This window comes from Chiroxiphia lanceolata, chromosome 8 (genome assembly GCF_009829145.1).
Source record: "Chiroxiphia lanceolata isolate bChiLan1 chromosome 8, bChiLan1.pri, whole genome shotgun sequence".
In the NCBI taxonomy this organism is placed as follows: Eukaryota; Metazoa; Chordata; class Aves; order Passeriformes; family Pipridae; genus Chiroxiphia; species Chiroxiphia lanceolata.
This window is the reverse complement of record NC_045644.1, coordinates 750,709-822,797: the sequence shown is the minus strand read 5'-3', so window position 1 is coordinate 822,797 and position 72,089 is coordinate 750,709. Positions and strand designations below refer to the sequence as shown.

Genomic DNA, 72,089 nt, shown 5'->3' with positions numbered 1-72,089 from the left:
GGTTCAGTTTGCCACACAGAACGACTTTCACTGTAAAACAGTAGCCATGAAACTGCCCTTGTTTTTGACAAGCTAAAAACCCTGTGTGGTTACAGTTATTAAATGACCTCCTTATCCTTTTAGCACTGAACAGCACCTAAGCCACAACTCCACATCAGTAATGACATATGATCTATTTTATGTAATTCTAGTTATAGAGTCTAACTATATTTACTCTATAACTCTAGTAAATGTATTATTGGTGATTAATGAAAGGTTGCACTGGAGTGTTGTGTCTCCTGAAGGGCACAGGGCACCTCCCCTGTGCTTTGCTTTGCTCCTGAGGGATGCAAACCTTGGGGAGAAAAGGGAGAGCAGAGATCACCTGTGGGGCACTCTGGCTTTATTCCTGGAAGGGTCAGTGGTCTCATAGTGCTGCTCCTAACAAGACAGATTTCAATAATGTGCTAGTTCAAGCTGCATATGCCATTGGACTGTGGCAGGGAGGGACTGTGGAAGAGTTGCTCTCTGAAATACAGATTTTGATTAGAAGTGAATCCTGTGGAACTGCACTCCTAGTTGTGTTTCTGAAGGGCTGCTTTAGCTGCCTTGGCTGCTCTGAATGCTCTCCTTAGGATGCTACTTCTCCACAAGTACCAGGAGTAGCACAGGGCACAGAACCCACCAGTCAGCACAAATATTCTGTTTCCATAACGTTTGACAATGGGCTTTTGGATTTAGCACTGATGAGAGACCAGCAGTGACCTGTCACCTCACAGACATCAGCCTGCTCCTGCAGCAAGGGGCTCTGGGACAAACACTCTCTAAAACTCAGGGTAGACAAGTCAAAAAGATGAGAAAAGCATCCCACAGAAGCCCCTGAATTGAGGGAAAGGTAACAACTGGATTAATGTTCAACTGCTTCATTTTGGGGTTTGCCATGAATAATTAAGTGTAATTAATAAATAGTGCCCTGAAGACAGGATCAAACAGACCTTGGGTGTGGTGTTTAATCCTTCCTGAGTTGGAGAGTAAGGCCAGCAGCCTATAATGGATTTAACTAATTCTCTTAATTGCAGCTTCATTTGCCTGATCTTTCTAAATGGTATTAATCTAGTGATTTGCAGAATAAGCACTTGGAAAAGACTTACCAAAATCACGGTAGGATCTCAAAGATACATTTCTCCTCTTAGATTTTTTTCAGTGGGAGAAGAGATTTCATTGTCAATGCAAATTCTATTAATTTGGCCAAGTGTTCACAGTCAGTGTTGGTATAAAATAAGAATTTAAAATGTCATTAACAAATTCAACCCTTAGAATCAACATTGGTAATGACAAATTCTGCAAGACTCCTAATTAGTCATTTACAGATTAAATATTTTTCAAAGACAAAACTGCAGCACTTCATTCTTGTTTCCATGCTGGGTCCTGAAGCACTGCACACATTTCTGTGTCTCACAAGAGCATTCAGCAGAAACACGTCCCACGTGCTGACAACCGCACTGGGAGACAAGCAGATAATCACATTTCTTTATCACCCTTTGCCTGGACAACAACAAATCTGCACAAGAAGCCTTTAGCTCTGAGCAAATTCCAGCTAAAAGAAGTTATAGATCATACCCTCAGGTTTTCCAGATCTGATCTGCCCTCTGCTCCCAGCACACACCACCACTCAGGTGTTCAGTTCCCTTCTCCACCGAGCTTGCTGAGCCCAGCAGAGCTAAAGCAATTAAGAAAACCTTGAGATGCAGAGGTTAAACCTACTGCCAACAGTTCCCCTCCTTGGGCACAACGGAAAATTTCACCTCTGACAGCAGTTTGTTGGAGACAAAGGTACTGAAGTGCAGCTTGGGTGGAAAGAAGTGAAGCTGAGTGAGTGCCTTTGACTCGCCACAGGTGACTGGCTGTGCCAGCTCTGACTCCTGAGCCATTCTGAGCACACCAGGAGCACAGAGGGAGCTGCTCACCTGCTTGCCTGAAGCTCAGCAGCATCCTTGTGCTGTCACCCCTGCAAAGAACTGGCAGAATTCCCTCTGGCTCAGTGGGGCTGCACCCACCAGCCAAGTCCAGCTCTGCCATGCCTTCAGCTCATGGGAAGGAGTCTTCTATCTTTTAATTACAAGCTATGAATAAGATAGATAAAAACCTTAATCAAACACCAGGAACATGGGCTGTCCAGCCATGCACATGGCCGTGCTGGCTTCAGGCAGGTTCACACCACCCAGTTTTTTCCTTCCTATCCTTTGCTGCCTCCATTGCTGGGTTTTGCCTTCAGTTGGGCTGTAAGTTATCAGGAAAAATGTGGGGGTGTTTTTTTCTGTGTTTGTACAGCATTGAACATTGAGAATCCAAGGGCCTGTCACCCTCCTCTACTATTAAAAATTAACAACAGTAATTATTGTATCCTCATTATCAAATCAAAGCAATAAGGCTGCTTCCAAGCTGCACATGCTGTTGCAAGCAGCAAAGTGCACATGATATCCACGGTCCTTTTGCTGCTCTTAGCTAGCCACTAACTCACTTAATTTTGTGTAGTTTAGCACATTACAAGATTGTTCAGGAGTGCCATAAATGATGTCAGGCACCATCAGAAACCACTTCAGAAAATCATTGCCTGTAGCCAGATCAAAAGGTGAACACCTGGAAACTTGCAGTTCTGGGAAAGCAGAATAAATCTTTTTTTTTCCCTCCCTTTCCCTCCCCCCCCCCCTTCTCTTCCTCTTGGAGATTTGTTTCTTTTTGCCTTAAAGAATTTGAAAGGTTTATTTACAGCTTTTCAAATGACCCCTAATCTATTTAGAAAAACATAGCATGGCAAATTCATCTCGGGTGTAACTCCATTTGTTGATTTAAGCAGACTTGTGCCAGAAGGGAGCCTGGCCCAGGAGTTTCTCTGCAGAGAAAAACAGCATTTGAATACAACACTTAATTGCCTTGTTGAGTCCCATCACAGACTGTCCTGGAATATATTTATTAAAGGCAATTCTTTTATTTTGGTAAGATTGTATCAGCAACTGAAACTCCTGGTATTAGCTTTAAACCTTGTCTTGTTCCCCAGGCTTTGCTGCTTGAGGCTGATAATTTTCACAGCACCTGACAACGTTTAAAGAGACATTGTATTATGCAGTTGAGTGAAATCTAAGACCATAAATAACTGGGAAAGTTGCTTATTTTGTCAGTTATCAGCAATATAATTAATTACAATCCATCAGGGTCAACTTTCAGGAAGTAATATAAAAAGCTGTTTACCGTGGAACTGCAGAATTTAAAGATGTGCTGGGAGCCTGCTGCAAAGACACACAGACTCCCTAAATAATATTAAAATTTTTTCTGCTATAGATAATTTAATCAAAAGATAATTGGTTTGTTTAAGCTTGCAAATTGCTGGCATTCTTCTCTTGACCAGGTTTATGTATTGATTCACTATTTTTATAGGGATTCATTATTTTTCTCAGCAAGTACCAGAAAAATTAATATTTTTAGGAACATACAAACCCCAGAAAAAGAGTGAGGCACAAACAGCCCTACCAAAAACAGTAGCTGCCTTTTTTCATGTGCCACTGCTCCAAGTATAGAGCATGAATTTGGCTGCAAGAGCTCTCCCCATATGTTGTACATGGAGCAGGGGCACTGGGGTGAGTGGAAGGACACTGGGGGAAAGGACTGGCAAAAAAGGACAAGGAAAAGAGACAAAGCAGAGAGCAGGGGGGAAATGAGGGAGGGGGAAATCCAGAGGTGTTCTGAGAGCAGAACACAGCAAGTGCAGCTGGGAGGTCGAGACAGGGCCAGACCATCAGCAGAAAACTGCCCCTGTTCCCCACAGGCTGGAGGATGGATACAATGGTTTGGGATGAATCCTCCCCTCCTGTCCCAGGAAACAAGCCTTGGTAAAAAAAAACCAGTGATGAAGTCAGCACAAAATTGGTGAATAACTCCTGCATAGTCTGGAAGAAGCAGTTGCTTTGCCTTTGTTTGGATGTTAATGATGTGATTGTGTCGAGTTTTTGGTTTTCTTACCTACAAAAAAAATCTGTCAGTTTTAATTATTTTACCGTAAATGGGCTCACTTTACAGGGTGGCATTTTGTGTAGGTTGTAGAAGACTCCCATCCCTTTTTTCTGACTTTAACACACAAATGTGAGAGTTGTGCTCACTGTGCTGTCCTGGCCTCACACTGTGACTTTGGTCATCACAGTTTAACAATTTATAAGAAAATCCCGAGGCCAGAGAGCACAAGCAAACACACCTCAAGCTGCACTGATGGGGACAGCACCACGAGGGAAATTTGTTTCAAGAATGAAAAATGATCTTCCATGTGAGAGAAAACTGGTTTTCAGAAAAAGAATTTATAAAACAGAACCTTTAATGAGGCATCCAAACAATATTTTTACAAACCAACTTGTTGCTAAAGAAGCTGGCTGGGTGTATGCACATGCACTGCTGCTAAAACTAATTAGTTTACTACATATGCAAATAAATATGTATTATTAGCAACTAGATGTGCTAATAATTAAGCAAGGACAAAAATACTAAATTAAAAAAAAAAAAGCAGTATTCTGTAGAATGCTGGTTTCAATTATCCCAGCAATTTGAGTTTATACACCATGAGGGAGAAAAAAATTTTATTTTCCTCATACAAAACAACAGCAGGTAATTTAAAAGCAACAAATATAAACAGTGTCAAACCCCAAGCAATTATTTGAGATCAAGTAAATGAAACTCCCAGCTTATTTCTCTATCTGATCCAGTGTCACTGGGATTTTAAAACTGACTTCATGAGAGCATTGTCTGTAGTAACAGTGATATTACAGACACTATTTTGAGCTGAAATTACCAAGTCTGATAACTTTTGGTTTCGCTCTGGTGAGCTCCCCTGTATGAATCACACTTACAGTCCTTCCTCTGGTTCCAGGTTACAAATGAGGAACTTAAGCTGAAGAGAAACATTTATATGTTTGATGTTAACTGTAATAACAACTCTATTCAGTCAGAGCTCTTAAGCCTTTTAACAAAGCAGACACCTGACACAAAGTTTTTATTTTATCTTCATAATATTTGTATCTCCCAAAAGTTTGAAGTGATAAATCTGAATACAGAGTAATACTTCTCAGGATTTGCCATACAGTTTGTACTTGTTAATGTTGCATAATAAATAGATGTTTTAAATATTTGTTCGTAGAGGTCTTTCCTTGAACTTAAGCGCAAGTTATCTAAACAGTTGAAAAAAGATTTATAGTTATGAAGAGGCCTATATGTCAAGCAAAGTTTTATGATATGTTCCATAATAAATTAGCAATAAATGGATACAGGTGACTGTGGAATTTATGGCCTTTAATGTTTTAATGCTTCACTAAAGAAAAACCTATTATTAAGGTCCTAAAGGGTAATACAGGAATACCATCTACAAATTGTCAAATTAAATAGTTGTTGCCAGGTATTTGAACGGTGGAATGTTTTGGCTTGACCAGCAACGGGGGTAAGACAGCAAAGAAAGCAAGACTAGATCATTTCAGAAGTACAGCTGAAGATTTCATCCTGCAAACCTCACACTCTGGAAACCATGGCCCTTCTCTCATTTGGAACCCCTGTAATTAGCAGGGAATCTGAGTCTCCTCGAGGTTCCAAATTACCCAGACAGGTAAAGGCTGGAGGATCCATCCTGGTTTAATGGGTGGCCAGAAGCCAGTGAGTGGAGCCTTGCCTGGTAGAGACCTTTTCAAATGTTTCTGTCCACATGCAAACTGTTGTTTGAATCCAAGAAATAAGACACTGGGCAAAAGAAATGGATTTCACTGTCCTAACACTGTGACCTCAGGTAGAACTGCAAAGTGCCCTACAGCACGTTGGGCCAAATGCCAATCTGTTCACAGATCCCTGTGAACCCCTTCTACTGACATCTCTGGAGTGGTTAAACCCCCATCAAATGACAAAAAATGTGGGTAAAGCGGATGAGAATCCAACCAGAAATAAACCAAACCTCTGTGGCAGAACGGGGATGGTATTTGGTGAGGCAAAGGGAGAGAGATTTGTCTTTGAAGGGAAAGCAGACCTGGCAGTAAGGAGTTAAGATCCCAAAGCCATTTGGCAGTGCTGCCCGAGAAACAGGCCCCCCAGGGATGCAGCAGAGACCCAAACCCCCTGAAAATAACTTTTTAAGATGAAGCATATCCAAGCCATTAGCAGGATGTCTGCACGTTAACACATCAGCACAGAGATAGGGCCAGGGGGAGGGGGAAGAGTTATGCAAAAGTGCTCTGTGACTGCCACTGGGGCAGTTCATCTCTAAAAGGAAACACATGTTATACAATCCTCTGCCTAATAGGGTTGGACAGTAATTAAAAAATATCTTTTATTTGGAGAGCTGGGTCTTGAAACTACCAACTTGCATCATTAATCTTTTTGATCTACTGCAAAGTTCTGCAGCAAAGGTCAGCGAGCAGGAGCTCTGCCACTTGTGCAGGGACAAGCACACGGATGGGACAGGGAACTGCAAAGCAGAGAAAACACACAGTCATCGATGAACTGGGGGTTGGAAATGGACTGTAGGGTAACCATCACCTGATCACTTCTAAATCACCTCCAAACCACCAGCAGCTCCTCAGCAACAAAAGTCAGGTGAGGCAATTGCTCAGTGAAACTGTTTGAATGGAATGGGAAGCAGGAAGAGGGCTGAGGGAAAGGTATCATTGTCCTCAGGCTGCCTTGTTCTGCTCCTCAGAGATGGCAGAGCAAAACCTACTGTGAAAGGAGGTCTAAGCTTCAAGTTATCCATGTTGACAGTGCCATAACAGTTAAAGCAGCAAACCCAACGCTCCACACTGTCCCCTCAGCACTAACACTGCTCTGCCCCACCAGTGCTTTCATCAGTCCCCACCAGCAGGGGAATCATCTGGTCTAAAGCACTTTGATATCCTCTCCCAGCAAAATGGAATCCACAGAGTGGTACTACCAGGATAAGCAGGCAGAGTTCGTGGGCAGGGGAAAATCCATCCATTCCCAGAACAGCCACCAAATAACTGTTCCATGGCAGAGCCCGGAACGCAGCAGTGACTTTGCCAGCCTCTAACACTGTCCTGGAAGATGTGTCAGATTGAGCCCTGCTGCCATTCCATTGATCTCCAGCATGGCTTCAGTAAAGAGGAGCTCTGCACTGCAGATAGCTGGGATAATCATTAATTAACCCATTAGTCTTGGTCACTCCACAGTGCCCTCCTGCCATGCTTCACTGTCATCACATCACTAGATGTTTTTCCTTATTTTGAATAAGGGCTAAGAATCTCTCTTTAGGACTTTTTTTAGATTTTGGGGTGTTTTTAGAAAGAGTTTGATGAACACCTGTGATTTCATCTGGAAATTGTTTTTTATCCTCATGCTGTGAGGAACTAACTCCAGCTCACGCCCTATCCACGTGTCCCTCAGATGTGTTCTTGTGCTGGGTTGGGCAAGGGGGGTGGGTTTTCTTATCTGACCTGAGCAAGGACTGCTGCAGGTGAGTTGCAAAGTTATCTGCTACTCAGATCAAGCTCAGATACCATCTGCAGGTCTGACCTCTGCTTCCCAGAGCCTCCTGCAGTGCTCTGTCCAGAGGGACAGCAGCCTGTGCTTCCCAGGGAAGGTTCCTCTGTCCCCAGGGAGCATTAATGGCTACAGCAGAGTCTAATAGTATGGAAACTCTAAGCTTTTATTTGCTATTCAACACTTGCCCTACAAATTCTGTATCACTGTAAAAGATAGATTATTGAGTAAAGATCCCATGATTACTTCTTTGAATTCTTTCTCCCTCAGGACAGAACAAACTGAGATGATTGTGTGAGCTAAGGATTAATTTAGCTTGACATGTGTCCCCAGATCTGGCTCTAGGGTGTAATATCACCTTTCTGTTGTCTCTGAAGTACTTCCACTCAGGAAATACAGAGGAAAGACACCCTCAGATATTTTTTTTTATACTTGGATGGCACAAGTTAGCAGACTTAGATCTCTGTATCCCTCTTAGGTAATAATAATTGTTAAGCCTGACTTCAGTAGCTGTGATGAAGAGTCTACACACAGAAATACTCGGGAAAGGTCAGTTCCCAAGAACACCCAGCTTCTGGTGACAGCACAAATAAAACCATCCTTGTGCAAAGACAGTTGATATCTTCTAAATAAAAAGATAATAAAAATAGGACAGATGTGCTGGTTCAAACCAACTTTGATTTAATTTACATAGTTAGCTAAAATATTTGTGCAAATGAGAAAAAAACTGCACAACTACTTCATCACAGGTAAAGTTCTTCATTACGACCACAGACTTCTAAATAATGATTTGCAGGCTTTTCTGCCTCTATCTACTATTCCAATATGATAAATCTTTAAACATATTATACAGCTATGTTTCTCGAGGTTTCAAATGTACGGATATTTTAATGGTATCTACAGTAGTGTTTAAATTAGTATAAAGAAATAAAATTTATGGATTTCAGATGCTTCTTCACTTAAAAGCAGACTGAAAAAAAAAGTGAAGAAGTGATAGGTATAATGCACCACAGTTGCTTTGCATTTGGGATTTTCAAACATGTTTAAACCATTGGAATCTATTTATGCAGTCAGATGTATTTCAAAGACCTTTAAAGAGTCTTTCTTCATACAGATGCTGTGCACTGGGAATGGGTGTGAACCAACATCCTACTTTGGATGTGCCTCTTCCAGTTTGTGGCTCTGCATCACAACCTGAATTTTGCAGCTGAGGTCCCTCCCTGTTATGTCCAGGACTGAATATTCCTGTAACACATGTAAGGCATCATTTAAAGTATTAAAATTATGTGAAAGTAAAGAAACTAAGATGGGGATTTTTCACTTAGGGACAAGACAGGACTACACAAAATCAGAAATATATTGTGAGAAGAGGTTAAGCCTACTAGAGGGACAGGGTTGCTGTTAGCAAGATGAGGAGGAAGATGCTGAGATCAGTGTCAGAAAGAGTTGCTGCAAAAGATGGTCCACATATCAGACTGATGAAGAAGAAACAAAAGAAAAAAGGGGTGTGTCAGTTGGTATGAGTTTAGACATTTCAGGAGTTTCTGGAGAGTCTGCATGGCAAAAAAAGGGTCAACACTGTTGGAAAAAAAAAAAAATAAACCAAGGCAGAAAAGTGAATAAATCAGCTTCAAGATCTGTGAAGTTAGTGATCCTTTCCACATGCTCAGAAGGGCTTCCTAAGAAGTAGAGTGTCTTCTGATGTTGAAAGAGAAACACAAATAAAAGCACCAATAGCTGTGACTGAATCTCCACAAAATGTACAGGTACATTTGCACACACAGTTTCAATACAAAGCAATAGTCTAAGATGCCTGGGCTACTGTCTGACTTCCTGGGTTAATATATTTAAAGTCTATTGTTTCATGTTAAGTATTTCCATAATAATAATGGAGTGTTATGTTTGGGGTTTTTTTCTTCTTGTGTCCTAAAGGTATGCAGCAAGCTGAGCTTTGTATCCAAATATATGTGTCTCATTTGATATTGGCTTAGTGGCTACTTTCCCAAATACAACAAGGCCCAGCTCAACAGCATTTCTACTGTGATTTATCTAACAGCCAAGTTCAGGGTCATTTCTTCTTCTTTTTTCTTTCTCTGACAATACTTTCTTGTCCTTTTTTTTTTCTTTATTTCAACTAAAGAGGCTCTCAGGGAAAAAGGAAAAAAAAGGAAAGGAAGTTATGCTAACGAAATTCTCTGATTCCCTTTTAAAGATACAGGCATAATCTTTTGCTAACATGCCTGTTGCAAATTCAGGCATGCAGGATCAAAATTCAAAATCATTATCACTTTCAAAATTAAAACAAATATGTAAAAATCTCTAGAACACAGATTTCTGTCACAGCAGAGAACACTACCCCTTGAAATCAATAGCTGAGTTCATATAGAGCTGAAATTCCACCTCTAAAGACTGTGTGGTCAAACTAGCCCAGGCTTTTGTCTGTAAATTCACTTTATCAAACATCCCCACCTGGGGACTGGAAGAATGAAGCGACAGCAGAAAGTCACCTCTCCAGGAACCAAACTGGCTGCAACTCGTCTGGGGGCTGGTTCTGGTTTTACTTCTCTGAGACTGAAGTCAGACTATATATTCTTGCCCTCTGTCATTTGACAGAGGAATGTGCTGAGCCCCCTAACATTTGCACTGCCTGTCTTGCTGACATCGTTAAGAGAACCTACTGCCTTGTAAAAATGGAACTACACGTGTTTCATAAAAATCGATATAAAAATAACAACACCGGGGTACTTCCATCTTTCTGGAACAATTGAATTCTGAAACAAGCATCTCTGGTTCTTCCTCCTGCAAATGGATCAAATTACATTTCACTAGGTAATAAAGTGTGGTACAATAGCCTGCCCAATCTGTTTTCATCTTGTCTTGTACAGAGTTTCAGATCTACTCCCTCATTATTCACCCTAATGGGGCTGGTTTGGCATATATTGAATGTTAGCGCTCTCCGTGGAAGCTGCAGAGGTTAACTGCTCCTAACAGGCCCTTTCCTTCCTTTCTGGCCATGTTTTCCCCATGAATAATAGAAAAACCAGAACTGAAAGTCACGATACCCCAGAATGAAGGTGCTGGTACAGACCACAGCAGTGAAATAATGGTAGCAATTTTTTTGTCCTAGTCCTTGATCACCCCAATGGAACTCAGTCCATACCTGGAAGTATTTTGAAATGTATCAGGGAAGGAACCTGCTTTTGCCAAAATGCTTGCAGAATTGGAGGTCCACATTATTAAGCACTATTATCATTCCTTATTCACTTTATTGACAGTGTTTGCATGATTGTGGCTCTCCATAAAAAAAAAAAAATGCTGTCAGAGTCTGAACTGGAGATGTTACACCCTTCACTCCATTACCATTTCAGAGGAGGAAAAAAAAAATCTTTCTAAATACAGATGAACTAATTTAATGTTAACTGTGAGCTAAATAATGGTCGCTGTAGTCCTGTAGGTTGTTCTGCTGCAGGAAGTTAAAAGCAAACTTACTTTTAAAAACAGAAGCCTGAAAAACATATGTATATAATTTCTAGGCTCTACAGCAAGGAATTACACCAATTGCTAATCAGGCACCAAAATGAATACACTGTTGATACAGTTGAAATGTTTTCTTTGCTCTCGTTTTGTGCCATAATATTTTTCTAGTCCCTGCACTCAAAGTAGATACATCACATTTTGATGTAGTCAGGCTCTTTTCAAGGTGTGAAATTGGTAAGTACCAACACCAAAGGAAAAAAATTCTTTTAATACTGTGCTGTGCCACTTGAAGGAGTATTACCCTCTGGCTTTGAGCCAGCAAACTCCAGTGAGAACTATTTTATAGCACATGACTATAATAAAAGATATTTAAACATGGCCTAACAATGGATTAAACTAGTAAGACATAGTTTGTGTTAGATCCCAAGGATGAATATCAAAAATAGAGGCAATAGTTTTGAAACAACAGCCAGCAGTGAAAAGTTTACTTCTAATACAAACCAGACAGTCCCCAAAATAATTTGTGGTTTATTTAATTCTTACCGTTCATCTTGTGTTCTTTTGAGTAAGCTAAAGTAAGACACCCGCATAAAAACACCAGCTGGTTTAGATTTGGATTCTGGCTCTCTAGTGAGCTGAAAAACTGTAATCTGCATCTGCAAGGCTGGGGAGGGGCTTTTGTAAACAGGGAAAATAAGGATTTGCTGCAGAGGGGAGGGACAGCTTATGAGAAGGTGCGTTTTGGGAGAAGAGAGAAAAACCAACCTCGTTAATATATTATAATAAATTACTGTTTTGTCATTATCTGGTTCTATTTGCACAAACATCAATTGCATGTGAGCCCTGAAAAAGGACGTTTCATTGCCTTTAATACGCACTGCAGTGTGCACCCATACAAAATCATTACTGTAACAAAACCAGCTGCGGGTAATAGAAAGCAAATGATTTACAATGTTACTATAAGAAACTACTTTATTTCATATTATCATAAAAAGAACAGCACTGAAAATTTGCATGACAAACACAAGAATCCAGGAAATTCCAAATCTAATTCATTTTTAGGTTTTAATAGGTATTAACTTACGGAGGTGAATTGTTAAGCACATTTCTTGAACAATATTTCCAGAGAGTTTAGCTGTAATATTGGAACTCATATTTAGTGAAATGTGAACCAGCCCTATAGATGAAGAAAATGCATAAGCCTTGAATTTACTGCTGGAGTTAAAAAAAGCATATTTATTTTTATCACCACGCTCTGGCTGAAGGTTTGGGTCTGTCAAGGATCTCTCAAGTCCTTAGGTCTTCAGTCCTCTGAACAAAGACTGCTGGATTAGATGTTCTTTTAAAATTTCAGTTCTGTTACCAACCTGCACAGTCACTGTTTTCAACTGTTGTGAAATTTTAACAAATAAACGTGAGCAGTTTCAACCCCAAATTCTGCCTGGTCGTTGGAGCAGTTGGGATCCTCTACTGATTCAGCAGATTAGGAAGGATCAGATCCCAGCTCTGTCTCACACAAGTCATGAACCAAGGTCCTGTTGTGTCCTGGAAGGTGAGCCTATTGTATTCAACTATCCAAGGAGATAACAGCTGTTACCAAAAAGGTGGCAGGCATGTAAAACAAAAACTGGAGTCTTGAACAAATGGAGCTTTATAAGACCCAGGCAGAACTCAAACAAATGTTCAATGAAAGTCACTTTTATGGCTTTACTTTGGTTTATCGCAAGGCAGTAATAAATGTGTCTCATTAAAAGCCAGTAAAAGAACACCACCTATTGCTGTAACTGCAGATATAGCAGATCTGGAATAGTTACCTAAAGACCCTCATTTCCTAGCATTTAATGCTTCCCTGTCCATATAAACTAGCCTTCTATGGATTTAAAGACTGTTGGATGCTAAAAGCAGCAGCTGTTCCTGGGAAAACGACACTTTCAAAGCCCTGTTTCTTTCTCAAGGTGAAGTTAGAGGAAGGTTGAATGAACATGGAACTCTCCCTGGTGAAAAAAAAATTGCCAGAGGAGAACATGCCAACAGCAAAACAAGCAATCCCCCCAGCTTGGCTGCAGTGTTAGTGTTTCTCCTCAGCTTTATTGCTCAGCGGGTCAAATTCATCCCTGGTGGAATGGCAGTTCCCATGGGGAAACTGCAAGAACACTCTGAAACCTCTTGGCACCTGTCAAGAAATGGGGATGTGAAAGTGGGGGGAGGAACTGGCATGTAGAAGCTGGGATTAAGGGTGGGAGCCACCACATAAAAGGTTATTCTTGTTCTCGTTGTTAGAACTTTTTTTATTGCGCAGAATTTACATACATGCTTATTAAGTGGTTTAAAAAAGAAGCCTGACAGATATTAAACAGCATGCCACACTCTTTATGCTGCTGCCATACAGATGTGTCCAAAGCATAAACAGACTTACAGTCAGCACTTGATTGCTCTATGGGAGAGTATCTCTGCAGTAAATTTCTCCAAACTTTTCAGGACAATTAACTTGAGAATTGGAAACTTTTTTTTCCCCCTCCCAGATTTGATCCTTTGCTTGATCTCTCGCTGCTTTCCAATTACGCAGGAAAAATATATAGTAAGGTTTTAATACCCTAGATTGAATTTCCTAAACCTAAGCTAGCAGCAGAATTACTGGGCCAGGGATTCTGGCACAAGAAGTACAGCTGTGTGTGAGCTGGTGGGAAAACTACTGGAATATCATGACTAGTCTTGGTGTTCACACTTCAAAGAAGCCATGGAAAATTGAAAATAGATCAGAAAAGAATGATTTCAAGATCTGGAGTATCTGCCTTTTAGGGATAGATGTTTGCAACCTAATCTGTTTACTTTATCAAAAGAAAGCTTAAGAGACTTGATCGATATATTAATATCTACATGTGGAGAAGATTTGTAATGGCTCTGTATTTAGCATATAAAAATTAATCAAGACAGAGAAGCTGGAAATGGTCAAGTTCTGATTATAGATAAAGTAGATAGAATTATTAACAGTGTGGTTGACTAGTCATGAGGAAAACTTCTACAAAAGGATTGTGGGCTCCTCACCCCAGAAGCTTTTCAGTCCAGACTGGATGGCTCTTGGACACAAGGAGAGCTGAGAACTGGGCTGGGTGCAGGTTTCCCAGGCAAGGCATCCCAGCCAGGGCAAATCTGTTATTCATGGTGATCCCTATGGCCATGGATGTGCTGGGGCAGGTCTTACTCAGCTGAGCTAACCGGCAAAATCCACATGGGTACATGAACCACAGTCAGACCTACCTGAGGAGTCCTGCCTGCACAGCCACACTGACATCTGGGAAGCCCTGCCACCTGCACTTGGCTTGGTGAACAGCTCCCTCTTTCCTGATACCCTCCACGTCCATGCTTTCCTGTAGGAAATATAAAAATGGAGCAAGGTAATCTGCTTTGTCCAATTCCACTAGTGCCATGCACAAACCAACTGCTCTAATCTTTCTTCTACCTCTTTATCTCTTTTTTTTTCTCACGGGCACTTAAAATTTCAGACTTGCTACTGGATAGAAAAGTCTGAACTAATGTCTTCTTTGGGAACATATACTGGATACTTTAATGTCGAAGTGAATCTCTGTTTCTGTAATTTCAGTAATTCCAGTGATGACCCCAAGAAGTCATGTCTTGGCTGGGGTGATATTTAAGTCAATACCTACAACTGCCTGCGAGTTTTGCTGAGTAAAGGTTATTTGCACAGTAATGTTACTCTTGGGCCTGTTCAGTCAGCACTCTCCAGGCATTACCATGCTGCTCAAACTCAGCAATGGTGCAATTATTAGTTTCTGTGATATCCTGATATTGTCACTAGCAATGGAAGAACTCAGGTAGTGGCAGGACACAGCACAAAAGACCTTTAGATAAATAAATAGCAAGAATATCTGATTGCCAAATTCAATCCCACAGCCTTTTCTATCACTGGAAATGAAGGTGGACATGCTGTTACAGTAATAGGGGGAGAGAAAAAATGAGACTGAGCAGCAGCAAAGAAACAAAGGAGAAGCTGAAGGAAAACAAAATATGGAGATGATTTAAAATCACTTGTGAGACCTGTGCCTGCTAATGCATTTTTTCAAATGATTATGACTTACAGAAAATACATTCAGACATCTTCTTCTCATTAGAAATACTGAGTTGAAAAAGATATAACCAGTATCCCAGTGTGTTCCTCTAACATGAGCTTTTGAACCACAGCTACGAATCTGCATCCAACACTGATATGCCTCAATATCACATGTTGCTGGATGATGAGACATCTGTGTTCTGACATGGACAATCCCATTCACCCCAACATCAGCGAGAGTGTTCCTAGAGAACAATTGCTGATGTGTTAGCATGGTTTCTATCTTTCTATTGAGGTTAGTATGCTCCATCTTTGAGTTCTTAATTTCCTAGCAGATGGGAGTTTCAAAAGAGCTGCTGTAGAGCAGAGAGCTTTTACTGTTATTTACTGCTTTTTCACAGTTAGATAGACAGTGCTGTCAAACACCGATGGAAAGAGTGGGAGGGACATTGGTTTAAGCCATGAAGACACAGTGAAGACCTTAAGGTAAGGACAAATTACTTTTTTTAAAACCAGGTCCATTTAAAGTGGTGGGTGAAGAAGCTCAGAGGGTGATGTCTGTACTACAACATTGTCAGCGCTGACTTTTTCAGTAAGGTTTAACCAGAAAGAGCTCCAGCTGCAAACTTTTGGAAGCAAAGACAAAGGAGCATGAAAAACAAAGCCAAAAGAGGTTGTGACACCAGGTAACTGTTCTCATTTTCATTTACTCAGGCTCCAAAACCACCTAAATCTGATGCCTCGCTTTGCTTCCATGTGCACGTGCACTTCCTGAGCACAATCCTAAAGCAACAGTGGACAAAGTGACAGAAGAGCCTCAGTAGATCACCAGTGTAGGGGAAAGGCCTTCAGAGCTGCAAATAATAATCAGAGACTAAATTCTACTCTCTTTCACACTGGAGAAAATTCAAAGTAATTACCCCACTGACTGCAGTGGAGTGATCCTAGATTTATATTACTGTAAATGACAGCAAAAATTGGACCCAGTATAGAGATAATTTATCTAAGGCCCTAAGTATAGTGAGCTGCACAATTCAATCTGTAAATAATGCCTCTAATGCACATATGGCTAATTTACATCCAGAGTATGAGAACATATCCAGTGCTGATTTCCAGGATGCTTGAAGCATTAGGCAGTGCCAAAATAAATCTGCAGTATTCCCATAGCCCTCACAATCCTTCCAACTTATGGTGTTGGGAAGAAGATGCACTACAGATATTTTGGAAAAGTGAAATTCTATCTGCTCCATTACTAGTTATTGGATAATTCTTACCAAAAGGCCATAGAAGGCTGTCAAGCAGCACTCCATGTCTACTTGCTCTGCAAGCTCTCTCCTCTCAAGAAGTTGTTTTTATCTAATTTGTCTCTTACTGGGAGCAGAATTCTAGGAGCAGCTTGAGTTTTCTAAGAATAAACCACACTTCAAAGAAAGGAGGGTTTTAAGTAACATTGGAGAAGAGTGCTTGGAGTACATACATTTAACACACATAAAACTTAACTACAGTGATTTAATTTACATTCCTTCACTAATCACATATTTATCTTAAGACCCTGATGAAGCCAAATTCAAATTTATATTGCTAGCAGGCAATAATGATATAAAAATCTGAATTATTCAGCAACTTGGCAAGAGAAAAAAATTCTGCCAAAATACTAAATATTGTTTGGGGGCTTTATATCAGCTTTGAAATGTGGGGTGAAGGGTTAGAAAATCCATGTCTTGGTTTACCAGGGCTTAAAAGGAGACATGTTAATTCTAAGTACAACAAGCACATCAATCCTTCTTCCTTCATTCATTAAACATTTTATTTTATGTTATTTAATTGGTTGGTTGGGGTTTTTCTCTGCATCATCAGGGAAGAAGAGTTCTCCTTTTACAAACAGGCAGGAGGTGTTGAGACCCTGCAGTGAACTGCAGATTAATCACGGCTGGCTCGGGGCTGCAGGTGGATTCCATTAGACCCTTCAACAGCAGAAGAGGCACAGAGTAGTCCTCTGCTAGAAGAAAAATCCCTAGGAATAAAGTTTGGGGGCAGCTATGCCTGGGAAAAAGTCTTGGGAACGAGCAGGAAGTTTAAGTGTGTTGTTTTAGTTAAGAAGACCAAATTTCAGGGAGGACTTTTTGCCATTTCAAGGCATACACTGTGCTTTAAGGTGGGTAGGTATTTTACCCACTTGCTGTTAACTTATTACATAAACCAGGGATATAAATATAACAATTTAATCTTTTTAAAGATAATTCCCTTCTGTCTGTCTTCATAGGCAGCCTACTGATGTTGAATGTGTAGGTCCTGTAAAGCCCTTTGAGGTCTCAGAGAGGGAGAACCAGCAGAGAAGTTCAGAACTTCCATTGAAAGAACTTCTTTTACAACATAATTTTCTGGTGTTTGCTGCGATTCTCCTTAAGAGAGTTGATAACTTTGGAGAATTTGTGAGGTAATGGTCTCTGAGATCCTTGGAGACCCCATAAAGAATAAATGACCTAGAAATAAATTCTGGAGTTATTTAAACCCAGGAAAAAACACCTGTGAAGAAGCCTTAGACATTGATAAAAATCTCTATTTTTTTCCCCTCCTGTTTCATTAGGAAACCAGAAAGAACGTCATAATTTTGAAATTGTTTGTTTCTATTATTAATGTTTCTTAGGTTCTGTAAAGCACAAAAAATATTATTCTCTGCAGAGATGACAAAATTATCCTCAACTCTCCCTCTATTACTCATGTCCATTTCCAATTTAAATCTAAAAATAGATGTCATATAGCTAATTTCCATTTCAATGTAACTCTTCAGTTTGAGCCCCAAATTTGTGTTTCTGTGATTTTTGAACTTTTTGGTACTTCTCTATGGGTCAGCCTGGAGGTTTCCATGAAGTTTTAGGAGAGCCAAGGGCAAACCTGAATCTAGCCCTTGGAGGTCAGCTTTGGGAGAGTTTGGTGTGGCTGGTGCTGTCCCCTGGGGAGGTGTTGCTGAGGACAGTCTGGATCCTACAGGTGTAGGGCAGGGTGGTGGCCCTTTATTGTGCCTGAGGGATGGCCACAGCAGGTTAGAAGTGCTCAAGGACTTTGACAGAAGAGCACAATGGTTTGCCTGCTTGCAAGGCAGATGCTGAGAATTAGGTGTTTTCATGTTTTTAGAAGACTCAATTGAAATCTAACCCAGACAGCTGACTAACATCTTGAGACACAGGCAGTTTGGGTCAAATCTGGATGACTGGCAAGTTTAATTATAGCATTTGATGACTGTTTTACAGCATTTAAGCCTCTTTGAACTTCACAATGGATGAGAGCGTTGAAAGGCTGTGAAACACGTTCAGCTAAAAATGAACAAAAAAGATGATGCTTCCAACACTCTCAGTGGTACCTGGCATTCATTTGAAGTCTGATATTGCACAGAGTACTTCCCTATCTTTGACTCCAGGTTTCTGGTTGAAAAGCACTGGATTTCTATTAGAACAATGGATAATTCTGTGGGTTTTGTCCTGATTTCAAGCCCCCACTCTGATCTTCAAAGATGTATTTCCTTTGCTGTTTCTTGTATGACCCTGTTCATTGCAGTAATGCAAGACAGACAGGTGAAGAGTGAGGCAGGAGAGACAAAAATTGCCTGCCAAGCAGAGGGCAGGATGATCCCATAGCTGGCTAGAGAGAACAGTGGCACACCAGAAATGATGCTGGCAGGACCTGAGAGCTCAGGACCACTGAGGTGTGTGTAGGACTTTCAAAAGCTATCAGAGAAAATTCAGCCCTAGTAATGAGGCCAAAGGTCTGCTCCCTCTGAGGAGATGTTCCCTAAGAGTGAATGTGAAAGGTAAAAAAGCCCCCAGAGCAGGACAGTGGCCTAACTCACCCAGCCTCAGAAAACCTGGAACATTTTGGGGTGCAAAATTTGGGCTCATAACACAAATTTAATGAATATCAATCCAGCTTTTTACATCCAAATGCTCCCAGCTTAATGAATGTTCCTCCAACCAAGAGAGCAGACAAAAACAGTAGCTTGGGAAAAACCTCCTAATTCACAGTGGTGGGTTCGAGCCCAGCTATTTGATTTCTGCAGTCAATTAATGCTGGTGAATTCCTGAAGAAATCACTAATTGAAAAAATAACAACAGCTGAGATAAAGCAAGCTAACAGGCAACAATGTGCAGTCTCAAAAATTTCATAGTCTTTCTGGAAAACATGCAGCCTGGACAGTTGCAACAGCTAGTGAAAGTTAGTCAGCCAGGCAGAAAGCAGAAGTTTGTCACATGTCTAGACAAAACCAGCCTGTTCCTCACAACCATGTAACGTTCAAAGCAAACACATCCCCCGAGATCTGCCAACAAAGAATTAGTCAGCAAATAATTTCAAAGAAAAGATAGCATTTTCAAAAAAAACAACAACAAAATGTTTCCTACCTCATAAACAGAAACCAGGAAGAAATTAAATCACCAAATTATCTGCTCCAGTTTACCACTGGAAGAACAACTGCTCTGATCCTCTTTAGCAAGTACACAACTGGAAATGAGAAGCAGAATGTGGAACCAAAATATTTTCTTGCATTTTCTTTTGCAAGGGCAGGCAGAGTATCAAAGCCTATCAGATATACTGGGGGCTCAGGAGGGAGAACTGAGAGCTTATTACAAATTGCTGAAATTGAAAAAAATCCACCATAATTCTTGGAATTGCCTCTTTAAAAAACAGTGTTGATCTCCTGGGTCAGAATTGACTGGAAGAACATGTAATAGAGACAGGCAGCACACATGAGGTTTAAGGCTTTGTATCAAACATACACCATAGACATAGCACAGATATCCACTGTTCTGCAATAAACAATCACTTTTCAAACTCACTCTCATCATTGCCTACAAGCAGATGTAGTGCTGGAGTAGCCTCCAGGAGCATAGGACAGCTATTGCAAATCAGAAATGCAGAAACAGTTTTCCTAGGCTGGAGATTCCAGCTTGGATGGCTTTCTCTTCCTCAGCAAGAATTCTGGGCTTGCTTTTCTCCCCTGGCTTTCTCCAGCTACACAGGTAGTGGCAGAACAAAGAAAAGGGACAAGGCAGAGAACAGTACAGGAGCTCCCAACCACCCACAGGGAGAAATCCTTTTTACCACAATGTAGCATTCGAGGGAGATACATATGAGTGCAAACTCCAAATGTAATGTTTTGAGCTCAAAATCCTCCAGAAGAAACCAAGGACTAGAAAATTCATGACAGGACATCCCCAGAGTGAGTGGACTTGGACAGAAAACATGATACAGCAATAAGAGTGAGTTTAAGAGATTATTATTACAGAAGAACAGTGGACATCTATGGTGTAGTGAAAGAATGGTGCAGTCTTATAACCAAAATGTTGCACAGAAAATAAAACGGATTTCCTAATGTGATATTCCCTAAATCATGGACAGTGATGAGCAAAACCTACAGTGCATGCAGGCACTGAGCAGTGGTGGTGGCTTAGTGAATGGGAGTCTGAGTCATTTCTGGATTAATGCTCTAACACAGTGCCAGGGGACACTGTGTTGCTGGAGATATCATTATTTCTCTGAGATATTTTGTCATTTATATTGCATGTTTCATTCCAGAAGATGACAATTACTCTATTCCAAAGAGGACAAAACCAAAAGGCCAGCTTACAGCTTGACCCTGGAGGGGTATAAGAGGGAATAAAATATATCTAGTGCACCTTTGAGCAGAATTTTTTATGAAGCTCAGTGGTGGAGGAGTTGAGAGGGCATTTCCCCAATGTCTGCTCCACCACCTGAGCAGGGAGGAGAGACATGAGAAAGGCTCCACATTCCTCTTCTCACATGGCAGATTGCACATAAGGAGTAGAGAACTATCAATCTGTTTATTTTTGAAAGCAGAAAAGGAAGATTGGGTATTGTATTAATATATTGTCTACAGAGGTGTAAAAGTTCTTCCACCTTCCCCTCTTCAGCTGCCTGCATACGTTTTTTGCAATCAGCTCCTGTTTAGGAAGAAGACAATTGTAAGAAATTAGAGAACACTAATAAAGCACAAATCCTGCCTGTTATAAAATCTCATAAAATTTTCCTAAGACACAGCATGCAAGACATGATGTTTGACTTAAACTTCTGATTAAAGAAATACATTCTGCCTACCTAAAATTCATTTCTTGTTTTGATTTGATGAGTGCATCATGCTTGGTTTCTATTTAGTGCAATGAAGAATGTTGTATTAAAACAGAACTTGTATGTGGTAAAATTCACTTAAGAAATATTCTGATGTACTTATGTCTCTCTGGTTTCCAACAAGAACCCCGTGGCTTTCCCCCATGGCCTAAGTGTCCTGCAGAGCACTGTCACCATAATCCCTTCTGGCTCTTCCACCCTGAAATGCTGCAGCTCTTTTCCCAAGCACAGCAGCTCACCCTGGAAGCTTGGCAGTGAAACATTTGGGAAAGGTACCTGAGGATGTGGGAGAGTGGCAGCTGCAGAGCAGGGGAAGGGATTTTCAGGTGAGGAGGATAGTGATTTATCCCAGAGAACTGATGTGCTGCCTTAACTGGCCATTAGCATTACAAACCAAGGCAGATAACCATAGCATTTATAACTCTTTCAGAAATTACTACCCCAGATAACCCATTTACGTGGTTTTGTCTAAATACGGTCCCAAGACATGTTCTGAAGTTACTATTTCCAACTGGACCATCTATTTTCCAATATCAACAAAAATCAGATACAACATGGAAAAAAATTGCCAGCACTGTCTCAGGTGTCCCAGCGTGCACAGCTGTCATTCCCAGCCAAAATCCAAGGGCCAATGAAGCTGTTATTGAAATTATGCACAGAGGTAACGTGAGCTGGGACCCAGGCTGATGACTGTGTGCTGACTGGTGATCCCCTGCCTGTTCTGACCCTGCACAATAACTCGCTCAGTATTAAGAATCGTGGGCAGCATCATACTTTACTTTCTCTAATGGCCTTCAGCTTTAACTTTTTAATTTCCTGTAGGTCTCAGCAGCACAAGGTGGTCTCCCAAGCTTTTTGCTGCTCGCTAACCTGTGAGCTGTGGACTGGGGACTCATGAGTGAGGGGTGGCAGATGAAGTATTATCTGACTTGGCTGCTGTTCTCCCTGCTTGTTATGGTTTGCAGGGGTGGGATGCACAGCCTTGCAACCCTAATGATCTCCTTTTTTTTTTTTTTCGTAGAAACAAAGTTAATACCAGTGACTCTTTTCAGGTGTGCATGTAAACACACAGTCTCCACCGTCTCCATCAACAAAATTATGTGTTCTCAAAACATCTTTTATTGTATTTTTTTTACCTTTTATTGCTGTATTTTAAATATTTTATCATTGTATTATTTTTATTATTGTATTTTATATTATTTTTATTAATATATTACTGTATTTTATATTAATCTTCATTAATATATTTTTGTATTTTATTATTTTCACTTTCTCGTTGAAATCCACCAGAATTGCCAGGGTGGGTGGACGGGACGGAAAATGCAGACGCTCCCGGAGCTGGTGGCAGCAGGATGGGCTCACGGAGATCCCCGGTCCATGGCCGCCCCCGAGCCGCTGCTATTAAATAATAACCAAAATAGATGTCTTCATTCAGGCTCCCTCCCCTCGGCAGCTCCTGCAGGGATCTCTGCCCGCTCCAGAAACAGAAATAGCGATGCATTAATTACCGGGCCGGGGCTGTGAGCCGGGAGGGGCCCCGGGAGCCCAGCGCTGCCTCCGGCCGGGGGAGCCCGGCCCGGCCCGGCCCTGCCCGCGGGCGGTGCTCGGTGCCCGGGGCGCGGCGGGAGGGGAAGGAGGGGAGGGAAGCGGAGGAGGGGGCGAACCCTGCCCTCTGCCCTCTGACCGCCGCCCGCAGCATGGGGAAGGCGGAAGCGGCGGAGCCGGCCCGGCAGGCCGGGCGGCGGCGGGGGGGCAGCGCGGCGAGCGGCTGAGCACGGACGGACGGACGGACGGAGGGACGGACGGGAGGGAGGGCAGCCCGGCAGCGAGCCCCCCGCCGGCCCCGGGCCGCGACGGGCAGGGACAGCGGCCGCCGGCCCCGCGGCGGAGCGGCCGCGCCCGGGGGATGCCCTGGGGGCGGCGCGGGCCGGGCCGGCGGCAGCGGCAGCGGCAGAGGCGGGCAGGGCGAGGCCGCGGGCGGGCCCGGAGCGGCTGCGGGGGAACCCCGGCCATGGGGCCGCGCCTGGGGCTGCGGGGCGAGGGGGGCACCCGCGGGCTGGGCAGGGACACCCGCGGCCAGCAGCGCTAGGGGAGCGCCGGCAGAGCCCCTGACAGGTGTCCCCGCCCCAAGTGCCCTTAGGCGGCCGCTCGAGGGCTGACGGGCTCTGTTTGTTGTTGCTGCTGCGATCCTCAGCGATGATGCTGGCAGAGCAAGCCCAGAAGTGGTTCCCAACTCACGTGCAAGTTACGGTCCTTCAAGCCAAAGGTCTGAAGCCAAAAGGTAAAAATGGCAGCAACGATGCCTACACCATCATCCAGCTGGGCAAGGAGAAGTACTCCACCTCGGTGGCAGAGAAGACCCTGGATCCCGTCTGGAAGGAAGAGGCCTCCTTCGAGCTCCCTGGATTACTCATGCAGGAGAATCCAGAAAAATACATCCTGTACCTGATTGTCATGCACAGGTCGCTGGTGGGGCTCGACAGGTTTTTGGGACAGGTGGCCATAAGCCTGAATGATATATTTGAAGACAAGCAAAGGCGGAAAACAGAGTAAGTGGTGGTTGGCTTTCTTTCATTATAATTTGCGTGCCTTGTACGGTTGCACTTGGGGAGGGTGGGAAATAGCCTGACCATCAAGGTACTTTGAAATTAAATCAGAACAATTTTCTCTTCAATGCTGTGGTCAAACTCCTTAACGTACACAGTTATGTCATTATGGCCTGACCTCTTCCAGAGAAGTTTACTGTAATCACAGTGGTTACCCTGCACAGGGAAGGAGTGTCAATAACATTAACTTTTTTGGCAAATTCTTGTGTGTAACGTGAACTCATCACAGTCTGTTTTTCTAAGGATTTTTCTTTATTCTGCACAGGGCCATATCCCCATTCAGCTCCTACCTCAGTTTGGGCCATGCATGAGACTCAGATGTCCTCAAAGCCTTGTGTTGTTCTCTTTAAAATTGTTTTCTTTCAGTTGCTGCAACCAAGCGTCTTTATAAATATTTTATATTTATGTTTTAGTGGTCAATGAATTGTGACTTAATGAAGGCTCACCACAACAGCACAGTGCTTTGCTGATCCTGATTAATCTTAGGCCGTGATCGTGCAGGCTGCACTGTACAGCAGGCCTCAACAGAGAAGACTGAAGAGAAATATCAGCTGTTGTGGTAGCTTCCATCAGTACCTACATAAACCTTTGTCAAATGAAATTGCTGCTTGCCAGCAAATTCAGGCACTGGAATGCAAAAAAAAAGAATTAAAAAAAAAAGCATCGTAGCAGTTAAGCTGAACTGTAAACTTATCTAATTCTCTGGGTTTTTCAAATACATAGGAAAGTTGTTATAATTCCTAGTTAGGACATAGTCACACAAAGATGTCTGGTACCTGTGTAATTTATCCTCCAAAGTCTATGGGAATAAACTGTAGGTATGAGTGTCCTGCAGGCATGGCTGGGACTGCACCGTTTGAGTTTGTTTTAGTTGTGCTTGTCGCACAGAAGTTGTCTAGGAACACATGGAGACCTCCAAGTGAGCTCTGTGTAGGCAGCGGTGTATGAACACTGACAGATCTTTCTGCAGGGGTTAAGAACTTCCTGCTCCAGGTGCTTTTCCTCCTCCAGTGTATCTTCAGTAGAGCAGAAAGGCTCTGTAGAAAAATCTCAGCTGTTAAAGCCTGGTATTCATAACGGTGGTGGGTCTACGGTGAGGTGCTGGACTTGGCATCAAAGTGACTAAAAGGTGGGCATCACTTGTCTGTCACTGACTGTACTGGGGTGTGAACTTCCAGGAAGATGGAGAGGTGGAAATCCATGCAGCAACGCCAGCCAGGTCTTGTTCATCAGACAATTGTTTCTGCAGAAACCACCTCAAACCCTGGTCCTGCTTCTGTGCAGTGGCTGAGGTTGAAGGAGCACCGAAGACAAGTCATAGCTGTCTTTGCCCTGGTGTTTGTTTGTTTGCATTTGTAAACTACATATTTAGCAAAACAGGATGTTGACAAACCATGTAGTAGGAAAGAAGAGGCCCATGCTGAATATCTTGTGACTTCATTGTCTGGAGTATTATGCTTTTTAATTGCTTATCACTTTAGGGACAGACCAGTTATCTTGATGCAATACGTGGTAACGCCTGTAGCCTTAGGGTCTTAATTTCTATTTATACTTGATTCAAGAAGTTTCAGTGCTCTTTAGACATGCATCTTAAAAATTCTTTAGTCATTAGTTGTAATTATCTTGCAGGTCAGTAGGTGACTGCCTTAGTTGCAACACCTAGATGCTCTACAGAATAAAAGGGGAAAGAACGAGGAAGGAATGCTACTAAATGTAAAGGCTATAAATATAGGTAGAAATATATATTCAGAAATTGGAGGAAAATATGTAATTATTCATGTGTTACTGTGAGTAACAAAACCTAGAAAAAGAACCCTAGGCTCTTGCACCGATTTTGGCAAAAATAGTATTGGAGACTTACAAAATTATTCCAGAAATTTTTGAGTGGGGTCATTAACATAGTCCTTGTGATAGTTAAACAAAACATTCAGATCTCTGCACTACTCATATATGAAGCTATGCAGGGCTTCCTAGGTGTTCTTTATCTTTTCATTCCTTTCTCTGAGTGTGATAGAGGAGCTCCTGCTATGGGAAGGTGCAGCAGTTCCCCCCGAGCTGGGATCCCCAGGGCTCCCCGGGACACCCGCGCGTTCCTCGAGCTGGGCTGTGCAACGTGGGGCCTGGGGGGGATTTTTACAAACAGCCTGAGTCCTTTCTTCAGGAGTTACTTGGGCATTTAAGACTGCAAATCTTATTAAAAGTTGATGGGTGTTAGGCTTCTAGAGCCGAGCAGCCGTACCTGTAAAAGTCTTATGTAAGTGTAAAAGTGCGGCTGGTGGGGTTTTTGGCAGCGCGTGCTCGCTTAGTGCCGATTTAAATTCTTATGAGGAAGGAGCCACTGGAAGTCCAGTTTTCCCGTTGGTGTCTTTAGGTGCTTAGAAACCTCAAGAATGTCCTTTCTGAAATTCACTTTTGAAAAAAAAATAACTCTGAGCCCCGAAGTGCGTGGATGTTTTGGAAGCTTTCACGGCTGTGTGCTCGTGCTCTGGCTGTCCCCTCCCAGCACTGCTTGGAGATGTGGGTGCAGGGCTGGGACGTGTGTGTGCAGGAGGGCAGACTTACGAGAACATGTTTGCAAATGTGATCTCAAACAAAGCACTCTTTTTTGTTTTCCTTTTATTAAATCCTTTTTGATACAAAATATTTCTAGTCCTGTGTTGGCAGTAAACTGAGGGTAATATATTTGGACCTGAAGGCCTTCTAGCTGTGACCGTGGTGTGGGAACTGAGACACCCAGTGCCTTTCCCGACCAAGTCCAGTGCCTTTGTTACTGAAGTTTTCTGAGGGTTGAAAGCTATATTCATTGTTTCAGAAACACTAATCTGTTTTATTAAGCAATGTTTTTACTTTCAAATATGTTCAACAGGCTTGTGCTGTTATTAAATCCAGAGTTATTTTCTTATGTTGATGTAACCTTAACATTTCTTGCTTTGTTTGGGGATGAATGAGATCCAGTTATTTGATGAAGTGTCTATTGGTAATATTTCTACTTTTTAATATATTTAATAGCTTCCTCTTTCCAACACAGCTGTACATATGGTGCTGTAGGAGACAGACTCAAGAGTCACCAGGGTATTGCAAAAAAGATATTTAATATTCTGCACAATGCTGAACCCTGTCAGCAATTCCCTAGTGCTTTTTTAGTAAGGAGGTATGAGAAGTGAAGGCTACCAGCTGATTTTGAATTCCTAGGAAGACCATGGGGTGTGTGACATTTGGCTTTTTGTATATTTTTTTGCTTTAATATTTTATAATTTGGAAGAAATAAATTTCAAAAGTCACTGCGGATTCAGGAACATTATGTTAGGGAAAAATAATCCTTTTTTTTTGCCTGTATAGCTTTTTTTTGTTATTCATCACATCTTAAGAAAAATACTCGCTGCATTAAAGTTTTCAGGCAGAGGCCTCCTGATAGGATTTGCACATCTTGTGTTCTAATAAACTTGCTCTGGCTCAAGAGCTAATGAAACAAAGCCCTCTATTTACTACAACTCCTAGTGCAAGTTTTGTGTGCACCACGGTGCAGTGTCCTTTTCCTTGCTGAAATGGGCAATTTTGGGAAGTATTAAAAGTAAGTATTCCTGAAACAGTTAGATCCAGATGCAGCTCAGATGGTCCCTGACTAGGTCTGTTCCAGAGGCTTCATCCAAAGCATCTGCAGGATCCCAGGTCGTGTTCTTGCTGTCTCAGTGCGGAGATGCCCATCACCCTGTGCAAGTTTGTGAATTTGTAATTGGACATGGACAGGGACTTCCTACTTCTGCTCTTTTCTCAGAGCTGAAAACTAGGCTGCAGATGTGGAGAGATTTTACTGAGGTTTGTCAGCAGTCCAGAAAGCTTGGGAGATACTGCTTGACTGGAAGCGTGTTTAGCATAAGTTTTCGAATGTTACATTTCTGACATGACTTTTATTTCTTGCAGTGGCGTCGTGTGAGTTTTTTAATTCATCCTGAGAAATACATGACAGGTTTTGTGGTCTGCTCTTGCAGAATAAATATACCTCTTCTACTCTTGCATTTGAAATGTAAATTACGAGCAACAAATGTGCTGTTTTAAAGCATATGTGCTTTTTTGTAGTAATTTCAGTTCAGTTATAATTCATAGTTGCCTTAATGCTGCTGATAATCTGACTGCAGAGCATCAAAACAAATTTTTGAATTACCATGGAATAAAAAAATACTCATTTGCTGACATGTCTTAATTTATTGAAGTATTTTCCAGTCGTTTTTCATAATGGCTGTGCTTAGGTTTTTTTCACCTGTGGGCTAAAAGAACACAGCAAGAGAAGAACAAATTTCTGTTAGCTTTCACCATGATGTTACTTATTTCATCAGCTTTTGCTTCATCCTCGTTACTAATTCCACTCTGTTTATTGTCCATTCCTTTATTAGCTTTCCTGGACAGCTAATTTTATTGTATGTTCAGCTGATTTAAGATGCAGCTCTTGTCTGGAATGTTATAAATTTGAGGAGGCAGGAGATGCAGAGTTACTATTTCTTATGGAAATGTCGGAGGAGACATCTTTTATTTGTGATTTAATTCCTCTTCTCCCCGGCGTCTGTAATACCTCAACAACACCCCCCTACACACACACTCACAAATTGCAGCACTCTTGTTAAAAACAATGCTTATTTGAGCACAGTGAAGGAATCTTGGCCTCATCTAAGAGACTTCTCTACTTACATTGATCGTAAAAAATAGTCAGAACCAGCTTCTCAGCAAGCAAACGTAAAGAACTAATGACTGACCACAGTCAGTGCCCTGTGTTATAGGCACTTACTCCTCAGTGCTGCTGAGCTTCCTGGAAGATATGCACATTGTGTGTCTTCCTCCAGATTAATGTGAATTCTTTCCTGGCAGCCTCCTGCTTGGATATGAACAGGTTCCATCTCCAGCTGCCTCTTCTCTGTCCTCTCTCTCACCTGTAGCAGCGTGGGCAAGAAGAGGCACTGGAGTAGGTGGCTTCAAATGCAGCTTGAATTATGAACGAGCAAACAACTGGTAAATTGTTAGTATGTTAATAATATTTCTACAAAACATAGCACACTATTATGTAGCAATTTTTAGTCTTAAATTTAGGTAAAACCAGAAAAATGCATTTTAAGTGATTAAGCTCAGCAGCAGTGGAATTAGCAGGCTATAATAGAAAATGTCAAAATGTTGTGGTTGAAGCAAGAGAAGAGTCTTGTTCCACTCGAGTCCAAAGTGGGAAAAGTAGTGACTGAGAAATTTGTTAAAGGCACAGAAATAAAGAGGAGCCTGGAGATTCCATAGGAGTAGTTTTGTGGCACCAGTCAGTAAATGTAAAAAAAATGAAGGAAGGTTAGTATGAGGAACAGAAGAGAAAATGGTTATGGGAGAAAAGAAAAACTTCTGCCCAGTTGTAGCTTTATGGAATTATAGTGATATTTTCAAATTATCTGGTAATATTCCCAGCATTTACATTTTGACAGCAAATGCATGCACATCCTCTGAGTAAGTCATAGTTCTTAGTCAGAGTCTAAGTGCCATCTGGATTGAAATGCTTCCCCATTGTCTGTGCACACACACACTGCAATAACTGGCCTTAACTCTCATACCTGCAGTTATTTTGTTTCTAAAATAAAAATATTTGCATATAGCCTTTAGCCAAAATCAGAAGTAAACTAAGACCACTTTCATTGCTGTGATTGCAGTCGATGTTGGCTGACTCCATAGTGAGGGTGTTGTGATGTCTGTCAGTTCCCATATGTTTTGTGGTGTTACAATATCACTCTGTAATATTTATTTTAAACTCTTACTTTGAATATGTCATTTCAGTTGGCTTCCAGAAAGTAATAGTATTCATCTTTGTGTCATCACTTATTTTAATAAATAATCTGTTTTCTTCTTAATTTCCCCTCATACACAATGTCTGTGCTCAGCCCCTTGCCTTAATTTTCCTACTTGCTGACTTTTGGGGCTGTCTCTCAGTGTGGTATCAGAATGATTTATCACAAAACATACTTCTGCATTTTTCAAAGTGCATGTGCTGCTAATGAAAATGTCAGTTGTGGGCTGTGGGTGTTGTTTTTTTATCAATTAGCTGTGGACATTTGTGTTAGTGGGGTTTTCTGAAGCAAGTTTCTTCAGTGTGTCTGGGTTGATAGTAGTCATCTGAGATGGAGAAGTACTTCTTGCCTGTGACAGTAATGCACATGTTCTGTCATTGGCATTCTGATGATCTTTTATAGGTTTAGAAGTATTTGCTGGTATAAAAAGTTCCCCTCATTCCTGTGTAGCAGATGAAAGGTGTTTAGCTCAGGATGCTGATTTTTACGTGTAAAATCAAGGTTAGAAGCCTTGCAGATGCTGTGGGGCTTTTTGAAATATTCCTTCAATAATTTGTGAATTAAAATAAAGACTTTGCAAAATTCTTTGGTGCAAACTAATGCTTCCAGCAAAACAAAACTACATCAGCTCAAAAGATAATTATTGAGTAGAGTGAAGGCAGAGCAGTGTATTTGAGAAGCAGGGAAATGAGTGAGAAAATTCCTTCAATACTTTCCAGCTTTGGCACTGGCAAGAAGATGGAGTCAGGAGATCATCTGTCATGCACAGGTTGAATGTTCTGGGTGGAAGACTTATGATCCCTGTTGAAATTGGTAGACAAGTTACCCAGTGATTTTGGAGGCAGTTAAACTATATAATTAAAATGTAATTGAAATTATGTAGTGGTTTTTCTTACCCATGCTGTTACTGTTTTTCTTACCCACACTGTCAGCCTGTGCTGGTCCCTGTTACATGGTGAGTAGAATAGGCTGAGTGATGCTTCTTCAAAGGAAAGAGAGGGATGTGACTTGGAACTGTCAAATTCCATGGCAGATTTGGGGGACAAATTAAATTAAAAAGGGGGAGGCAAAAAACCAGTTGAAGAAAATGTGTTGGAAATGTCAGTACATTTGTAGATCACTAGCTATTTAAATGGAATAGGCAGGCCAGAATTTTGTAACTTGCTCTTTTATAGTAGCTTATTTCAGTTTTCTCCTTCACTTTTCCTGCCTGTCTTTACTGAGGTAAAGGGTTCGTTGCTGCTAATACTGCACAATTTACTTTATGGTATGCAGAAGATGGTTATTGTCTTTGCTAGGAAAAAAGGGAGTTTTCTTTTTCCACCCCTGATTGTAGATATGGCCAAACCCAGGGGATTTTATCATGGTTAGAAAGTAGCCATGTTTCTTCAGTTCAAAGTTTAGCTTTTCAGGACTACCTGGTCAGCAGGATTTTTCCTATTCAGCCTTGAATGTTGATCATCTCTCTGCATGTTCAAAAATTGTCAGCATACAGAGTGGCAATTATGTAAAAGTAAAAATGATCAGAACCCCGTGCAAGGCAGGCAAAGCCCATCAGCACACTCAAAAACAGATGAGAGAAAGAAGCAAGGGTTGTTCTGATGGAAGCCATAGGGAAAAATCCGAAATTAGAGGGTGTATGGAGGACATTGCCCTACAGAACATTGGAAGGTGAGAGCAAGAAGTATGAATGTGGTTCAGAAGGCAATAGGGCTTCCTTTGAAGTTGGGAAAATTTGCCAGACTTTGTACAAGGTCTGTTTAAATAAAGACTGTCTGCAAGACTGGATGTAATATTTGGTTATTAAATAAAAGGGCATCTGCTCTCGTAAAAGCCACCCTGTTTTGTTCATGTGTGTTATTGGCTATTTTCCTACTTTGTACAGACTTTCTATAGAATCAGCTCGTGGCAGCCTGACAAATGGAGCATTTATTGTGGCTAAAAGTACTGTAAACAAAACCAAAATAGCAAGTTTTACTGGCTTTTATAATGCATTACAATTTCTTAAATTGGCAGTGGTATAGTGGAATTTGGTATTTTAGGACCGAAATGTTATCTGCAAGCAGCGGACTTCATTTTCCAGTTCTTTTTTCTGTTACACACAGTGCTGCTTTTTCTGTTTGTTGCTCACGCCCATGTGTTGTCAAAACAGATTCTAATAAGAAACATTTACAGGCTCAGTTGCTCCTTCACGTGCAGCTCCACATAAATGCATTTGTTCTCATCTGTTTAAAAAAGTAATTAGTTGCCTTTGAATTTGAAGGAAATCATGATTCGAGTCTGCTTCTCATATTGTCTTGTTATGAGCTGAAGCATATGGAACCTTCATTATAACTAAAACAAGATAAACTCTCCAAGGTAACAAAGAACCCTCCTTGAAATGCCTATGAAAATTAAATATCTGTCTTTTATACAATGATTTGATCCAGCAATCATTATTCAAATAGAAATTCCACTGACGTCCAGAGGAATTTTGCTGGAGTAAAAGAGTTTGTGATTGAATTCTGTTGGAGTCAGCAGCGGTGTTGAACCTGGTCCCAGCAGGTACGAGGCTCAGTCCCGGGTGCCCTTCTGGTGTCTTCCTTGGGTAAGGAGAGTTCCTTTGTTTTCCCAGCTGAACTTATTTTTAGTGCTGAAGAAGAGGTGAATTTCAAAATATTAAGTGGAGGTATTGCTGTTAGCAGGTACTGGCAGTGGCACAGTGTTTGGTGATTGATGATAAGAATGCCAATAATTGAGTTAAATTAATTTTTAAAATAAGATACTTTCTTCCACACAGCAAAAACTTAAGAATTTGTGCCTTGATATTGTTCTAAAACAAGTTAACAAGTGTCATGCACCAGTTTAAAGTTTTGGTAGTTCCTAAGTAGGAACATATGAAAATTCAGCAGTTTTATCAGAGATACAGTATTAATGTTTAAGACCCATGAGGAGAGGGGAAGAGGGAATAAGGGAATGTTTTGTTACAGTGTAGGCCAAGCCATTAAATTTAAATGTCAAAAAGTGAGGTCCTCTCTGCCTATGAAGTCTCTTGAAACACTCATGAGCCTTATTTGTAGTTATGTGTATATTTAGTGTCTGTCTAAGGAATCATGGGAGCACTTTCTCAGTTTCAGGGTGATTTTGGGTTTGAGCTTTTCTCTGCACAGACAGGGATCTCTCGGAGCAAGGGCTTGCCCATTATGGCTGTGTATTTTTTTTTTATTTTTTTAAGAAAAAATGTGAACAGATTTTCTTTTAAAGGAGAGTTTTAAAGAAAGTAGGCTGTCTTGTCTTCCCATTTTTGCAGTATTATATAGCACAAAAAAACTTACTTGTGGTTCTGTTGTGTGTGTTTTCTGTAACGAGTCTGTAGATGACTTAGAGTGTTTCTGGAATCAGTTACCAAAGAAGTGAAACGTTATTAACTAAAAGGAAAAACGATCCATCTTCTTCAGACACATATTTCAGGTTTTGCATTTCATTTAAAATACATAAATGAAGTTACCTCACAACAGAAGAAAAACTTTCTTCCTAAAGGTTTAATTATCCTCCTACTGGTTTGAACTTCTGGGTCTACTGGTCTGGATTCATGTTGTTCAGTGCCAGGACAGAGGAGGTCTGATATATCTTAATTATTCTGGTTCAGCATGAAACATAAAATCTTGTGGACATCACAAAGCAACAAAAAAAGGCTTAATACTCCCTATCCTCATGTTATTTCTTTAGTGTGTCATTTTTAGAAGTATTTTCTCAACTCAAATAACAGTATCTCTGCCTGAAAATTTGCTTTCAGCTGTCACCTTTAAAAATATTTATGAAATCTGAAAGGAAATGGAGGGTTATTTTTCTCCTTTCCTGACCTTGTTTTCTATATTTGACAGGACTGAATAATGTATGAATAACTGTGCAATCAGTTTTGCATCTGTGCCGATAGGCAATTTAATTTCTTGGTCTCCAATTCAGAAGTTACTTCCTCGTGGTGATGAGCTACTCTGTTAATCTGTGTGCATACAGTTCTCCTGGCAGTGGGTTTAGAGCATTCCTTTGGAGCTGCTGGATCTGAAATATGCCCTTGTGCCCCTTTTGAAATAGGGAAGGGCTGTTGGTGATGGTCGTGGAGAAGGGATCATCTGGGTCATTCATTTGGGTGAAGCTGTGGAGGGAAGATTGAGCCAGAATTCTGCAGATGCTTCCATGGGACAATGGAGCACAATAGGGGATGAATAAGACACTTGGATAATGATAAAGCTTTAGTTGGACCTGGCAAGGAAGCACACTTGGCTTTTTGAAGCAGATGATCACACCTTTGATCTGTTTTCAAGGAGTGGGGATTTACATCACGGTTCCAAAGCCCGCGGAAATATTTCTGAAGTTAATCCTGCCGGTGACCTGCAAAGGAGAGGGTGGCTGTAGATGCACCTCCGTGCTCACAGCTCTGCACCTCCTGCTCCTGGAGTTGCTGTCAGCATCCCTGGGGATGCAGCTGCAGAACTGAAATGGTAGTTGGCTGTTCAGAGGTCTCAGACATCTCTTTGCTCGTGCAGTTGACATAAATCTGAACCAGCGGTCAGAAGGAAGGGGTAGAGGGGAAAATGTTTGCTAGTGTGTAAACCTGAGCAAAACCAAAGGAGAAAAGGTTACCAGATGAGGTAGTTGCCACATTGATATACGTTATATTAATGTACATTAATATACATCACTGAAAAATATAGAACACTTGAAAGCTATCATGTTCTTTTAAATAACAAAATAAAATGTAGCTGTATTTATCATTCACATGAGGTACAAATTCTCCTTCACAAGCAGATGTGAGCCCATTAGCTTTGATGAAGTTTAGTAAGCTTCCAGAGTTGTTGTTGGTTTTCAAAGCAGGTGAACACTGTAAAGAGCTCCCTACTTGCTTAGTTATTTTCTGTTGCAAAAACGAATATAAACAAAGAAGCTTTTCAGTACAGGAATAACTGAATCTTTGATACAGGATTTGGGTTTTCATTTTTCAGATTGTACTGACCCGATGCATTAACCCACTAACCACAGTTTAATGAGTAACCTCCAGGAAACACAACTGAATTTGCTCTTTTTCTCCTTTAAGGTGGTTTCCCCTAGAGTCCAGACAAGGGAAGAGAACTAAAGACAGAGGAGAAATAAAGGTCAATATTCAGTTTATGAGGAATAACATGACAGCAAGTATGTTTGATTTGTCAATGAAGGACAAAACCAAATCCCCTTTTGCTAAACTAAAAGACAAAATGAAGGGTCGCAAAAACGATGGGACGTTTTCGGACACATCCTCTGCAATCATCCCAAGTACCCACATACCTGATGCAAACATAGAGGTGTGTAGTGGGGAAGTACAGATGAAATCCAAACCAAAAAAACCTTTCCTTTTGGGACCTCAGAGGTTGTCCTCAGCTCACTCGATGTCGGATCTGACGGGCCCGCACGTCTCCTCCGAGAAGGTGAAGTCCGGCCCCGTTGGCTACTCCCACCTCTTCAGGCGCCAGCTGGAGTCCTTTGGCTCCGTGGATGAAGGGGGTGAGTAAAACTCATGGCCATTACAAGCACAGTTCCCTGCTATTAGGGCATTCAAAATCTGTTTCTTCAGTTCATGAAGCAATACAAGGCCAAAAAGTAAATAAATATTGCCGACCTATTTTTTTTTTTTTACTTCCTTTAGTTGATGGTAGCTCATCATTCCTATTTCCGAGCATAAGAAATGACTTATTTTGTGAAAATATATGATAATTTAGCTTTTTTTTTTCTTATGTTCTCATTTGAGAGTATATTGTAGTCAAGCATTGCATTCTAGGACCGTAGGCAAAACAGCACCTTGTGAGAAATAAGTTTAATTAAAAAGTTGAAAACTATCACCAATTTTTAAACGTGATTTATACAAAGAACTGAAAATACTTTGCTGTGTTCAAAGTTATTATGCAGCAATAGACTACTGTCTCTTTCTGGAGTGGCACACTAGTCATAGCTGTCTTCTCTGGAGAACTTAGTTTTCACACAGGAAACAAAAATTTCCTGTAGTATCTATCTATAAACATTTCTGAGCCACAAAGTCAAGCTGTTAATTAATTTTTTTTTTAAATAGCTTAGTTGCTCATCAGAATTTTGAACTGACACTCCACTGCAGAGCTTCTAGATCTGAGCTAAACTGGGTTTTCTGCATGTCATAAACTGTGATACTGTGTCCGTTGATAATATACTAATGACAGATTGTTTGCAGGGAGTCTGAAATCTCCACACAGAAGGACATTAAGTGTTGATACTTCTAAAATGAACCAGCTTGGCAGCACGGCCGATGAAGCTGCACTTGAAGCACAAAATGACCCGTTTACCAATGTGAGTGCTTCGTTACCCCAAAAATTTGCCACACTGCCAAGACAGAAGAACCCGTTTGAAGAGAGCCCAGCAACGTGGGATCAGAACATAAGTCTGTTCTCCAAACCCGGGGAAATCAGGAAAGAACTTAAGAAAAAGGAGAAAGTTAGTCTTTTTGAAAGAGTGACTGGAAAAAAAGATGGCAAGAGGTCAGATAAACTCAGCAATGGGGGATCAGACAGTTCCACTGACCTGAAATCTCCCGGGGCGTTCGGTGAAGCTCATCAGGAGAGTTTTGATTATGAGCCAACTAATCCCTTTGTGACGAACTTCAAGCCCACAAGCATGTTGCCATCTTCAAGGTAGGCTTTTGCTGTGCTTCAGTCTGACATCTTGAACATGTGATATAAATGAAAATGTGAAGTGTTGAAGAACACCATCTTTGGGCTTCATATGCCTTTATATCATTGCTTGTCTGTTTCTAAGTAAAAGTTATAAACTTTTTATATCATTTGCTTCATTTTGAAGTGACTTTTTATTACTATTTTTATTACTATTTATTTTATATGTACTGTGAATGATCTTGGGTACTTGCATCTGTGGAAGACCTTGTTTGTGCTTCAGAATGGATTCTTCCTGAATGTCTTCTGCTTTCACTGAACACTTACTGCTAATTATTGCATTGCCCTAAGTCAGGCTTTTAGAGGGAAAAATTTCAAATCTAAGGGAAGGATGAAATGAAATAAATAAAAGAGTGAAGAAAATGTGAGTAGTGAAAACAAATCCTGTGGATGTCACTGTGTGAGGGGAAAAAAGAGTATTTAGGTTCTATATGTTAGAGTACAAGAATTAAATACCATTTTATTTCTAATTGGGGGCATCCACATGGCCACCTCCCTCTCTTGAATTCGTTTGGCTTTCTGTGCATGGAATTCCTTGCACAAGGCAGCAGTTTAGGGGTTGAGCAGAATGAATTAAGTCACCAGGGCTGATAAGAAACTTGGATTTAAATAATCCATTTTAATCTTTGTTTGTCTATCAACACTTTACTTGTTGTCCTTAAGAAAAAAAAAATGTGTAACCCACAGTTAGATTTCTTTCTGACCTTTGTTTACTAGTGAGGAAGATACACTCTCTGTCTCTCTGTCTCTCTGTCCACACACCCTCACGTTCCCAATAGATAAATGTTTAAGAAGTTAAATAATTAACTTTTATTCATTTGCATTTTTTTTGTTATATATTGTATATTAATGTCCTTGTTTTTTCAAGGTAATGATTGATTTCTATTTAAAGACTTAAATTTGGTAGAAAATGCATTTAAAATTAAAATGCTCCAAACTGGAATCTTAAGATTGGAAAATAAATCACTGTTTTAAATGGAAAACATGTTCTAACAAATTTTCCTTCTCCTGTGTATTAATTCCTTAATTAATGACATGGGAGTAGTTTCTTAAAAAGAAATAAAAACTTGTTTCTTGTTATCTTGTTCTTTAAGATTTTGGAACAGGGTGATCTTATTGTATCTGAACTCAGTTTTATTCATAGGTTAGAATGCATGCACTCCTGATTTAACCTTAGAGTAATTTTCTTAACAAAACTAATGGTGGATGTGAATTAGATAAATGGACTGAACTGGAACTGCTGTAGAAAAGATTTGGTTGTTAGAAGCTCACACAGACTTCAATGAATTATCTTCTTAGTGTCTTCTATGAGTCAAGTCAGTTCCTAGTGTCTGCAATAACGTGTTTACAGGCAGTCCTGGAATATTAGTTATTTAATAAAGGCTTTCTCTGGATTAGAGGAAGGTTAGGTTGTAGCTTGGTTTGTCAGAAGTTAAACTTCCGTTTAAATAAGCTCCTTTAAAGAGAAATAATTTAAATAACAATTAAAACTACATAGCATTTAATTTTTTTAAAATGAAACACTGTATTCAGGCAGATGCTAGATATAAGCAGTGAAATCTTTTGAAGTTCTTGAATGCAGCAAATCTTGATAAATACAAATCTTTAATGGTAATCATGATGGACTTCTTTTTCTTTATTTTGTAATTAAAAAGCTCATCACAGTGCCCATTGAGAAGGACTCTAGTCGTTTGTTTCCCTCTTTGTATGAGAGTCTCTTTTACTAGTTCTTGACTTTTATGTAAACATAAACTTTTGATAAAACAAATAGATATCATTTTATTTTCAAAAAGAAAAAAATAAACGTTTTGACCTTTTCTGTAAGACAGCTATTATGGAATAGTATCTAGAGTGCAATAAGTTGAGTTAGAAGCTCTTGATTTTTATGTGTTCCATTATTATGTTCTGTGCAAACCTTTTAGACTTAGTTTACTTTCTTTCAAATGTATCTTGTACAATTATTTTCTTTTGAAGTAGAAACTAATACAAAATGTGCATATTTAATAAGTTTACAGTTTGAGTTTACCTTTTATCTGTGGAGGATTTGTCGAAGAGAGTCCCATTTTTAATTTTTTTGAACTAGTAATTCTGTAAGAAAGAATTGCTTGAATCTGTGGGCACAAAATACATGAGGCTGGGTAATTAATTCAGTATGCAGAAAGCATGGACAGGGAATTTAGACGCTGAGTTGGTTTTTATTTACTCTACATGCTATTAAACTCTTTTGGATGGATCCCATTTCTGCAAGCCAGTCAGGCAGTGTGTTGTTATTAAGGTGTGTCCCAGATCAGTGTTCTGCTGTGGGGAGGTGTTTGCTCTGCACTTGGCTCTCCCAATTAACCCCACTTAGCCCAGCCTTGGTGTGAGGGATGGAACAGTCCTGGGGCTGGCAGCTGGGTTCCTCTCTGAGGAAATTCAGCTGGAAGGTGGATCCCAGGAGCACACTGTAACCACAGCACAGTCTGTGGGACCACAGGACAGTCAGTCTGTGGGACCAGGCTGGAGATAAAGGAAAGGGGAAGGAAAGAAAACCAAACAAACCACAACTCTTCCTCCCCCCCAAAAAAAACCCCTTGACCCAAACCAACTCCTCCCTGTGTGCGGTGTGGGTGTGACGCTCCCAGCAGCGATGGGGCTCTGCCTGGAAACTCAGTGGGAGGCTCTGCCGTGACTTTGGGGAGCTCTGGGTTGGGTCCTAATTACCAAGTCCATCCTAATGAGCTGTGGTTGGTAACGTTACTGAGCAGTAAATTGTGGAGAGCATCAATGCTGGGTGGGTGAGCTGCAGGCAGAGCTGCTGAATAGCCCTTCACCCATCCTTCCTTCTAGCTGCCTGTATGCATGCTCTGTCACTAATTACTCTGATGTAATAACCTTCATTCTTTTAATTAGTAAATCTTCCACGTGTTTCTCAGCTGATGATACAGAAAATGTAGAAGTGGTTCAGCAACAGTTACAGGATTTATTTTTTTCTAAAAGCAAGTGTCTCAGGATTATTTGAAAATCGTTATTTATTTTTGTTGCTATTATTTATTATTTTTATTTCAAGGAGGTTTAAGAAGTATTTTTGGAAAAGCAAAACAAAACCTACTTGGTTTGTATATAATACTAGTTATCAGGAAATCACAAAATATGGGCCCCCAATTTCTGTTAATCTCTGACTTGGCAAAGGCTTTTTCTTTGACTTTGGCTAAATCACTTAGGTCTGTAAAATGGGGATGATATTTTGTTGCCCCCTGCAAATGCTGAGTGGATAAATTAGTATTTTTTAACATTTTTATAGATATTACATTGCAGTATTACATAAGTGTTAAAGTTGGGGGGTTTTATTATTGGGTGTAGGCGTAATACAGATATTTATGAGCTGACTTTCTGACAATTTAAAAATGCAGGAGTCTCATAGTGAAACAAAAAATGCTATTTTAGCAAATATTACAAAATCTGTTAGTTCCAGAGGTTTTATATCATACAGCCAGTGAAGAATTTTTAAGCAAACAATTTGTCCAGTGTTCTTCAGGCCAACATTTACCAAGGACAGCTTTGTCTTCCTACTTCTTAATCCACTGCTTTGAAACTTTGACCTGATATTGCCTTAAATTGAATTCATTCTTACAATCACTGCTATTGTCATGGCTCTCAAGAGGTTAATTTGCAGTCAGAAGCCACGTGGATTTTGTATTGAACACAGTTAAAGAAGCTGAGGGTCCTCCTGGCAAACAAAGGTTGTTTTGTGCCATAACCAAACCTCGCGCATCGTTTCTCTGAAATTGTTTTTGTTTAGGAAAATACATGACACCACACTGCAGGCTAATAAACTGATGTGAAAATTTCTCAATTTACACCACTTGACAAGTGCTAAAAGAAAAGCATCTTTAATTTTAATGTGTTATTAGGACCTTTTTAGAGAGATTGTACAAGTTATTAACAAGGTCCTCTGAGACAGGAGACGGGTAATTAACAAGACCTACAGAAAGAGAGTTTAGGTAATTAATGAGATCTTAGGCACTGGACACAGGGAGACAAACAGGCCAATATTTAAAGCTGACAGGTTGTTACTCGTCTGATCCAATTCCAGATCTGGGAAACTGGATTGATAAGTGTTTGGGAGGCTTTCTACTAAACACTGTATATAATGTTATATATAATTATGTATATAAAATACATACACATATACAGACAAGGTAAGTGTGTGTCTGTATATACATATATATGTATGCACATATAGGGAGAAGCATTAAAAAAACCGCTTCTAAAATATGACTTCTGTTAAACTTCAGAGAAAAGAAGATAAAGCTTGTGCCTACATACCAATTACAGTTTATCTCAAGTTCTGACAGTAGGATGTTACATTCTAACCAGTGTGGAAGATGGGATAGTGGAGGAGAAAGAAACCTGTGTCTTACTGGGATTCACTGTAACAATTATGAACCATGCTCATGTTTAGAACAGTCACTGATCAATTGGAGCATAAATTATAAACACACTACTTAATTATTTTTTCTGTGTTCTCTTACTGCTTGAGCGTTTTTTAAAATTTGCGGCTCAAAAAGAAAAAAACCAGCAACCCAATCCTTAAACTCTTTCTGCTTTGTCATTTCTGAATGTGGTTATTTTCTTCAGCCTTGTGCTCTCCTCACATGTGGCTGTTGGAGCTGCCTGTCTCTCCCGTGGCACCTGTTCCAGACAGTTTCATTCTTCCCTGTGGAGGAATATTTGAAATCAGCAATGTCGCTGCACTGGGACAAGTTCATTATTAGATTGGGTAAAAAACAAATGAGGTGCCATGAAAACACGAAGCTCTTGGTAAGAGCAGTGTATTGGGATCCTGTTGAGTTTAAAGAACAGCTGATGTCTGCTCCATTTCCACCAACATTCACATTTTGTGTGTGGTGGTCAGCCAGCCCCAGAAGCTTTGCCAAACCGTGGTGTTCCCCTGCCTGGGTCACTGCTTGAGCTGAATTAGTAGAGCAGGTGCCTGTCCCTGGGCAACTGTAAAGTAAAACCTGTTCCCTTAAACCACACTGCAGGTCAGGTATTAGTGCAATAACTCCAACATCAGCAAAGAGAAGTGACTGTTAAATGGTTTCAGTCCTATATGGTTACTGGCCACAGCTCCATTGGAATGACCCCCAAAAGTTGCCTGATCAGAGCAAAGGGTTGTAATGGCTGTATATTTATTTGCCAAATAGATCATCCAGTGTACAGTACAGTTCACTATTTCTAATTTTCACATGCCTTTTTGGGAAATGTTCTTCTCTCACGAGTTTATTACTGTGCTTGCTGGAGTAATAAAGTCTGTTCTGACATTTTGGCATATTTATGTCTCTGTTGGTCAGAAAACGGCATCAGGTGAATTATGCTATTTTCAGAATTTTGTTTCCTCTGTCAGTGTTAGCATGTCTTATTTTAAGAACAATGCACTTCTGCATTGCTTTTCTTGAAATGAATGTATTTTTTTCAGTTCTCTGTGGAAGTTTGACTAGATTTCAGTCAGTGTGATCTCTAGTCAAGGTAAAATATTGATGGACTATGCCAGTGCTTTAACTGTAGTGTAGACTGTTAATATTTGTTAATTCAGCATAGTAGAGCTGTCAGTAGAGTATTATTTCAACAAAAGAAATACCTTGCTCGTTCATGAGAGGTAAAGGGATATTACAAAGCAAACAGAAGCCGTGCAGGGATCCTTGGTCTGTCCTGCCAGGTCTGTTACCATCTGGTTTAGAAAGATCACTGCATGTGATGAGAGAATAATGAAATCTTTTGCAGAACTCCTACAAAGCAATGGGCACAGCATTTGGGGCATTACTAAGGGGGGTTGGAGCAATCAATTCTTGCAGAGATATTGTAGAAGTACTTAGTATTAATCTTGACTTTTCAGAGTCTTCATCAGAAATCTCTCCTAATTAGCTGACTGTTTTGGGAATACTCATAGGGAAGTTGATCCTGCTGGCTGCATGACGAGATTTTTTCAAGCTTTCACTGTCTGTTGGTGCACATTAAGGCATATGAAATCTTTTTTGAGAGCACACATGAGGCACATTATCTTTCCCAAGGGAAAATGCACGGCCTGTTCTTATTTTACAAAAGAATAATCTAATAGTTATACTCAGTTTATTAATAAGTGTAGCGATGATGAACAATTTTTTTTTTCTGTTTCATTATAAGAGCTAAAAATTAGTTCTATTTTTTTAATAATTTAAAAATGGTTCTGGAAGTTTCAGTATAAAATTTTACTTTAGGGTTATTTGGTTTTTTGGGTTGGTTTTTTTTTGGTTGACTTACAGATCTCCAATAATAGGGTGTTCTAGTGAAGATGCTGGCACAACTTTTAGTATGACAGTTCTTTAGTGGTCTCTAGAGAATAAAATTTCATTAGCTTTTTTAACCATAGCACAACTGCTTCGTAAAAGAAAGAATGTTTATATATTTAAAAATAATAACTTTTAATGTAAAACTGTTGTTGCTTGTTTCCTGACACTGTAATTATAAGTCAGCTGAGTACACTTTACGAGATCACTTTTAATTTTAGAATGTCTTGTGAGTCCTGAATAACAAATGAATTTGCACTAGTAATGTGTGTCCAGCAGTGTGCAAGTGCAAGTGTTATTGTTTTAAAATACTACTTGTATTTTGGCAGGAGAAGTCCAGCATTCTGGTAGGGCTCATGCAGGCAGCAGTGCCACACAGCTCAGATTTGGTCACCAGCCTGTTGTGGATCCAGTTCATGTGTGTTTTCAGAACGAAGGCAAAATTTTGTTAAATTCTTCAAGTTGATTTAACTGCAAGTTTTTGTGCTTCTATGTAGTTGCACTGTGGTTTTGCTGCACTAAATTTGAAATACACGTGAGCCCCAAGAGAAAACCCTGAAGGACACGTTGTTCAGGGCCAGGATGGAGCCTTGTGTTCTGAGAGCAAACTTCTTTATCTCATGGAACTTCTTCATCTCGTGGAACCTTCTGCCCCCTTTGAAGGGCAGCAGTGTGCTCCTGAACAGACCATTTCCAAAGGAGTCTGTGGAAAGAAAAGAATATGTAGCTTGAAAACAAATGATTTGCAAGAAAAGTAAGCAGAGTTCAGGTTTTTTGGTCTGTTTTCTCCACTCTTGGCATTAGGCTTTATAGGAATATTAAGAAAATGGAGTGATAGCAACAAAAGCTGACACTCTTCTTGTGCTCCTCTGGACACCAGCTCCAAAAGGCCATGGAAGGTGGCTTGACAGCAGAACAATTTATGGAGTGCAGTATGTTAAGTGATGTTCCCCAGAATCTAATTGCAAAGTAAGTGGTAATATGCTTATTCTGTACTTACTTGGCTGCCAGACATGACAGTCATTCCATCTCAGAATATAAAGTGAGGTCTGCAGTGCCAGGCACAGCAGGCCAACAATATTCTGTGGAAGGCTAAGTTTCTGAATTTCATTAACTGTAGCTGATTTTATTCGTTTCTTTTGGTTTGTTTTTTTTTTTTTAGTGCATTGGTAATAACTTAAATGGCATCCTAATAATTTAAGAGTTTGATATATGTTGTGAGAATCCAAAGAAGAATACATAGGCACTGTAGTTAAGAATCAGTCCAAAGACCAAGAAGTAGGAATTGGAACATATTTCAACTCTAATGGAAAATGAATATGGTAGAGCTTTGTTAATTACCTGTGTGCAGACATTCCATATTAAAGGAAAAAACCTGAAACCTGAGCTTATTGGTGTTATGGGTGTTTTACAGAATATTAACATAGATTTCAATACTTTGAATAGTGATGATTAATGTAAATATCCTAATTTTAATTTCTAATAGTATACAGTGCAACGATCACATAACTAATAGGAATAGCAAAAGATAAGTAAAAAGCTTTTGCTCCTTAAGAAAATACACTTTCCATGGAGCATAATTTAGGAGTCTGATTCCCATTCATTATGTTGTCAGAGTAAATGGTTCAGGCACTAAAGTGTTTGAATCAGTTATAGGAAAGATTTCATAAAGATTGTTTTAATCTCCAGGCATTCAGAAGCTAAATATTTAAGCAGCCACTAGACCTAATGTTTGAATTTTTAACTACCATTAAACTTCAAAAGACAAAATTACAAGCTGCACTCGTAAACCTGAACTTGTGATACATCCCAAACTCAGCTCCACTGAGTTTAGTTTCTATACAAACCATAAATTATCAACAGGCAGTGTGAGTATTTAACTACCATTAAAAATAGGTGTTACTAAAAAAAAAAGTAAAGTTTCATGTAATTCTAATGAAATGTATTTAAATAGGGAAAATAGCAATAAAGTATAAAACAATATGCTTGCTATGATTATGGAAGAGTAATCCAAAACACTGTGCAGAATCAGCACTGCAGTATGTCTCTCTCCATTATTAGCTTATACTGTTTTTATTTCTCATTGTTTTCACCCCTCAGGAGCATGGTGATAGGAAAGGGTTCTCATCTCAGATGAGCTAACATTGACATCCAAGCTAATAAAACCCTAGAGATTCAAACAAACTTTACTATTCGGGGAAAAAATGTAAAGAAAAAGTTATGTCCAAAGCAATAAAATAATGGATATGATTTAATCTGGTAAAAATATGTGTTATAAAATAACTGCTAAGGAAATTAATGGATTTCCCAGATGAGTGAGATGGGACTAATTGCTGTGCTAGACTGGAGAAGTCTGTCCTACCTGTAGTGGGGTAAGGCCAGTGTAGAAGTTGGGTGTCTTGCTTGGTCACTGTCACTTCCATGATCCCACTGGAGCTGATGTTTAATCTGTGCCCGTGGGATTTACATCCCTTTTAGTAGTTTCTGGTCATCTCGAGGGTGATCCAAGTGTGTGGAAGTTTATTGTGTTAGAAATGGTTCAGGGGCCTGGGCCATCACCTTGGGGCACGTGAGACTCCCCCGGGGTGAGAGGGGCAGTTCAGTGCTGTGTCTGGGCAGGTGGAAGGGTGGAAAATCACTTGATTCCTTGAAGGCTACAGGAGCAAGAAGGTGGATGATCTCTATTCAGGGAGCAGGAAGAGGAGTAGTTTAGTCAGTGTGTGTGGGTTGGAAGGTATGTCCAGGGAGGAGGTGTTGGATGTACCAACACCTGGAGTCACACGCAGGGTTACAGGTGATGAGCCAGGGAAACCCAGGCTGACTGCAGTTCTCAGAGTGAGTTGGCAGAAAGGCTATTTCTTGGGAAAGAAACAGTATTTTACTTGTAAACTGAGCAAATTTAGTTTGGGCATATTCGAGAAAAAATAATGACAGAATCCCTCAATGCTAGATTTTTACAATCCCCGTTCACAGTAAGCTGCACTCAAAAGAACCCCCCAAAAACCAAAAAGATACTTTTTCCCAAGCTGTGAACATATGAACTTCTTCCATAGCAGAAGTTCCCCACCAGTTTATCAACCCCTGGGGAAAAAAAGAGGAATGGGACTATAACTGGTACTATCACTATGAACTAGGACTGTAACACAGGAAAACCCGACGTTGTTTTTTATAATTGCTTAGATCAGTGATTTCAGAATGCTCTTAGGAAGTTAAGATAATGGCTGCTTGAAGGAGGCTTGTGATGGTTGTACAGCATGTGGGCTGTAGTCCTTGAGGCATGTTTTCTGTAATTATTGCCAGTAATCAAGTGAGAATGGTAACTTCAGGGGTGTATTATTATGATGAAATCTAAATTAAAAAATAGACGCTCTCATTAATTTCAGTGCACCAAGCAGACAACTCCCCCAACTTAAATGCATTCGTAATTTTACAGTGATTTCTTTTGTGGGGACAGTGAAATATGGGTGCAGTGGTGGGAGTCTGCATCTGCTCACACTCACCTCGGGCAGGGAGCACTGGCAGGAAACCCCGCAGGGCTCAGCGGGGCCAACGAGCTCCCACCTTACTGAACAGACACTTTGGCTTAAAAAAATGTTCTGTGCAATCTCAGCACCTGTTTCTTCCTTGAGAAGCGTTATATTTTCCACATATCTCTTTAAAAATATGAGTAAGAGTGTTCATGGGGTTTGGGGGTTTTATTGGGGAATATTTTAATAGTTTTTCATTTTTTGCAAGCGTATTCAAATTTCTTCATGTAAAATACGCAGATGTGCTCTCTTGGAACTGCAGTTGTGATGTCCACAATGTTACAGAAATGATTGCAGGTTTTTTACTGCTTAAAAAAAAATGTAGTCCATATTGCCAGTGATTTATATTTGTAATTTTCAAACAGTACCTTTTCATAATCAGAACCAATGCTTTCCTTTTAAGCTGCTGCTATGCAAAAGAGTCCTAGGACTTATTTCACAGAAACTATAAAGTCATTCAAGGCAGTGAAAGCTCTTGCTTTTTTGACCTTTCAGAAAGTCACTCAGTTGAGCAGTCAGGCTGTATTATTGTATATCTTGTCTAACATGAGGAAACAGTCCCCAAAGAAAGATGTCCCAAATTAACGCCACCCTTGGTTAAATAGAGACATTCTTGGTTTTCAGCAGGCTAATTCAGTGCAGTTCAGCTCACCCAGTGCTTTGTGCTGGGATCAGGGAAGGCAACCCTCAATGGAGGGAGTTCATCCCGGGTTTGACACGTCGGTGAGGGGCTGAAAGGAGGGCTGGGAGGGAGGGTCCTGCCTTTGGGCTTGAGACAATGCCCCGGGAAAGAGGCCCCTCAGTCACAACTGGGCTCCAGCAAACGAGGCAGACTGCTGGGGAGCACTGGTACAAACAGGTACAATGGGAATTAGCCACAACTTGACTCGTCAGACACCTCTTGATTTCTGGTTGCGACTGTTCTTGTAATCCAGTCCCTGTCTGATCCCTCAGCCCAGCAGATGGTTCACGGGATTTCTGTGTGAGCAAAAGACTGCCTGCTTTGGAAATGAAAATTATTGTACAGAATAAAAGAAATGTAAAAAAAAAAAAAAAAAAGAACTCATAATATAAACAAAAATTCTTTGCAGAAAAAAAAAATCGTGTTTTATATTTTACATCGTTTCAGTTTGTAAATTTTTGTCCCTTCGGCTTTTACACCGTGAAATATATGGCTTATAAATACAGATAACAAAGAGTGATGAGCAGTCACAAAATTCATGTTCTGTACTTTAACCTGTCTTTAAAATTTATTTTTAAAAAATCTGGACATATTTTTGTCACTCTCAGTCAATAAATATCACCCTCACAGCCAGTACATGCAGTCTAACGAAACAGTAGATTCCGTGAGGTGAAAGAATGATGTCTGCTCTGTTGCTACCAACTTAATAGTATTTGTGAGCCATATCCAAATTTTGAACACACTTTCAGAGCATGTTTTCTGTCCAAATTTGCTGCAGCAAGTCCATCAGAACATAGCAACACTCATTTTTGAAGATACTTGCTAATAATGACACCAACCTGAGAGACCAGAGGACAGCTTCTTAACCCTGATGCTTAGACAGTGGCTGCTTTCATCAGTATCAACAACCTCAGGAAATAGCTTTGCTTTTTGGATATGTAGAATAAAAATGATTGATTATTTACTCAGTTTTAGGTGTTGCTGACAGAAGGTTGCTTTTCAGCTCTGAGTTAAGCTGGTGATCTCACTGGAATTTCCACAGGACCTTTCTCCTCTAGGAGCTGCCATGAAAGCTGGGAATACATGTTAGTCTGCAGGGTTTGGTGGTTGTTTTTCAACACTCTCATCCCAGGGACCTGCTTCTGGGATGTTTCATTTAAAGTATCACTTTTTGCTTAGAACCTTAAGCCGAGTCTAGATATAAGAGAAGAGAGACAGGGAAGCCCAATCCCTAATAGCCTTTCTTGCATTTCTTAATTATTTATTCAGATTTTATGACAAAAAGAATTTGAAAAATACAAAAAATTTTGAACAAGGAATATATTAAAATTCCCTTTCATTTTGAATATTTTCTCTTCCTGAGTTCAAAAATCAAAAGCATAAATCATATTAAATATTTTGTAGCTATATACCTAATTCAGTACTGTGTTTTTTTGGTCAAATAAGTGTGCACTACTAATATTTGTTTGTTTTGGGCTTTTTTCCCCACAGTTTTCATGTAAATCCTTCTGGCATTGAGGATCTCAGGAAAAAATCGGTGAGTTATGAATGTTATGGAAAGGCATCAGTAAATGCCAACTAATTGGTGCTTGACACAATATAACTTTATATTCTTTTTTAACCTCCTATAAAGAAATGTTGGGGTTTTCTTCTTTCTCTTTTGACATACCTAGAAAATCTAATTAGAAAATCACAGGCTTAATGGAAATTTGGGAATAAAGAAGAATTTTACACTCAATACACAGTGTACCTGTGATGTGATGATGAGGAAGGAAAAATTTAGATCTTTGCACAAAAAGTAGGAAAAACAAGAACCAAACTGTTTCTTTGGGGGTATTTTAGGTGACTAATCTAGAGAAGTAATGGTCAGGTGAGGAACTCTGCATTAGGCAGTGGTGTGTTAATTGACCAAACAGGAATTTACTGTCACTTTGATCAGAGACTTGAGGACAGTCTGTAGATGGCAAATCAAAATGGAAATAATGAACTGATATATGATAGGACTAATAATACACATAATACGTGAACAGCCTCTCATAAAGCACTAAAAAATAGAAATACTAAAAGATATTATTCCAAATGCTCTTCGCTCTCAAAGTACCAAGAATAAATTGTGTATGAAGAAAAGACAAAAAAAAAGGCATAGGCAGTGTCTTTGTTTGAAGGAAAATGTGGTCTTACTAGGGTTTGTTCTCTGAATAGATGAAATCTTTATAAGTGCGTTTGTTTTCAATCTTTAAAATATATAGAAAACAAGGTTCACAAGCAAATATGGCTTTGTACTGTTTGTTTTTCGCTGGTTTATGTAAATGATTTGTCATAACAATTGATGTTATTGTAAATGCCCAAGTTTTTATAATGTGAGTTACTGGTGGGAGATGTCAGAGCATTTGAAGGCTGCCTTTGATCAGATAGTAAACTGAATTCTACCAGGCAGTTACTTAATCTCTGACAAAAAGCGACATCAAAAAAATTGATTTAACTTAGCAGCCATTGTCTGTAAAGTAACCATAATTACAGTTTCTGTGTGCTTGCAAATGTACGACTGCAAATCATGTAATTTATTGCTGGTAAAAGCATCAGTTTAATTCTTTTAAGAAATAAGATGTGAATTGTTTTATTTAAAGGATTTAAAGGTGATAAAAGAAATCCTTGATGATTTTTCCTTTGGAATACCAGCTATCCTAAATGTCAGTTGCAGGATTATGAGGTGGCGCTCATTTAATACAAAATACAAATGAGGTGGGGAAGAAATTATATCTCAACCATAGTTTTGAATGAAACCATTTGATTTTTTTTAAATATTCAAGATTGCTTTCTAAGGTGTTTGAAGTCATTTATTATTAGATTCTGCAGTAATAGCCCTCACCAAGTTATTATTTTTCTTCCTTGTGCATATTATTTAGTAATTATGTTTGTATGCCTTCCACTCTGATGCCAACACCTGTCTGTGAAAGCAGTGTTTAAATGGGAGCAGTAGCCAGTTGAAAGGGCAGCGTGAGCTCTTTAAGGCCTAATTAAGAACTGAAAGGAAGATGAAGTAAGTAGGACAAAAGATGTGAAAGTAGCTTAGATGATATTCCCAGAGCAGAATTCCTCATTAGAACAATGACGAGATGATCAGAGATTGCCTGGCCTTCATTTTATCTAATACCATTTCCTCTACCTGGCAGTGTGTACCCCAATAGCACTTTGTAGATGAGACAATAACTTGCATATCTTGTTCTTTAGAATCCTTTTTTTTCTTAATAATTCATTATAAGATTAATGTTTTGCATTAAAATTGGTTTTTTGTAAGGACATAGGTGTTCCTTATATGTTTAAATATCATCTCTTGGCTCAAAGTGAATGTTTAAAACCTTCCTAATTTGAACAATTATTTATTTCTAAGTACTACTGTACTTTAAATAGAATTTTCTTGCATAATTAATGTGATAAGTTATTCTCCCCAAAAGATGAGCACGGAACATGGATATGATACAACATGTTAAAGACATATGTATTACACAAACTTTTCAAGTAAACTTGATAGAATAACTAGACATCATTGCATCTTAATTCCTGCTCCTTTGCCAAATCAAAAAATTAGGCAGACTTTGTACTTCAGACATGTAGGTGTTAATGATATCTTTTCCAATGTGTACAAAAATTTAGTAACCTAAGGAGAAAATTCTGCTTCCTTCTTGTAGAAGAAAATCTGTTAAAAATATGGCCACAAGGTGATTTTCTCTTCTATACTTGTTGGAAGTCAGTTCCTACCGAATTTATAAATTTCATCAGGTTAACAATTTTAATAAAGTGAGAGTTACTGATTACTTGCAGTCCTGTAACTTGGTGAGTTTGAAATACTGAATACACGTACATAAACATGATATGAATTAAATGGAGGGAGCAACCCTTAGAAGCACATATTTTTGAGAACTGCTGCTGGAATATAATTGATGGAGAGGGGCTGATCTGTTGCACTTCAGCCTGTTTGCAGGGCACCATCACTTTTAATTGGGTGTATTTGAAAACTTTGGCCATCTGCGTGTTTTAATGGTTTGACATATGCCAGTGTGCAAATATGGAGCTGTATGGAAGGAAAGGGAGTGGAGCATGGAAAAGGAATGGATATGACTTACTGTGCACTGTGCTTCTTAGCTGTGCAAGCTTCATATTTTTGAATGCTTCTACTGTAAATAAAAACTGTCTTCTGTTCTTCTGCCCTGTTAGAGCTGCAGGGCTTTTTAGGTTCCATCTCTTCTAAATATTTCCATTTCTGGATGAGACAAAACTTGCTGCTTAGCATGTCTGGCAGTGCTAATACTTCTGTAAACCAGCTCTCACAATCTCTTTTCAGTTCCTCGTTTCAAAATTGTTCGTTGTCTGGTTACTTAAGGTCACAGCTAATTCTTGACACAGAATAAGACATTCAAGTTTGTAGTGGTTTGGATCACGTTGCCCTTTGTTAAGAGGACTAACTTGTCCATCTCTGCTAATACCTGCACTTACTGAGTCATCAGAAATCATTACAGAAATAATGTTCCCTGCTGCTTAATTCTGGGCCCCTCCTGCTTTATGGCAAGCAAGGTCTTTTATAAGCACACATTTCTGGTTTCAGTGCTCAGGTGAAAATAAGATGCAGCCTTTTACCTTCACCTGAAATTTAAAATTGGAAGTTTTATTATGTGATTCAGAAGCCAAGGCCTGGAGAACCACTGATGACTAAAAATAGAATATGAAAGACAGATGAGGGCTGATGGCATTGAGAGCTGAGTAAGTGCTTTGCTGTGATGTGCTCTGAAAGCAAGAACTCGGGGAAGTTACAGCAGGACTTGAATTCTCAGGGCTCTTCTCTTGCTCTTCAGTAATAAAGGTTACCACAGAGTTGGTTTCCCAAAATGGACCTGCCATTCTTGTGGTTGCTGCTCATATGGTCATTAACTGTGTGTACACCTCACTGAGAAGAATATTTCTCTCTGAGCTGACAGTGTGGGAATCATCCATCGAGCTGTGCAGCTTGTCCCTGGTGTCTGCTCCAGGGGGGTATGGCAGGGAAAAGATCTGGAGAAATGGAGGTGTGTTGTCCGAAAGGAGCTGCTTCTGTCTAGAGATGCACATGAGAAATGTATGAAAAGCAATAACCCCTCAATTTGCTGACCTATTTAATAAAATCTGATGGTTTTTTCTAACCTTGCCTGCAGGAAGGAAACCCTTTCGACGCCACTGCTGGATACCGGAACCTCACCTACGAGGAGGTTCTGCAGGAGCTGGTGAAACATAAAGAGCAGCTGAAGAAGAAGGACACTCATATCCGTGAGCTCGAGGACTACATTGACAATCTCCTGGTCCGAGTGATGGAGGAAACCCCCAGTATCCTGCGAGTGCCATACGAACCTTCTCGGAAAGCTGGGAAATTCTCCAAAAGCTGAGGCGGCGGGACTTGCTGGTACTGCCTGCTGAATGCTTTAGTGCAAGGAAATCACACTTCGAGATTTTGACTTCTCTTCATTCCTTTTCTCCAAAGGAATTCCAGGAATTGGCCTTCCAGGGAGAAGGGACAGTGGCGTGGGGTTTTTCTTTTGCTTTTTTTACTCCAAACACTAGCAGGGTCTGCCAAAAGTTATACTCTGTTAAATTACCTGAGGAACTTTTTTTTTTCTTTTTGAAAACACCTTTAGGTACAGAATACTTAAAATAGAGTTAATAATACACATTAAATATGTCCATGGAGTTTATATACATAGTGTTCCCCAAGTGGCAGTTTCAGCTGGGAAGCCTGTGCTGTTATGGGTGTTTTCTTGGATGATTATTGGTATTAGGCAAGTGTATCTATTCTTTTATTACAGCATGCCACCAAGACCACTGTTTCCAGGCCAGTGTAGTAGTATTCTACTAAAGCTAAGTGTGGTTCATTGCAGTGGAGTGTAGAGGCTAACAGTGATGCACAATCTTTGCAGAGTAAATGCTGTATTCTATACAATGTGCTTTTTCTATAACAGTGTAAAAGAACCCGTGCCACTTCTGGAATGGCATATGCTGGAGCCAGTTATTTTACACATAAATGCTGAATTTTGTGTATAATGAGTGAACTGTGGTGGTGAGCTCATGACATAAGGTTGTTTTGAGGATCTTTTTGTATGAAGTTACTGCATGCCTTTTTATGTGTTAAAGTCCTTTGAACAGTGTTAATAGAGTCAGAGGTAGGACTGGAGAGAAGTATGGAATAAAAATACGAATACTTTTGTTCAGTCAAAGTCTACTGCAATGAAAATGTAGCAGAAATGGAGAGGCTGACTTAAATAGACACGATAATTCAAAAAATGTAGAACTGACTCAATGTAAAGTTGAGTTTTACATGATATATGTCTTAACTTTTTAAATCTTATGACAACGAAGTATATGCCTTTAGAAATAGGCCATGTTGCTTAAACACATATAGAGTACTTAGACTTCATTAAAATATCTGTATCCATGTAAATAGTTCCAAAAGTCAGTTTTCATTGAGGCAAATGAAAGAAGAATGTAGTAAATATCTTTCTGATCATTTAATAATTGTTTATGGAATGACATATGAAAATGGTATCTGTTATTCAATGAATTGGCAAAATATAGTGATGTACGTGTAATGGGGAAATGTAGGAGAAGAATCCTCAAAATATTATCAGAAGGAGATTTTAATTTTAATTTCCTTAATAAGAATCTCAGTTGGATTGTCTGTTGCTGTGAAACAGTAAGATAATATTAACAAAGAAGATCTGGGTTTAAGAAAACTGTCTTTTCCTTTTCTTTTTCTTTACTCGATCTGTTTTTTATTTTCTTACAGCACCATGAAATGGTTGTTGATGAGGTGGCAAAAAAGCTTGAAATTAAATTCCAATTTTTTGTTGTTGTTGTAAAAGACTTATATATACTTTCATTTTTCAAACTGCAAAAATTGGTAATATCTTGAATAATCATAAGTGAAAAAGTTGTATCTGAATGCCTTTGACACCGCTAGTATTGTATGGCAGCACAGAATTATTCCTGTTAGGAAAAAAAGGTTCTTTGTACAAATGTTCTCAGATTTCATTTACCTGTTTTGGGCTTTTTCTCCTTTATTTTCTTCTTTTATTTAGCAGCTCCCTCCCGTGCCCCTAGTGCTGTCCCTGAAGTCTGTGCAGCCTGTTGTTCCCAGCCCTGCCCAAATGCAGAGCTCTGCACTCAGATGTGGTGGAGCAGGGACCTGCTCACACATCAGGCACTTTCCCTTTGTCAGCCTGAGGATTTATCAAGCTCAGTACCTCAATAAACCACATGAATGTTCTTTTTGACCCACTGAAGATCCAAATGACTGTAAATTTGTTGTAATGTACTCCAAGTGCCAAAGGTTCTGTGCTGGGTTATGGTACATTTGCTGTTGGAAGTTAGGTTTTGCACTCAATTAGATTTTCATTTCCTAATTACACCAAGATGTATTTTGGTTACTCAGTATTTCCATAAAAACTCTCAAACATTTTCAAATGCTTGGCCCAAGCCAGTGGTTTTCTCATGTTAATGGGGAAGCGTTGTGCAATTGTTTGGAATTCCACAGTCCTTTTCAGCTAAGTGGTATGAGACCATCTCTAGTATCTACACTGCTTAAATCAGACACACCAGTGGGGATTAACAAGTAAACTAAGCAGAGAATGTGCTCCAATGACTTTTCACATGCAAGCCAACTTATAATTATTAAAATGAAACTCTACTATATTTAGCACCTCTGAAATCACTTCTTTTAGAATGTAAATGTAGAATGTCAAACTGCATAATTGACTAAAAGCAGATCATTTGACATATTTGCATACCAAGAACGATAAGCAGATTAAAGGTAGCGAAGAGATCAATTTTTGTGCATTAGTGAAGAAATTTAGTGAAGCTTTGAATGTACTATCTAGTCTTTATCTGATCTGTATGTTGAATAAAAGCACCTTTTGTTTCTAACAGAAAGAGGGGAGAACGACAAATGCAGTTTAGGAAAAGGTAAAGTTATTTAGGGAGGCAGAATGAGACATTTAGAACTATGAAAATATTTTTGTGGAGTTCTTTTAGGTGAAGATAGAGGCTGCTTTTGGAGCAATTCTTGAAAGATTACATACACATTTTCTGTTTAGTTTCTATATTTTGAGGTTATTTTTGAAAAGCATCTTCACCCTACATGTGTTTTTTGAATCATGCAGCTTTCAAAATAAAACATTTCATACAGAGTAATTTATATGTTGAAAGCAAAGAAAGTTCTGTTTCTCCCGTAGAATAAAATTGTAAACTTTCTTACACTTCATTTTAAAACCACAATAACTTGCTACTTATAGTCAGCTTTTCTTGCCCTTTGAAATGTAGGAATGAAAATTTTGAACATCTCCATATTATTTTGATATTTTCTCTCAAAAATTAGCAGAGGAGTTCAGCCATGCAGGCACTGTACTTTGAAATTATCCTTTGAAACAGCTCTGCTCATAGCCATGTGTTTTGCTTACTTTAAAGGACAAATATGAAGGCCATACTTTATTGTTGTAAGCAAGAAATTTAAACTTTTTGCCATTCAAGAAGGTTGTTTAATATTTGTATATGTTACCTCTTGCTGCTGTATTTTATATTTAGCTTGGTTTTCCACCTACTAATGAATGTAGCACTCTCCCTAGATTATCCATAACTACATTTATTGCTGTTGGCTCTGTGTCAAGAACTATTTGTAGTTTTCCAGCTGTGAAAAATGTTGCCTTGCATTTAGGAAGGTTTCATGATTTGGGGACCTAATGAAAATCACGATGATTAGCTCCTAGTCTGCATTTCCTTCTGCCCAGGGTGCCCTTTCCTGGGTGCATCTTGACACAAGCAGAACTGCTGTCTTAATGTGTTTACTGCTGCACTGGAGGGTTATTTACACTTCCAGCTTTAAAGAAAGATTGTTGTCCTACATCAGCTGTGTAAAGTAAGCTCATGCTTTCTGCTCTTTCTGTCCCCATTGCTGCTGTAGGTTTGGGAGAGGCTTTCCCAGGGGTGATGTTTAAAGCAGGGTGACCAGCTTGCTCTCTCTGGAGTACTTGGTGAAGGATTATGGTGCTGCTGTGTTGGGGTGCTGGATGTAAGGGGCTGTCAGCACTTTCAGTAGGAAACCCTATTTTCAGGGATCTGTAACTTAAAAATGTAGATACAGTCACTGGAAGTACTTATTATGCAATAGGTAGCACTTTAATGTGTTTATGAAGGGTTTGGAGGTCTCCTAAAGCACGGTGGGCATTCGCTGTATCTTTTATAATTTCTGTGTTTCTATACCACTGTATGTTACAAGTGGTAGAGCCATCCCTGTTCATCTTAGAAGCTTCCAGATGTCCTGTATTACAATGTACTATAAAAAGCTGAAGATCCAGGTTCTATAGCAAGTCTGTGAAAGATACGAACATTACTTATGACTTAAGGGTTTATTTTGTCTCGTGCAATCAATGGTAGTTTGTCTACATTTAATAATGGTACAGAATCATAACTATATGCACTTATGAGAACTATAAACTTAGAATGCATGAAAAACTTTATTTTTGTTTCATTATTGCAAGTTCAGTTTTAATTTGATTAAAATGTTATCTTAATATTTTAATTTTTGTTCATTAAATAAATATTGCATGTCTAACACTAATAAAGCACCACAATGCACTACCACAGTATTTCTTGAATTGTGATATTAATCTGTGTTATGCAAAGCATGTAAGTCCTAAGCTGTGCTTCAGTGTGTGTTTGTAAGAGCCATGCTGTTAAGGCTCTCAGACCACAGAGAGGGGTGTTTCCTTGAGGACAGCTCCAAATGAGTATTCCAGATGTTTGCAGGGTAGCCACTAAAAAAACTCCATATTCTTAAATGTACTAATCTGTATTATCTTTTTTCATATTGTGTCTGCAATCCCTTTAAATGCACTGTTCCTGTGATTCCCTGGGTGTGTAAGTATTACCAGGAGATCTTTGGCACTGCAGGCCAGAACTGCATTTAGCATGAGGACAAGCACTTCAAATTTCGATATGGAAAACATGACACATATTTCTCTTCATACTTGACAGAAAAAACTCGGCCAGAATGACAGAAAACTCGAGCCTCCTCCCCCCCTGCCCTGCCCTGTAGGTATTTTTTTCAATGCTCCCACAAGTTTTTCAACACGCTTTTCCCAGAAAAAATAGGCTTTTGCCTGTCTTCTTTTCCTCTTCTGTGAAGCAGCAAAACAGCAAAGTCTGTCCCCTGACAAAAGCAGGTTTTCTGGCTGGTAAAGCAGGTATGGAGAATAGTCCTGGCTCGAGACAAGAACTCTGTGAATAGCTCACCCTGGAGCCTTGAGTTTCCCAGGGATGTGCTCCTTTCCCTGCAGTTAACTTGCTTCCTGAGCAGGTCCTTTGTCATACAGCTGTGGACTTAGGAGGGTTAGACAGAGTTGTTCTTTTTGGGGTATCCATGAGCGTGGTGGTTCTGGGCAGTCACAGCCAGTGTTTGGGATGCAGGTGTCCTTCCACACGTGTGGTTCCAAAGGTTTCCATCCGCTGTCTCACCCCACGGCTCAGGGGTTTGCAGCTGTCCTGCTGTGTGAGGGGGGAGGAATGAGGGCAGAGGAAGGGCAGAGTTGTGAAAGCACAGAGGTTTCCATCCCTCATTCACATCTGGTAACTCATCTCAGTTGCTGTGCCCATTTGAAAATGGAGCCAGCAGAGTGTCCCTCCCTCAGAGCATAATGTTGGTTAGTTGGTACCAACCATACTTCTACTGATGATACAAGAGCCTAACTTGGTTAAACAACCTCCAGTTTCCCCAGCATGAAGTTGGGGTTTGAGTTTTTATTATTAACCATCTTGACCCCCTAATAAAGGTTTTCAAGGATATTTTAAATAGAGTTTAGCAGTTAAAAAACTCTTGAAATTAGATGTGTCATTAAAGACAATTCTCTCCCCAGTCACATTTATAAAAATATTTTTTATGGAACCATAAATATTTACTCTGAAAATCAGGATTTCATTTCCATGTTTTAAGTTGTTTCATTTGTTTTTATGGGAGTGTTGTGCAAGTTCTGACTACAGCTCACTTGGGATACGTTGCCCTTTTGTGTAACACTGGGCATGCTTGTAAAGTTACAAATAATGATGATGAAAAACAAATCTCATCTCTTATTCTGCATTAATGAATTAAATGTTGGATTATTTTGCTGGATTGTTTTGTAATAGTGCTATTTTATGAGAGATGGGAATAAGACTATCTGCTAAAGTGAACTGTTTTCTCTTGTCTGTACTTTTTGAGTAATGACAACAGAAGGCTGCCACACTGAGTCCAGCCCAACCTGGAGACTGTGGGGCATTGATTGTGTAATGCTTATATAAATATCAGTATATTCAGTGCTGGAAGCCAGTGGCTATTACATGGGGATTATTGCAATGTATTTATAATGTGTTTTAACAGCATTTAGTAATGTAGATCAGTCTGATAAATGGATGATGATTTAGGACAGAAAAGTACCCTATGTGGCTAAACACTGACATGTTTAAAAGTAAGCTGCTTATGAAGGTTTTAGGGGCATGCAACATTTAAATGAAGCTGAATATTAAAAAGGGGGAAAACTTTGTGGGATGTTTTGTTGTTTCAGCCTAAACAGCGTCTGCTGTGTGACATACAGGGAGTGAGTAGAAGCAGCATTGGGGAGATACCAGTGTTGAGAACCAAAAAAGCCACCATCAACAAGAAGTTAGTAGGGCTGGGAGTCTGGTTTTAGGGGATCTGTTTGCCTGGCATGTGCCAGGTTCTTTTTTTAACAGGAAGAGTTAACCCAGCATCCTTTCCCAGCAAGATCAGTGTCAGGGTGAAACCCCCCCAAAAGGTGGTTGTTTAGCAGAAGGGTGAGTTCCCAAAGTGCCAGGGATGTGGGGCAGGTGTCAGGCAGGAGCACAAGCCTTCAACCACCTGTCACTTCTGCTTTTATAGCCCCCCTGACGTTAGTATGGATTTCAGGGATTAAGCAAACCACTGTCCTAGGAAAGTCAGGAGGTGTCTGAGGAAATGTGGGGTTTGCAGCACGTGGCTGGCCAGATTGCTCTGCTGTTCCTTGAGGTAGGTGTCTGTCTCAGGAGTCACCACGATGTGTCACATCACCCCCTTCTCTAAATCATTCATTTGAGGCCTTCTTAGGTGGTGAATGTCTCCTTCTCCGATAACTTGCTGCTTACATTATGAATTCCTTGAAAATCGACTCCCTGGGACATCTTTACAGGAGACATCAAGGGTCTCCATTTAAATTTAATGAATATTATGTAATTTGTCAAGGACTTCTACAATACAGTAAGAAAATCTGCCTCTTTGAGACCAGAGCTTTGCCAAAATAATGGCAGCTTAATGGCATCCTTTGGAAGCAACTGCTGACTCTCAGTCTATGAGTATTTTCCATTTCCTAATAAAATGTTTTCCCATTAAAGCAGCTTATTTCATTAGCTTATAATTCATAGCTTAAACATGCTTATATTTTGCTAATTGTAGATTACTTAGTGCTTATTTTTAAGGAACACTGAAGCACAAAATACAAAATGTCAGGGGTTTTTTTTAAATGAAAAGTCTTGCCTTGTGCATAGCAATTGCATTTGGATAAGCATTTTCAAATATGCTATTTTTAAGGAGTTTTTACATGCTATTTTAAACTAAATAATTAAACATCTATGACAAGAAACAATTTGAAGTGTTCATGCAATTTATAGCTTTAATTCCTTTATGGATACGAGCTCCAATATTTTATAGTTATGATTCAAAAGCTACCACAGTTACATATTTTAAATTGCAATTGTGTGATTCCAAATTATTCTTTTCCAAAGTACACAAATCCAAAGTATCTGATGCACTCTTTCGTGTTTTGTAAAACTTAAAAGTGAGCTCTGGGAGAAGTAAAGTCTTCCTAAAAAGTTGTCCAAGCCTTTGTGTTGAAGTGCAGTGCAGAGAGCTGTGGCTGTGCAGCCTCAGGCACTCCTTTATCCAACAGCCTGGCATCAAATCTGCCTGATTTCTTTCTAGCTGGGGGACAAGAGAACGGGAATCAGTTTGCAGCAGGTGCTGGGTGCTGCTTGTAAGGACCAAGTTAAAAAATGTTCCTGCTGTGTGAGGTGTGCTCTTGGCTTTCTGGTGTTTGTGAAGTGTGTTGCATGTGAATACCAGGCTCACGTGTTTCCAGGGTCAGATATAGAAAACTTCCTGTTTTCTTATATTTTTCACATTAAAAAAAACCTGTGTAAATTTTATTGTTGGTGGCCAGATTATATTTGGCTACAACACGTGTAACATTTCACTTGATTAACGTTACTGCTATTTGAGACCCTCGTGTAATTTGCCTCATAATCCTCACACAGAATTCTGTGAAATAGTGTGAATTTGAAGCTGGGAGACTGATGAAAGGAACATCCGTCAATAGTGGGGAGAAATAAAATAATCCTAATTAAAACCAAAAGAATTGTGTGATCCGAATTAAGATTCAGCTGGTGGATACTTAATCTGTATTTTTTCTGGTAAGTATTTTTATTGTAACTTTCTGGTACAATTGCTTTGGAAAAAACTTCATCCTTTGTGTTTCATGGTATAAACTTTACTGGCTCTCTCTACACCAAAAACTGAATTAAGGACTTGGGCTTAACCTTTGTTTCATTGGACGTGATTTCAGAGGGTTTAAGCAGCTTTTTATTGCTGGAGCTGATGACGACAGTTCTATTTGCTAACAGGGTCAGAGCTGTTCTTTTATCTGTTTCAGGGTTTTCTGTGTAGTTCTGAGTTCTGAACATTTCACCACAGTCTATTTCGAGCGTGATTGAAAACTCGTCCCAGTTCCCTTCATTCTTCCGCACGCCGCCGTGTTGAACTGCTCCAGAGACTGGCTCTGCTCTCACCATATTTGGAGGCTGTTCCTCTGCTTTGCTCTTGGGCTGTTCTGGACGGGGAATTACGTCTAAAGTAACAAATGAAATATGTGCCGGGAGCCGAGTGCCAAAACCGGCATCAAAGCCACTTTCTGAAGAGCTCACTGGAAAACTATCCTGAACTTTGGGAGATGACTCAAAGCCACACTCCAAATAGAGCAAACAGAGCAAACCACAGCAAAATAAACGCCAAGGTGAGAAGGGATTTCGTGAATAAGGTGTGTGTCCCCCTGAGAGCAGACAGTCCCTTCAGTCTTAGGGGAGAGGAAGCCAATGAGCAGATGAATTTCCAAGTGCAGATCAATCAGGGTGGGTTCGTCAGCATGTTCTGACACAAACCTTTGCAGTTCCTGTTTGGGCTCACTGCACACAAGTGTTTTAGTCAAAGAGCATTCAAACTAAAAGGTGGCATTTGTTGATCACGTCATGTGGGGCATCATTGAGTTGTTTGAAAAGTTGCCAAGTTTGAGGATATGTTCTGTTAAATACACTCAGTGTCTTCCTCGTCTCACTTAAAACTATGAGAACATTCAGCTTCATTTCATTAGTTTTAGGCAGTTCACCTGAATAAAGAGGCCACATTTTTCCCTGAATCCTTCAGAGGAATGTGTAGACTTGCAGAAGGCAGCTGCTGTAACTGAGGGGATTGCTGTACCTTGTGGTTGAAGGGGTGTTAAAAAAAGCTGGCACTAGAGAAAAGAGAGTTCTGTGAAAAACCAAAGCCTCTCTCACAATCACAGGATCTCTCAAACTCACAAGGTTTTAAGTTGTTCAGAAATAGCTGGAGAAAACCATCCGGTGGTGATGGTCTTAAGCAATTGGGAGTTGTAAAGAGAAACATGAATTTTAGAAGGAGAGGAAGTAAAACAGCTTTTAGACAGTGTCTGTGTTAATGTTGATCAAATGCTAATACATGAGGTAGCTGGAGAAGGGAACAGCAGCTCTCTCAGAATATAAAAGGTGCAGAATGAGCTTGTTGAGTTTTCCAGTGGCAGACAGGAGAAGCAATAACTGCTTCCTTCCAGGAGGCAATAGCTGCCTGGCCGTGGTGAGCATCTCACTTCAGGAGTGTGTGAGATGCTGTGAACACAAACAGCAGCAGATTTATCAGGTTTTCCTGGTGCCTGGAAAAAAGCACACAAATTGTCCTCCAGAGTAAATTGCTTGAAGTACAAGCTCTTGATTTTATTTATTTATTTGTTACCCAAAGGGCAATGGGAGATACACAAAATACTAAATGTTTTACTTCTTTATTTGATTCCACCTTTGACTTGTCTTGGAAAGAAACATTGTGGATTTTAGTCTGACTAAAGGGTAACGGAGTTGGTGGTTTGTTCAGACTGACACAGAAGCAAAGAGTGATGCAGTTATAAAGGGGGGATGTCAGGCTGGTGGAGTTATTTTTACAGTTAAAATCTCTCAGTGAAAGGTTGGTGCTCTGCCAGGAGCGCTTCTGGCCATGTCCTGGGACAGCACTTCCCCCATAAATCCCCACACGGAGCAGCTGACATTCCAGCTTGGGAAGTGTTACTGGCCAGCTGAAATAACCACTGACTGCAGGCCCAGATACAAAGTGGTGCCTTTTCTGTCGTGTGTGACAGGGCAGAGCGTTCTCATTAGAGCACTTCCAAAGACACTGAGGTTTAAGATCATCACATTCTACAATTTGCAGCATTTCATCCTTTTCTCACTGCTGACCTAGGACTGGTGCTTGGGCAGCCTGAAAACCTTGGAGCAGTCAGTTCTCAGCCCTTGCAGTTTGCACAGTAGCAGATCTCACATGACATTTGGGTTATTGTCACCCTTTCCCTGCAGTCCCCAGTGGCACCACTGTGTGTTAGATCAGCTTGTGTCACAGAAACACAGAAGGTTTGGGTTGGAAGGGACCTCAAAGATCACCTTGTTCCAACTTTCCACTAGCCCAGGTGGCTCCAAGCCCCATCCAACCTGGCCTTGGACACTCCCAGGGATGGGGCAGCCACAGCTTCCCTGGGCAACCTGTGCCAGGGCCTCCCCACCCTCCCAGCCAAGAATTCCTTCCTAATACCTCATCTATCAACCCTCTCAACTGCTGGAGATTAATTATTGTGACTACTGGAAAACTGCCCCTCCCTGCTTCCCACAGGTATAAAATGTGTTCATTTTGATGTGGCCCTGGAGTTTACACTGCCTGGTGCTTCCTGTGAGAAAAGCTGGCAGCAAATCTGCTAAGAAACATGAATCTCTTTTTCTCAGACCGTTTCTCATGAGCAGCAAAACTCAGGAGGCTCAGTCCTGTTCAAATTTATTTTTATTTTTTTTTGTCTCCAGACCCTTACTAAGTATCAAGTCGTCAAATTCCTAATAAGTGTAATTATTTTTTTCAAACTTTGAAATTAATGCAAAAATTTGGCATTATACCAGGTCAAAATGAGCTTAAAAGGCTACTAAATCCCAATGTTAACAGCTAGTCCCAGTCTGCCCTTGTTTTAATGACTATCTTAGATCCAGGGCAGTGGACCCTTATCCCACCTGTTTTCAAAGCAGCAATTTGCTTTGCTGACATAGAGGAAAATTTAGGACTAAATATAAATCCTGGTCCTTGGGAATTAAATATTTTGGCTTGTCTGATATTAAAGTTGCACAAAAAGTGAAGTGTTTGTAGCCCAGGATTTTGGGGAGTTGGCAAAAGCATCAATCTCTTTCTTTCTGAGTCTTTTTCCTCTGGCACACAGCTGAGCACTTGAAGACATTGATTGCACAGCTTCAGTTCTGGATATAAGCTTTTTCTTCAGCTATTGAAATACTTTCTTACCTATTGGTGCACCTGTACTTAAAATTTGGCTTCAAATAAGAATGGAGCATGCACTTTGGCAAGTTGTAAAAATTAGTTGTAGAATAATAACAAGTAAAATGGCATCCTGCCCAAGCATGTTGTATTTTCATTACTAATATAATAGCTCATTGAAATTATTTTCCAGATACAGTTCTGTATATGTAAGCCTGTATCTGAATAACTGTGCTTTTAAATCAAGAGTCAAGTAGCTACTTTGTATGCTCTGCTTATCTTAAATAGAGTTTGATTTAAAACATTTATCTTCCCCGGTATCATCTCCCGTGTCAAAGCACATTTAAATCATGCTCTGTTCCTAATATCACTTGTGTTTAAAATGGTATCCAAGTACAGAAAAGTTGGATGATTGCTCTGTTGTTTGCCCACTTTGCAGTTATTAGCTGCTCTCTCATTGTTTTCAATATCACTGGAGCTGAGAAGGAGAAGCTTCAGCAAAGTAAACTTTTAAAAATTAAAGCCAAGGTCAGACTCCAGGGTTAGCAACACTAGAAGACTGCAATTTAAGATGACTCCAATTATGCAAAATCATGTGTTGAGTTACAGCCTCGAGTCTCCGTTGGGATCTGGGAGGTTGCCTGGGTAAAAATATCAGGAATTTCAGGAGGGGTTTTCTTTTGTTTCTCCCTTTATCTTGACAGAGAATGATGCAATTCTGGCAGTGTTTGTGGGTTTTAGGTAACTCAGAAGGAAAACTGTTATTCCAGGGATGTTTAGTCAGTGAAGGCAGCAGACCCAGCACAAGGCTTTGGAGATGTTGGGCACCTTGTTGCATTTTATTGCTCTGCACAGGTAGAACATTTAAACACCTCTGAATCCACAAAAAAATCAGCTGAGGCACAGCAAAGGAAAGCAGAGCAGATTTTACTGTTTATGTTCTTAATATTTAAACCAAGCACCATCACAGTTAGGTGGTTTTTTATAAGATCTCAACTTTCCCTCATTTTTTCTTTATCTTTTCCTTCCAATAATTGGAAAGCACAGGCATGCAGTGGTGCCAAATGTTGACTCCCAGCAAGGCTGCAGTGAAGGGATCAGACTCGGTTTGCTTGGATGATTTGTGTGGAAGTTAGGATAATTATTTTGCCAAAAAAGTCTATTTTACTTCTCTTTTTCTGGGCAAAAGAACATCATGTGCTGTGCTTTTAAAGTACTTATCCCCAAGCCAAAGCACAGATAGAGATATTTTGTAGTCTTCCTACTTCAGAAAACATCAAAAGTTACCACTGTTACATTTTCTCAAATTCTCTGTGAATCTGAGGTGTAAGGTTTCATCATTTTGATCATGTGTATGAAAGCATTCTTAATAAGAGAAACAGAGAGATTATTTTCAATAAAACCAGAAACACAATTCTGAATATGTTTAAACAAGTTTTTGCATTGATAAACAAAACTACTGGGTATTTTTTTCAATCACTCAGACACAAAAAAAGCACTTACTAAAGAATTTGTACAGTGCTCAGGGCAAGTTACAGCTGGATCCTCTTAAAAACCTCAATCTTTTCTAATAAATGACTCATAAAACCAGTGTAGCCATGAAGTTTTTCAGCAAATATATGTAATTAAAAGGGATTTTCACCATTTGAACAAATAGTAAGTTATTGTAAATATCTTCTTTAAGTATGAGGGGAAAACCCCCACGTGTTGCTTTTGCAGAGCATTTCTCCTTCAAGCAGCCCAGAAACTGAGTTTCAAACCTGACAAATTTAATGCAGCAATTGTTCAAATGTTTTTGACAGTGATGCTTCCTCCTGAACAGGGCCAAGGCACCTGGGAGGAGTGTCTTGTGCATCTCTGTGAGTCCTACTGAGCCAAAGAGCCTCCCCTTCCTGATGCAAGGTGAGTGGATGCATTTGGAAATCTTACTGAAATTCCATGGAGTCATTGGCAAAGGAAGTAAATTCAAACCCTGACTCCTCCTGTCACCCTCCAGGATCTGCTCTCATCTTCAGATGTTGTTTAGCCCCCAAGACATCTCCTCTGCCTCCCACAGCTGGCAGGTGAACTCCTGGTTTAAGCTTTTCCCTGTATCAGGATCTTTTCCTTCCCCTCCAGGATCTACCATGCTGGAAGCACTTTCCTCTCCTACCTGTGTATCCCTCTGGATTGGGGGACTGACTGGGGAGGCATCAGGAAAAGCTGCCACTGAGAAGATAATGACACAGCCTTAGAGAGGAGAAAAAGTTGAAATTAAGCATCTTTTCTGTGTCCATTGTAGAAGAAACAGTGTGTGCAAGAAGGGCATTAGCAAGTCTAACCAGAAAAGCTGAATTATTTCTTCACACCCAAAGCACTGGGGGGAAAGAAACTCCCAGCTAATTTTAAAGATGCCTGGTGACTCACTGGGATGGGATGTCTATCCTGGAATAATTCAGGTTGGAAGGGACCTCAGATTGGATCATCTAGTCCGGCTTCCAACACCTTCAGGCAACATCACCTCTCCAGGAAATCTGTGTAATTAAACAGTTTCTTCACAGGACTGTAACCAGCTCTTGTGCTTTTGTATCTCAAAATGCAGAATTGCACTGGGTAACATCTTCGGAGATGTAAAAACAAACAAACAAGTAAAAGCCCCTTGTAATCCACAATTCTTCTACATTACCCTATTTGTGTTAACAGGACTATGTTTGTCAGCAATGGGAATGGGATTAGGTCATCTTCTGGTCAGCTGATTGATCTGATAATAATGGATTTGAACTCAGAAACCCCCAGAGATGTGTAAAAGTAAGTATTGCCTCTATGCTGATGTTAAAAGTGACTCCTGCTTCTAGAAATCTAAAAGCAAACTGTAATAGAAACTAATATGGACTATAATAACAAGTAATATTGGGATTTGTGGTTTTATTCTGATAAAAAATAGTCAAGCAATACTAGCAGCAAAATTGTTATTGTAGCAATAAGGACAATCACAAGCTTTATAGAAAATTATTGTAATACTGTATAATTACGTGTTCTTTAAGGGTCATGTTAAAAAGGGACAGCTTGTAAAAAGGATAAAATTGTGTCTAAATATCCTGTCAAATAAAGTTCTCATAGGGAAAAACTAGCTAGGTCCTATAAATAAATTTAGTTGTAGAATGCAACATGAGATAATCAGTGTATTGTTTTACCTACTGATATTAGAGAGATCAAAATTAGAATAGTTTGGGGAATAATTTAAAATGTTGTGAGGTTCCCACAACATTGGTGTTTACCCAGAGGTCAGAGGAAGTAAAGGGAGCTGAGCTGATAGAACTGAAATAACCTGTGTTTGAACCAAAGTGGATGAGTAAATTCAAGAAGCAAGTTGGACAATGATATTCTGGTACCCATAAAGCTCTGGATATGGTGTGAGTTTAGCAGTGCACTCCTTAAGCTGGCAAAAATCACAGTCAGATAAAAACTATGTCAGACTGACATTATTGAATTTCTATGAACCAACCTCCAAATTTGATGTACAGATGTTGATACCAAGGTCTGTGTGGCACAGGGAAGGTGTGAGAGCTACTGAGTTTAAGGAGGTGAAATGGGAAATACTGCAACAGGTACAGAAATGAAAGACTGGGAGCTTTGCACTCTGGGAGGACTGAGGTTTCTCCAGCCCAATCCTCTGGTAAGAATGGAGATGTGCCATTAGAGGTTTGCAACAAAGCCAAGATTTAAAGCTGATTTAAGTCCAAATATAAATATTTAATTTAACTAACGTTAATAAGCAAGGAGAACAACTTTCAGGCTGCCATAACTTTGTCTTAAATTTGCTTACATATAGGCCACACTTTATCTTGTATCTATTATTTAAGATCTTGTATAGATTTGTTTCTATTTGCATTTATTGTGGGTTGGATTATGGTTATATCCTCATTTGTGTAGAAATTATAATTCCAATGTATAAAAATCTAGGAATTAATCTTGATGCTACTGAAATAAATTATCTTGAGTAGGCTAGATACATAAGAAAACAATATAAATTCATCTAAATTCACTTACTAAACAAAGGGAATATTGTATTTAATTAGAAAATTGAATGGATTTACTTACATTCATCCTTATCCTTCATAATTTTAGAGATGATAAATTTCTCCCTCTTACACTGTATTGTTATACACAGACAGAAGGAAGAAAATAACATCTCTTCTATTTTTCAATTCCTATTTGATTTTTTTCCAGCTTTTTTTTAAGGATGAACTAATTACTAATCAGAACTAGTGGCCTTCAGACTCAGTGCCCTAAAGTAAAGTGATACAGGGTTAGGTTGGAACTTGTACCTTACCTTTGAAATCCCAAGTCACTGGGCTGAAGCAAAACTCCTGGTTCAGAAAGGCATATTTTCACACACACAAAAAAGCAAAACCAAAAAGAAAATAACAAATCTTTTGAAATGGACTTTATTATTTGGGTTTGATGGACTTAGCTTTTTTTTTTTTTTCTGAGAAAGACTTAGGGCACTTAATGTGCAGTAATTAAAAACTGGAGGATTTACTGTGGTGCTACAAGGTCTGGTAAGGGCTGTAAGGGCTCATGCCAAGCAGAGTTCCAGCTGCAGCTGCTCTGGTTCCTTGGAGCTGCTGGAGTTGGGAAGAAGTTTCCCAAGTTTCACAGTGTGGGTTTTGTGAAGAGTATTATCCCAAATGGGTCAGTCTGGAAGTCCCCACAGTGAGATCTCGTTGTGTTTGGGGTCTGCAGTGGGTGGGGGTCAGTCCCACACTCAGCCAAGTCCCGGGTCTCCATCCAGTCACCATAAATGAATATGGACCAGATCTGTCACACTGCAGCCAACAGTGACCTTCCTCTGCGTGGCTGTGCCTTCCCTTTCGGAACTCGATTACCAAGATATCTGTTTCTTAAGCCCTAGAAAGTGCTTTTCTTGGGAAAAATCCCTCAGCCTGTCAATTTTTCAACCAGTGATTATAAGTGGTCATGGTAAATCCTGCAAACTACAGTGAGACTAATCCTGGGAGAGAAAGACCTGTGCAAGTGTCAAGAGCACACAGGTACCCAGTTTTTCCAAAGAAATGAAAGTCTGTTTAAGTATTTAAATAATACATGAATATTGGGAAAGGCACACCAGTAAGTTCAGAGAGGTTCTTTGCATTACATTTCCTGAGAAAGTGTTGGGCAGATTTCCATCCGAATTTATCATCACATACAAAATTACTGCAGTTGAGAAAATTGCTGTTTGATGTACAAAGGAGGGAATTGTTCTTCTGAAAGCAAGATGTTGTAGGGCTTGGCAGTTGTTCTGTGAGGGTTTATGGACTGTGAATGTTCTACAATGTTCTCCTGTAGCAGGACTCAAAGTGTTGATGCATCTCTGAATGAATCTTGTAAACAGTGGTCCCATGGGTGCACTGCAATTGTGGAGCCTTTGTTACAGCAAAGGGAATAAAGGTTTTGATAATCCAGTGACATAAATGCAGTCTGTAGCATGAAAATTACACCACTTCTGTTTCTCTAGATCCACTTTAGTGTTGCCACACACTTCATATGTGGTTATAGAGTTTTTTACACTCACTGACATACGTGGAAAAGTTTTTTTGCAGTACACTGCAGACCATACACTGATGCAAGTGAATTTAAGGACAGGAGGAAATATTTAAGATGGTATTTTAATTTATTGGGACAAAGTATTGTGTAGACTCCACTCAGCTAGACTCTTCTCTGTAATTAAAATGCTTCTGTAGTTCCTTTTAAAAATGGAAGTGATACTGGCCTTTTTTAAATTTTATTTTAATGAAGGAAAAGAGGAATGTGAGGAGGATAAAAAGCACATGAGTGGTTAGAGGCCTTGACCAAGCTATAGGAAATTCAGGTTCTCTGTCCTGTTCTGCGTGACTGTGTTGGGGTCCAAACCATCTGCTCCCCAGGAAGATGCTTTTGCCACTGGCTGTCACAGTGCTGGGCACGAGGACAGTCCACTAGTGTGGCTGAAGCTTTGCCAGCACTGCAGAAAGCACACAAAGGACAGGGCTGGTGAAGGCAGGAGGCACAATCTCAGCTCTCTAGTGCAGTGATGATGGTGTTTGATACCATAAAGCTGCAGGAGCTGCTGGTGGATGCTCAGTGCTGGAGGCAATGCCACCCATGTTTAGGATAATGTTAGAGCTGGGCACTGAACCCTCAGAGGGTGGTGGGGCTGGGCTATAGGCTTTGAGGGAGTTTTGCTGTTGAAAATATAAGTGCATATGTGACCTGAGGAGTCACAGTGCTGTACCTGAGTGCCTGCATTTCACTCTGTTCATTCCTTTTTGTGCTTGCATCCTTTGGCAGGTGATGGCTTTGGCCATTTGCCACAAATCCTGCAGAAAGCTGTAATGAGGAAGGGAACTGAACCAAAGCCACTGTCTTTCAGGCTGGGGACATAATTAGCAAATCATCCTCTGGCCCTGCTGTTCTGTTCTGGGTGATCCCTGTGAAGAGGATCAGGTTTGTTTGTAAGTTATCCCTTCCACGACAGATCACAGGGACTCTGCAATGGAGAACTCTAAAAGGCTTAATTAGGACCCACTGGGGTGACCAAGCAGCTATTTACAAATAGGTGTGGGAAAAATCTGCAGGTCCAACAGGGCAGAGAAGCCTGTGGGGACACTGACAGCTGTCTTGGAGTGGTTACAGCCACGTGGACTGGGAGAAGGGAAAAACACCCCAAATGTGCTCCACAGTCTGAGTCACCTGCCTGGAGAGTCCTCCTCTCCCAGTGTGACAGAGTCTTCAGTTACACATCACACGTTTCCTTGTCCTGCAAAATCTCTTCTTTGTTCATCCATCAGTCCAAACTGACCATGGGCTCTGAGCTTCCACATCCTCTGCTGAGGCACTGGCACCAGTTCTTCTGGCTTGGAGGTTGTAAAATAGTTAACAAGTAAGAAACATAGTGAGACAGTTGAGGGCCTGTAAATGTCTCTGAGAAATGAGTCTTTAAAGCTCATCTCCTCCTGCCAACAGAGAAGGGCAGGGCAAGAACAAGAGGTATAATTTCAGCTCTTAATGTGAGCACAGTACATCCTCTGGAAAAAATCAGAGGAGAATAATAAGGCAACCCTAATTTTGTTATTTTTCAGCTTTGAAACACTTGACTTTATAAACTTATATTCTTAACATTTCTAAATCCATAATTTGATATAATTTTACCATAAGGCTATTTTCTGCTGGCACTGGGAGAAATTATAGGCTCAGTCTAATGCAGGTGGATAATCTTACACAAGTCACACGAGAGTAAGCAACCTTATTAACAAATTTAAGAGTAATGATGCTGTTCATTGGTGTTCCAACAGGCATCGAGGTGTCAGTAAGGTTGGGGATCTCATGATATATGCTCTGGAACAGCCTGTTCTTACAGTCTTTAGAGGCATGAGCTGGCAGGCACATATCTGCCCGCGGTGCTTTGTGCCGGAGCGATGAGCTTTGTCAGGCCCTCCTCAAACCTCTGGGTGCTGCTCCTGGGAGACTCTTCCCTGCTTGGAGTGGAGGTGCAGCACCCAGTCGTGCTCTGCTGCATTCCAGGAGTGCTGCCCCAGCCCGAAATAGAAAGCCCTAACAACCAGGGGTGAGCACTTTGTTTTGTAAATCAAGGAAAAGTGTTAGTTACAGAGCTGCAGGAGGCCACAGAAAAATAGTTATTTATCCTGGATCATAAAAAAATTATACACACAGTTCATAGAGTGCATATTATAAATAGATAAGCTTTAGATCAGATTGTGTTCTTCACATCAAGACATTCAATGCAAGCTCAAGCAACGCTGACAAAAGCAGTATTGCTGTGTAGTTCCTCTGGCTGAAGGGGTCACACTTTGGACTCAGTTACCTATAGCTAAACAGGGATCTAAACTATATTCTTGGAGCTGACCCTCCTCATATTGCAAAAAGTTCAGAAGAGCTCTGGCTTTGAATGTGGCCCCCAGCTCCCATCTGACTCTCTACCTGCAGTGAACACACCTTCTGAGTTTCCCTGTGCCTTTGCAGTTGGACAACTTCAGAAGATAGAAAGCTAATATGATACAAATTTAGGGCCACATGCTCGTACTGTGAAGGCAGGTTAATCAGCCTCCTGACATCCTGTATTTCCCCTGGCAAGTAAAGACATTATGCTTCAATCACATCAACTTCTTTTACACTGCCCTCCAGAAAGATTTGGAAAAGATAAACATTTCCCGTAACACTTTTTCCCCCCTGACTTGCATCAGCTATATATGATTTATCTTTTAATGTGTTAAGGCCAGCTCAGTACTCCCTGCCCAAGATAATCTCTCATTGACTCCACTGGGAGATTTTCCCATGGCAAGAACATTAAACAGAACACAGATTTTATTTTATTTTTAATGTGCTCCTGACAATTTTTTTTAATTTTTTACCTCTTTTTTCATTTTCATTTCTGTCTCAATGATGCAGTAGAGATAATTTACTGGGATATATTTTCCACACTATTGTTTCAGCCACGCTTTAACACCTGCCATGGATGATAAATAAATAGCCTGGCCACTCGTGTAAATTATGGGAGTGCAAGTATTGCATTAGACTTCCTAAAACATTGTCAGCCACCAATTGCTTC

At 40.0% G+C, this 72,089-nt stretch overlaps 1 protein-coding gene across 1 annotated transcript; it reads left to right on the top strand.

Moving 5' to 3' along the window:
- The first annotated feature begins 22,997 nt into the window (after nt 1–22,997).
- Nucleotides 22,998–56,475, top strand: RAB11FIP2 (RAB11 family interacting protein 2). Its single transcript, XM_032695039.1, has 5 exons — nt 22,998–23,727; nt 34,669–35,111; nt 35,809–36,265; nt 48,313–48,358; nt 52,008–56,475. Exons 1-5 carry the CDS (start codon nt 23,375–23,377, stop codon nt 52,233–52,235), a joined length of 1,527 nt encoding a protein of 508 aa, XP_032550930.1. The 5' UTR covers nt 22,998–23,374; the 3' UTR covers nt 52,236–56,475.
- Nucleotides 56,476–72,089: the final 15,614 nt, after the last annotated feature.

What these genes read in the sequence shown, in the direction of transcription:
- RAB11FIP2 (XM_032695039.1), top strand. Translation starts at nt 23,375, where the DNA reads ATGATGCTGGCAGAGCAAGCCCAGAAGTGGTTCCCAACTCACGTGCAA. An exon ending in AAGCAAAGGCGGAAAACAGA is followed by an intron (nt 23,728 to 34,668) that starts GTAAGTGGTGGT and finishes TTCTCCTTTAAG; the next exon opens with GTGGTTTCCCCTAGAGTCCA. An exon ending in AGGATCTCAGGAAAAAATCG is followed by an intron (nt 48,359 to 52,007) that starts GTGAGTTATGAA and finishes CCTTGCCTGCAG; the next exon opens with GAAGGAAACCCTTTCGACGC.